The 72,089-nt window shown below is 43.3% G+C and overlaps 2 protein-coding genes across 2 annotated transcripts; one reads left to right on the top strand and one right to left on the bottom strand.

Annotated features, from left to right (window-relative positions):
* Positions 1-24,637: 24,637 nt before the first annotated feature.
* LOC140464563 (salivary gland specific protein SAGSIN1) lies at positions 24,638-39,019 on the bottom strand. The gene is made up of 2 exons (XM_072559795.1): positions 38,797-39,019; positions 24,638-35,355 (listed from the first exon to the last, which is right to left on the bottom strand). The coding sequence occupies exons 1-2, from the start codon at positions 38,977-38,979 to the stop codon at positions 35,335-35,337; spliced, it is 204 nt and encodes a 67-aa protein (XP_072415896.1). The 5' UTR covers positions 38,980-39,019; the 3' UTR covers positions 24,638-35,334.
* Positions 39,020-48,012: 8,993 nt separating this feature from the next.
* Positions 48,013-62,486, top strand: LOC140464562 (ras-related C3 botulinum toxin substrate 1). The gene is made up of 6 exons (XM_072559794.1): positions 48,013-48,150; positions 51,235-51,306; positions 51,669-51,786; positions 57,406-57,468; positions 58,935-59,094; positions 60,662-62,486. Exons 1-6 carry the CDS (start codon positions 48,116-48,118, stop codon positions 60,790-60,792), a joined length of 579 nt encoding a protein of 192 aa, XP_072415895.1. The 5' UTR covers positions 48,013-48,115; the 3' UTR covers positions 60,793-62,486.
* The last annotated feature ends 9,603 nt before the right edge of the window (positions 62,487-72,089 follow it).

Below are 72,089 nucleotides of genomic sequence, written 5' to 3'. Positions count from 1 at the left end.
GGACAGGCAGCAGAGAAAAGTGGCTAAGCAGAGGCTGATAGCTAAGTTCGGTACCCATAGGGAGGGCCTCAACCGGGACCTTGGGTTCATGTCACATTACAGGTGATCACCATTGCACTACACACACACACACACACTTTCTCACACTCACAACCCCAACCCCAGACAGACAGACATACACAGACAGATAAAGACCCACATGCACACATATATTTTGTGGGGTGAATTTGTACTTGCAGAGTTACATTGTACTTTGCTCAAAAACTGCATGCATTCATGTAGAACTCTGAGCTCAAAAACTGCATGAATTTATGTAAAACTCTGTTATCTCACTTTTTAGATTAGAATCAATCTAAACATCATGGCATAGACAGAGAACACAGGGGGCTAACACCTTCAACATATTGTCTAACTATCACCATTGTTAATAGCTAACCCGAGAATGCAAATTTAAAAAAAAGGTTTTGTGATTTACACATGAAAGAAGTGAAACTATCACTGTATTGTAACAGATGAAAGGCTTAACAGACAATCAATTTTTCAATGTATAATTTCAGTTACATCACACTGTAAATGTTTGCTATAAATTCTGTGTTACGATCGAGCCCTTCACTATCACCTGATGAAGGAGCGTTGCTCTGAAAGCAAGTGTGCTTCCAATTAAACCTGTTGGACTATAACCTGGTGTTGTGTGATTTTTAACTTTGTACACCCCAGTCCAACACCGGCATCTCCAAATCATCAATAATAACAGGATTATCCCAAACAAGAACTTGCTACTGAAGAGTGGAAGATTAAATGATTAAAAATCACACAACACCAAGTTATAATCCAACAGCTTTGTTTGTAAGCACTAGCTAGTGTTTCTAAATAAACCTCTTGGTCTATAACCTGGTATTGTGTGATTTTTGTTAACTTTGTACACCCCAGTCCAACACCGGCGTCTCCAAATCAAGAATAAATGGCACTTTGGAATGTTCAAGATTGAAAGGTGGCTTTTTTGAGGAATGGAATAATGATGATGGTTTCAAAGGAATGTGTATCAAAGGGAATCTGGCAATTGATTACCAAACACAAGTAAGGAATACCCCTGAAAAGGAGGGTACAGTAATGTTCAATGCAATAGTGGGAAGGAAATAAAAGGTGAAACGATATATATTTTTATACCGAGCTAACTCTCCAGTAATAATAACATGTAGATTAGTTAAATGAACCTAACCACCTTATCCCTTTGCCTCAAAAATGCAATCTGTTTTCAAAAATAATGTTTGTTTTCATTCTTTATCTCTTTTTAAAGGTTTCCGTTAAAATATATATTCTTCGGAGACTCAGCAAGATGGCAGTGATTCAGTAGAACTGCCATGGACCACTCTGCCTAACAGCCATGGCATATTGGTGGTTTTTTTTACCATCCCTGGCCAACTTATAAGGAGGAATTGTTAATTTAAAAACTTGAAGAACACATATTCGTTGACGACTTGGAGAGGGAAGGATGGCATAGGGAAAAGGAGCAAACAAACAGCAGCAAGGAGGACACTCCCCTGCAGCACTGGGTATGCCAGAGGCCGCAGCAACGGCCTCCCCCGAACCCCCCAGGGGGTCTGATGGACTCACAGGAATTGGAAATAGCAATGGCGAGACTTACCGCAAAGATTGAGGCTGTAATCGAGGAGATCTGTGCCCAGGTCCAACCCATCGCGTCCATTCTGCAGAAGCATGAATGGGAGCTCCAGGGCCTCGGGGAGCAGGTGGCGGATTGAACCACTGCCTCGGAATTGGCAATCAAGTCCTCATCCGGACAGATCCAGATACAGGAGCAGTAAGCGTGGGCCTGACGAGACCAAGTTGACAACCTCAAAAATCAAGGTTGGAGGACGAATCTTCGGATTGTTTGTCTCTTGGAAGGTGAAGAAGTGCGCAGCCAGTCAGCTTCTTTGAAAACTGGCTGCTGCAGTTGCTAGGCCTTCAATTTGAATCTGGATGGCTGCATATTGAAAGGGCCTATCGGATGGCGGTGCGCAGGACTGGGCCGGTACAGCGCCTCTACCCAGTCCTAGTGCACTTTCTCACGTACAGGAAGAAGCAAAATGTGACAGAAGCCTCCAGATCACTGCGGCAAGATCCACAGGCAGTGCTGCACAAGGGGTCAAAAATCATGTTTTTCCAGGATTTCTCGGCAGCTGTAATTCGAAAGAAGAAGTCCTTTGATGAAGTTAAAAAGAGGCTGAGGAACCTGGACATCCAGCACTCCATGGGGTACCCCGCAGCACTCTGTTTCAGCCACGAGGACTAGCTTATACATTTGACTTGGCAAATAAAACCGAGAACTTTGTAGACACTTTAAAATAGACCGATTGGTCTGAAGGATATGGTTAATGTTCGTCCTCTTTTCCTTCTTTCCCGTGTTTTCCCTTTTCCTTTATTTCCTCTTTCTCTAATAATTTTTAAAAAAGAATAAAAATCTTGGAATATGTTGTTCCTATTATATTTTTATAACTGGATTTTATTATAGGAAATTTTGTGGGTGCCCTTTGTTGTTTTTTCCTTTTTCCTGTTCTTTTACTCTTTTAGTCATAAGTAGGGGTGATATGGAGCTGGGAATTGGCAGAGTGCTTATCCTGACTTTGTGTTTATCTTAAGGATCATCTCCTTGTTTATTTACTTTTTTTGCCTAAGGCTAGGGCACAGTCTGTGCCTGAAGGAGCTGTGCAGGATGAGGTGGGTAGGGTGAGTACCCTCTATGGGCAGGGGGTGAAAGTCTCCCATTCAAGGTTTTATAGTTAGTTTTCTTCGTAGTAGTTTGGTAGCAATAGTTGTTTGTAATTACAATAGAGTAGTTTTTGCATACACAATTCTGCAACGCCATGAGTCTCCATTTACTTATGCTTGGCGCGCTGCAAGCAGGGTTCAACGGTCTCTGAATAGGGAAATGGCTAAGTGTCTTGTTAAATGGTGTACCTGGTACATCAAGGGAAGTCATTCTGCTGTTAAAAGGAAAAAGTGTTTTCTAGCCTTAAGAGGGAAAGGGTTGATATCGCCCTGTTGCAGGAAACCCGTGATATTAGGGACACCTGAAGTTACAACAGGGGAGTTATGATCGGGTATTCTTTTCATCCATTACTACTAAAAGTAGGGGAGTGGCTGTATTTATCCAGAAAAATCTTCCGTTCACATTATTAGAGGAGGTGAAAGATGAGCAAGGGCAGTTTGTGATACTTAAAGCCCTGATACATGGGAGGAATATGGTATTTTAAATGTCTACTATCCTCCGGCACATCCCCTCAAATTTTTGGCTAGTGCCTTTTCTAAGTTGAGTGCCTTTGGAACATGGCACATTATTATGGGGAGGATTGTAATTGCCTTTTGGATCTGACAGTGGACAGAATGCCCAGTGGCCTCCCAACTATTTCTTTGCAGGCCAAGCAGGTGGCTGACTTATGTGAGGGGTTGGGATTGGTGGACATTTGGAGATGTTTTCACCCTACCAGCAAGGATGTTTTCACCCTACCTTTTTTTCAAACCCACATAAATGTCACATGAGGATTGATCTTTTCCTGGCTCCCTCAACTCTTCTGGATTCGATAATGGGTTGTAAAATTGGGAACATAGCTATCTCTGATCATGCAGTGGTATATTTAGAGGTTAAGGCCAAGAGTAAGGGGCTAGATTTGTGGCTTCTGGATCCTTTTCTCCTTAAGGATTCCAAATTTGTGGAATACCTTTTGAGGGAGTTTCAGGAGTTCTTGACTATCAACTCAGGCACGGCTAATAGCCCATCTATGCTTTGGGAGACTGTGAAGGTCTTTGCTAGGGGATTAGTTATTTCCTATGCGGCTAGTTGGAAACGACGGAAGGGGGAACAGCAGCGCTTACTTGAAACGTGGTTGAAAGCTGATGAGGCAGCACATTTTGCGAGGCCTTCAGTGACTAAGCTCCAGTGAATCACGGCCCTTCGGGCTGCCTTAAATTCAATACTTACACAAACTGCAATGAAAGAACTTGTTATTGCTAGACAAAGGCTGTTTGAGTATGGGAATTGGCCAGGGAAGTATTTAGTGTATCTGACTAGGAAAAAGCATGCTCACGAATCCATTACTGCAGTTAGAGTCAGCACCGGCATCCTTACATACGATGCCGAAAGGATTAATGAAGCTTTTCGGAGTTTTTACTCTGAATTGTATCAGTCTGAAGGTTGTGAGGATAGGAGGGCCAAGATGGAGGCCTTTTTTAAGAGCCTGGACCTCCCAGGGTAACCCTGGAACAGGCCTGTCTCCTTCATGCCTCTTTTGTGGCTCAGGAAATACAAGAGGCAGCTAGGCAACTTCAGAGTGGGAAAGCGACTGGCCCTGATGGTCTCCCAGGTGAGTTTTACAGGGCGTTTATAGGGATTCTGTCAGGGCCGATGCTGTGAATGTACAATCCCTCCTATGTGCATGAATGCTTACCACCATCCTTGAGAGAGGCTAATATTTCCCTCATTCTTAAGAAGGGCAAGGTTCCTGAGGATTGTGCCTCATACGGGCCCACCTCTCTATTAAATCCAGATTTTAAGATTCTGTCTGAGATCTTGGCACTGAGATTGGAAAGGTGTTGTCCCATATTGTCAAAGAGGACCAGACAGGCTTTATAAGGGGTGTAGGTCTTCTAATAATATTAGAAGGTTGCTGAATATGATCCAAGTTTGTCAGCAATGATTGCTCCAGGGGTAGGTGATTTCCTTGGATGCAGAGAAAGCATTTGACCGAGTGGAATGGCTGTATCTCTTTTATGTCTTAGAGCAGTTTGGTTTGGGTGGGGTCTTTGCTAGGTGGGTGGAGGTTTTATATCGCCACCCTCTGGCCGCGGTCATCACCAATGGGATGAAGTCTGGGAACTTTCAGACTGGTATGGGTAGTCGTCAAGGCTGCCCCACTTTCACTGTTGTTGTTTACCAAAAGTTCACATAACCGCTTTGGAAATGGGATCGAGGTTACACAAGATTACACTGTATGCACATGACGTCCTTCTGTTTTTATCAGACCCGATGACCTCCGTACCACATCTGATTCAATATATTAATTCATTTAGGGTTATTGCAGGATATAAGATCAACTTTGCAAAGTTGGAGGCTATGCATTTGGTGAACCTCAAGGAAGTGCCAGAGGTTGAAGGTGGCCCTAGATTCCCCTTTAAGTGGTCACGGGCAGTTTCCAATACCTAGGTATCTTTATTACCTCCATGTTTGATCAGTTATTTCGGACTAATTTTGCTCACCTGCTCAACAATATTAGGTGGGATCTTCAGATTTGAGAGGCTGTTCCAATTTCATGGTTGGGCCGAATAGCCCTTTTTAAGATGAATGTTCTCCCTCGTTTGCTTTATCCCATGTGCATGCTCCGTATAATGTTTCCCAGGTCAACACTGCGGAAACTTATAGATTGGTTTATTTCCTTTGTCTGGCATTGTGGGCGGCCCCTCATCAAACTTACTAAATTGCAGTTGCCTCAAGGAGGGGGAGGAGTTGATTTCCTAGACATCAGGAGATAACAATTGCATTCCCTGCTGTCCTTTGTGTGCGATTGGTCAGGTAATGATCCGGGCTCAATATAGCTGGATATTGAGGCCTCCCAGGCAAACTGCTCTCTTATTAACCTGTTGTTCATGGATGAGGACAATTATGGACCACTGCCAGATCCCCATTGTTATTAGTATGGTCCAGGCACGGAGGGCGATGCATCAGAGTGAGGGTTGCTTATCCAAGATTTCATCACTTGCGCCTATAGTTGGTATGCTAGGATTTTGACCAGGGATGATGGACACAGGGTTCAAACTTTGAGCAGCAAGAGGAGTTTCCAGTCTGCGAGACTTGTTTGAGGGGAGGTTATGATGTGTTTCGAGCAACTGATCTGAAATACAGACTGCCCAGCAGAGACCTTTTCTGTTTTTTCAGGTTGGGAATTTCATCCAGAAGAAGACTACGCTTCTCACTAAGCCCTATAAGCCAGATACAGAGAGGTTGTTGCTACGTTCCACAAGCACCCTTTCGGTTAGTGCCCTCTATCGCCTGCTGGGTGGCAGGGCCTGGCAGGATATTAACTGGTTATGTGAGGTCTGGGAGCAAGAGCTAGGAGTGGAGATCTCTTCTGAAATGTGGGAGGACATATGGGAGAACATGCAAAAGATTAGATTAGATTAGATTAGATTACTTACAGTGTGGAAACAGGCCCTTCAGCCCAACAAGTCCACACCGCCCCGCCGAAGCGTAACCCACCCATACCCCAACATCTACATCTACCCCTTACCTAACACTACGGGCAATTTAGCATGGCCAATTCACCTGACCTGCACATCTTTTGGACTGTGGGAGGAAACCGGAGCACCCGGAGGAAACCCACGCAGACACGGGGAGAATGTGCAAACTCCACACAGTCAGTCGCCTGAGGCGGGAATTGAACCCGGGTCTCTGGCGCTGTGAGGCAGCAGTGCTAACCACTGTGCCACCGTGCCGCCCAAATCTTAATTTGTAATAGGACATGTGCTATGCAGTTAAAAGTTCTGCACAGGGTTCATTTGGCACTGAACCATTCGGCGAAGTTTAAAAAAGGTTCATCTCCAATGTGCTCCAAATGTAAAATGTGTAGGTACGCTCACCCATTGCTTCTAGACATGCCGCAGGCTCTGTGTTTATTGGAGCGCTGTGGCAGGAGGGATAGGGAGGGTATTGAGGACCAAAGTTAAAGGATACCTATCCTCATAGATCTACTAAATTTATCATCTTTAGACGGGCATGGGAAGAAACTATTTCATATCCTTACTTACTGTGCATGGAAGAATATTCTAATGAATTAGGTGTCTGAGAACCCACCAGGCTTGTAGGGATTGTGGAAATTAATTATGGAGCACATTCCCTTGGATTTTTTCACAAATATGTTGCACCACACACAGACCTTTTTTATGGGACATGGCAGCCCTTTTTGAGTTATTTGGACACAGATCTGTCTGCTCTCTTAACCAGGGCATTTGTTTAACCAGGATGGTTAGGTTTACTGAGCCCTGGGCCCTGGAGGGGGTGTCTCCTGAGTTAATACGGGTATACATACAACGCTCCTGTTTTTTTTGTTTGGGAGCTTTGTGCCAAGCATTGTTATTTTGTGTTCTTGTATGTTTTGTTTTATTAGTCACTTACTTATTTATTGGTGTTGTTTTGCACAGTGTTAGGTTTTGTTTTGTATTTTAGGGTAGGATAATAGTTAGTAGACAATAGTATTGTAATTTGCAATTTTTAAAATTATACTGGTATTTGTTACATTTTCATTAATGTCATAATTTTGTAAAGTCAAAAAACATTTTTTTGCTAATAAGTATATTTACAAAAAAATACATATTCTTCATTTTAAAAAAATACAACTCACGTCTCTTTCCTCCTCTCACCTCCTCTCTCTTTGTAAAGTTGCTTGAATGCCAGGGTCAGACAATATGTAAGACTGGGAAAGATTTCAGCTCCTGTAGACCCAGAGTGCTCTGGCATGATGTCCTGTCACAGTAAGTCTCCAGTCCGGCATCCCCTTCATTACATCCTTACGACACTCTCAGCTACAAATTCTTCATAAAACTCTCCCTCCCCAAACTCCCCACCTCTCTCCCCTCCTGTCATCCTTCCCACTAACAGAAACAATCTCAGAAATTATCTTTCTTTGACAAGGTTTCAGGAACCACATTTTCCTCCATGTCTGAGTGACTTTCTTTTGCCCTCCTCTGTGGATCATCTCTGGGACATTTCTCAACACTAAGGGTACTGTATAATTTTGTTTCTTTGGACTCTTTGACAGGATCCAGTTCAATTATCGCTAGTGGTTTTTAACTTTTCCAAATGGCCATTCTTCAGCCTCGCTTTCATGGGGTAGCACTTTCTTATTTCTGAGTAGGTTTGTAGGTTGTAGGTTCAAGCCCCATACATGAATCCAGGCTGACAATTCAGTCCAGTGGAGTGGGAGTGCTCATTGTCAAAGATGCATCATCAAATGAAAAAGTAAATATATACCCCCTCAAGTAGATCCCATAGCTCCTTTCAAAGATTGGGGGGAGGGGAGGATTTTTATCTTTCAAACCCCATCAATCAGATCTACTTAGAGTCATAAAGGTGTACAGCACAGAAACAGACCTTTCAGTCCAACTCGCCCATGCTGACCAGATATCCTAAATTAATCTAGTACCCTTTTCCCAGCACTCGGCCCATATCCCTCTAAACTCTTCCTATTCATATACCCATCCAGATGCCTTTTAAATGTTGTAATGGTACCAGCCTCCATCACTTCCTCTGGCAGCTCATTCCATTCATGCATCACCCACTGCATGAAAAGGTTGCTCTTTAGGTCTCTTTTAAATCTTTCCCCTCTCACCCTAAACCTACGCCCTCTCATTCTGGATTCCCCCACCCCAGGGAAAAGACCTTGTCTATTTGCCTTTTTGTGCCCCTCATGATTTTACAAATCTCTATACGGTTACCCTCAGCCTCCAATATTTGAGGGAAATTGTTTGTGGGACCTTACTGTGCACAAATCTTGGGTTTGCATTACAGAAGTGATTGCAGTCCAAACATACCAACTGATAATCCACGGATGTGAAAGGCGATAAAAACTCAGTGGTTGGAGATCTCAGGTGGCACTTATTATTCTGAACGTGCAGATATTCACTGTTGAATTTGCCGAACGCTTGCAGTACAAACAAATATTTGTACAAAAAGGAAACAAAATGGGGGTGAAGCAAACAAGTAGTTTATCACAAAACTCATTTTCATCTTGATCTTCAGCACAACAGTTAGAAAGAAAGAATGGAACGTGCATTTATGTAGTAAAGTCTTCATTATCCAGTACTCAAGAATCTGGAATTCGCATGCAACTGGCAATCAGAATGGTGCCTCCCTACTGCATGCTGTGGTTCTCCCAAAATACAATAATCTGAGAATCAAAAGGGAAAATCAGAATTGTAACCACCTGAACACCTTACCAGGGCAGAATGACTGATTTATCATGAGTGGAGTAGGTTTCTCTGCTCTGGGAACTGATTGGTCACCTCTCCCTCCCTCCTTTAGGTCAAAATCTCACTAACAGTATTTATGAGTGGTCCTTGGTGCTCATTTTAAAATGTGCATGCATCTTGTGGCAGCAATCAGATGAGTTCTCCCAGCTGCCACTGGTATTTCTCAAGCAATCGCCAGATTCATGAAACTGGCAACCCTATTCCCTGTATGAGCCAGATACTAGGGAGTTTACTGTACCTTTCACAACTATTGTAAAAGCCCTTTACATTCAATGAAGTGAAGTAACTGTATCTAACCCTGTAGTCAACTTGTGCACAGAAAGAGCCCATGGATAGCAAAGCAACCATGACCCGTTTATCCCAGTTTTCTGTCACATTGGTTGTATAGGGTATATATTGGCTAAGACACAAGGATAACTCCTGTACTCTTGAAAATACCACTGTGGGAAATTTATGTGCTAAAATACCTCTACTATTTAAAATTCATAACATTTTAGCCAGGATGTGTACATAAATTGTCCCAACTAGATAGATTTGATAATGGATCATTACTTGAAGTTGAAGTAATTTAACAAAGGCTCTTGACACCCATATTCTGAGCTTGGTTTTCCCTCTCACACTGGTATCTTTACATATTCTGTTCTGGTCTCTACTTCTGCCTGTCCAATTATTCTTTTAACTCCTTCAAGGAATGTGAATGCTGCTATCTGGGCCAACATTTATTGCCAATCCTTAGTTACCTTTGAGAAGGTGGTGGTAAGTCACACCAAAGACACCATAAGCTCCTGAAAACTATCCCTGTTCCCTCTGAATGACATTGAGATTCCTCTTGAATCCATTCCTCTTCAGATCATTTTTACTACACTTCTTGTTCTGGACTTGTGTCTTTGTTTTTAATGATCCCATTTCTGTTGTTTCTTCTCCTCATCTTGACAATTCAATTCATAGCCTGACCCTGCCTTCCTGCTGTTTTCCTCCGGAGATATTTTTAACCTACCACTGTCTGTCTGCAAGACTCACCCAGACTGCATCAGTATATAAATTCTCCCAGATGGCTACCGAACGGTTGCTTTATTTTTAACAATGGGGACAAGTGCATAGATCACAGAAGAGGTAAGAAACGGCAGCAGTATATAACCTTAGTACTACTGCATTAATGAGTGTTGAAGCATCACATCTTAAACCATTCATTAACAGTGGGACAAGATTTTCAAAAACCACCAACGCAGAGCCCAGCAGCATCCCACTAGCATTGAGCAGCAACAGATGTCAAAAGAACTCAGCAGTATTGTCACTGGCACCAGCCCAACATTCTCAAGGAATGTTGAAGGACAAAAGCCTTCATTTTACTCTGTTAAAGCAACATTTCCGAATGGCTTCATTTTAATAATTTTCCATGCTAGTGTGATGGAAAAAAATCATCCTTGGCTCGGTGTTTGTTTGCAACAATTCCTCGGTGATTTGTTATCCTGTTGAACTAAAACCCACTTCCCTTTCCACACTTCCCTTAATGAATGCTAAGGGAGGCCCATAACCCAGACCATATAACCAATGAGTGCTCAATACAAAAACCTGACTTAGATCACTCCTGGAGAACCTTCAGTTCTAGACATTACACCTTAAGAAGGATAGGAAGGGAGGTTTTCAAGATATGATGGAAAACAGATAAGGTGGACGGAAATAAGCTAATTCTATTTAAAGGAGAAGATAGACATTAACTACTTATAGTTGGGCAGTATAGGATTAGGTGATATAATCTAAATAAGAGAGAGATCCTTCAGGAATGAAGTTAGAACACACTTTTACATGAAAAAAGATAAGTGAAGAAGAAAACTCTCTTCTGCAAACAGAAACTAATTCTGAAATTATAAATTGTAACACATTTTGAATTGAGGTTGCTAGACTTTTGTTAACCACTGATGTTAAAAGTTATGAGGCAATGGCACGTAAATGTAGTTTGGACACTAATCAATCATGATTTCACTGAATTGTGAAACAGGTTAGACGAGCTGTTGTTTGATTAATCCACAAGAGGTAAATCTATTTATTGACCAAAATCGATTGTTCATCCCTAATTGCCCTTGAGAAAGTGGCAAGCTGCCTTTTCAAATACTACAACTGACTGATCTGTCAATCATTTTAGAGGGCAATTAAAAGCTTACCAGGAGCTTATGGGTCTGCTGACACATGCCGACCAGATCAGGTACGGATGTCAAATTTCCTTCCTTCAAGATCATTAATCAACAAATGGGTTTTTATTTACAGTCTGGTAGATTGTTACCGTTTCTGTTGCTAGATTTTGTTTTATTAAACTAGCTGAATTTAAATACCCTCAACTGCTGTGTTGGGACTTGAAGTTAGGTCTCTATACCATTAGCCCGCATTTTCGGTGTATTAGTCCAGTAATACAACCCACATGTAATACCACATTACTATAATTCCAGTTCTATGTGCTCTTCTCCTCACGCTTTCCTGATTGCCAGTAAAAACAAAAACACCTTATTCTTTCCTAGGTCAACCAAATAAGGAGCAAGGCACTGCAGTTTAAAGAATTGGCAAATGATGTTTGGTGACTTCTCGGAATCAGAGAAATCATTCGTGGAATTATTTGTGGATACTACCATCTGAAATTTAATAAAATGGACTAAGAATCCAGAGGTTAAGTGTTCAAGTCTCACCACAGCAAGTTGTGAAAATGAATCCAATAAATCATGGATGTGGTCCAGGAAAAATATGTAAGAAGAACTCAAGCAATAGCCTTCTGGGAAAGGAATCTGTCACTCCTACTCATTTTGGCTTACACATGATGCCAATCACACATTATAGCATCAAAAAAACTATAAACATTTCTGAAGGGATTTGGAGAAATACTTGAAGATGAAAAAAAATGCTGGAAAATGGGAAGAGAGTGGGAGTGGTAGAATTAAGAACTAGCTGGATTTCTTTTCAAATAAGCTGGCACTTATTTGATAGAAAGAATGCTCTTCTTCAGGACTGAATCATTTTTTAATACAACTCTATAAATGGTTGACTTTTTAATGTGAGCAGGGCAACTATGGATGGCATTGGCCATATCTCTTGGTGGGTCAGTGGTTAGCACTGCTGCCTCAGAGCACCAGGAACCACCTGGTTCGATTCCAACCTCGAACAACTGTGTGGAGTTTGCATATTCCCCTCGTGGCTGTGTGGGTTTACTCCAGGTGCTCCGGTTTACTCCCACAGTCCAAAAGATGTGCAGGTTAGGTGAATTGGCCATGCTAAACTGCCCATAGTATTCAGGGGCTTGTAGGTTAGGTTATTAGTCAGGGGTAAATATCAGATAATAGGGCAGAGGAATGGGTCTGGGTGGATTACTCTTTGGAGGGTCGGTGTGACTTATTGGGCTGAAGGGCCTGTTTCCACACTGTAGGGATTCTGTAACATATTATACAATAAAAGTAAATAAAATCACAAAAGCTGGGACCTCAGACAAGGCAGATGAAGGATAAGGATAGCCAGCAATGAATTCTGCAATGAGGCACCAACTTAGGCTGGTCCCATAATAAACAAGACTAAAACTTAAACTTACACCAACTAAGCTATATAGAATCACACAGAATATACAGCACAAAAAAAAGACCATTCGGCCCAATGGACCAAAGCCACTGTATATGCGCCAGGCGTATCCTGCAATCCTCTTTGTCTAACTTTATTATCAGAATCTTTAGTCCCTTTCTCCTTAATTGGTTGTATAGCTGCCTCTATATCTCACTCAAACATGGAATGTGACTCCTTCAACAATGGACTTAATTTCTTCCAGTAGACTTATCTAAAGTAAGTGTCAACACAGAGCCTATTCGAAACCATAGTACATCTCGGATCCTCAATCTAAGATTTTTTATTTCTGTAATAAAAGGCACTCTACTGGTAAGCATATGCCAAACATCTTTTTCTGAGTCTATTTGATGATAGTCCTTTAACCTCTCATAAAACTGATCCTAGTTGAGCATTAGCTGGCAATCAATGACAAATGGATGGAGGATGTGAAAGTGAGAAAACTATCACACTATTCCAATTAGGAAGGTCTTCAGAATTTGAACAAACCTCCAGTGTGGTTCTATAGCAGCCATGCTTAAATTGGTCATTTCTACATATTCCTATGTACATTTACTATAATAGATCTTTGAATAGCAATCAAATGTAAAACATCTGGACTTGGAGCAATTCAATCTTGGATATGAAGCAAAGCATGGTAGTGGATGAGCCAATATTATATACTATGTCCAAGTACCTTCAATCTAAAAGGGAATGGCCAGATCGTCTGTTTGTTTGATTGATTGATGAGTATTGGCCAGGACACCAGGAAGAGTACCCCTAGGAACAGTGGCTGTTCCTTTTTCTGCATCCAGCTGAAAGGGTGAGCAGGTCCTGGGCTGGGTTTTAAGAAAAAGACCAAAGCACTCCTCAGTACTGCACTGGGAGTGTCAGCTTAGATTATGTGCTTAGCTTTCTAAAGTAAAAGTTTTAGTGCCCTACTTATCTTTGGTTCTTTTTTCCCTAGCAATTTAACAAAGTTTTCCTTGTCTTTCGTACTGCCAGCTATGCACAATTGAATTCAACGCAAAGTTGGATTAGTTTAATTCTTTAGATGTGCGATTCTAAAATAAGAAACTTAGGAGCATTTCAAATAAATCAGATCTGTTTAAGAATTAATCTCACAAATGAACTATTGTGATGAAACAAGAAATTAAAATCAGCATTATTGTCACGGAGAGGATCAGAATGTCTGGACAATATTTTACAATTTATTTAAGTTGTTTTAATCCTTTAAGGCAAGAAATATATGACACTTTGTTAATTGGGCAAACAATATTTTTTCTCAATTGAAGATTTAACTGATCACTTAACATTTTTTCTAGGGAATTGCTAAGTGTACAAAACATGAATGCCCTAAGTTCTATCCAAAAGTTCAACTACTCAACTGAGTAATTTTTTTTAGCAGAAATCATAATATTGTATGCTTCAGCATCACAGTATTCAGTTCTTTATAAAGCAGATTCACAATCCTGATTGTGATCTATGTTGCCATAACTGGTGTCTATTATGAGATCAGTCCATGATCAGCCTCAGATATGATGCCTCTAGAGCCTAAGAAGGTGGATATGGTGTTGGCAGGGGATTAAGTTTAAGAGTTGCAAGATTATGCTGCAGCTCTATAGAATCCTGGTTAGACCACACTTGAAATATTATGTTCAGTTCTGGTTGCCTCAATATAGGAAAGATGTAGAAGCTTTAGAAAGGGTGCAGAGATTTACCAGGATGCTGCCTTGACTGGAGGGCATGTCTTATGAAGAAAGATTGCAGGAGCTAGGGCTTTTTTCATTGGAGTGAAGAAGGATGAGAGGTGACTTGATAGACATGTACAAGATGTTGGGAGGCATAGATAGAGAAATAGAGGCATAGAGCAAATGTTGTTCCCTTGTTTAAATAGGGAAGTTGGGACAACTATGGTGTTATAGGCCAGTAAGCCTTACTTCGGTTGTGGGTAAGATGTTGGAAAAGGTTATAAGAGATAGGATTTATAATCATCTAGAAAGGAATAATTTGATTAGGGATAGTCAACACAGTTTTGTGAAGGGTAGGCCATGCCTCATAGAACTTATTGAGTTCTTCGAGAAGGTGACAAAACAGGTGAATGAAGGTAAAATGGTTGATGTGGTGTATATGGACTTCAGTAAGACGTTTCATAAGGTTCCATACAGTAGGCTATTGCACAAAATAAGGAGTTTCGGGATTGAAGGCGAGTTAGCAGTTTGATGCAGAAATTGGCTAGCTGAAAGAAGACAGAGGGTGGTGGTTGATGGGAAATGTTCATCCTGGACCAGTGGTGTGCTGCAAGGATGCATTTTGGGGCCACTGCTGTTTGTCATTTTTATAAATGACCTAGAGGTGTGCATAGAAGGATGGGTTAGTAAATTTGCAGATGACACTAAGGTAGGCAGAGTTGTGGATAGAGCCGAAAGATGTTGTGGGTTACAGAGGGACTACATAAGATGCAGAGCAGGGCTGAGAAGTGGTAAATGGAGTTTAATGCAGAAAAGTGTAAAGTAGTTCACTTCGGAAGAAGTAACAGGAATGCAAAGTAGTGGGCTAATGGCAAAATTCTTGGCAGTGTAGATGAACAGAGATTTTGATGTCCAGGTGCATAAATCCCTGAAAGTTGCCACCCAAGTTGATAGGGTTGTTAAGAAGGCATATGGTGAGTTTCAGAGCCACGAGGTCATGCTTCAGCTCTACAAGACACTGGTAAGGCCGCACCTAGAGTATTGCGTGCAGTTCTGGTCACCGCATTATAGGAAGGATGTGGAAGCTTTGGAAAGAGTTCAGAGGAAATTTACTAGGATATTGCCTGGTATGGAAGGAAGGTCTAACTAGGAAAGGCTGAGGGAACTGAGGCTGTTTTCATTGGAGAGAAGAAGGTTGAGAGGTGACTTAATCAAGACGTATAAGATAATCAGAGGGCGGACAGTGAGAGCCTTTTTCCTCGGATGGTGAAGGCTAACACAAGGGGACATAGCTTTAAATTGAGGGGTGATAGATTTAGGACAGATATCAGGGGTAGTTTCTTTCTACCAGGGAGTAGTAGGGGCATGGAACAGCTTGCCTACAGCACTGGTAGACTCACCGACGTTAAGGGCATTGAAATGGGCATTGGACATACATGTGGATAATAATGGAATGGTGTAGGTTAGATGGGCATCAGATTAATTTCACAGGTCGGCTGAAGGGCCTGTACTGCGTTGTAACATTCTATGTTCTATAGTATGGAAAGCCAGAGACATTTTCCCATGGTGGAAATGTCTACCACAAGGGGGTAAAATTTTAAGGTAATTGGAGGAAGGGAGATGTCAGAGGCAGGTTCTTTACATAGAGAATGGTGGGTGTGTGGAATGCACTGCCGGCAGTGGTGGTACAGTCAGATACATTAGGGACATTTAAGCAACTCTTGGATAGGCACATGGAAGATAGTACAATGAAGGGTACGTAGTTTAGTCTTACCTTAGAGTAGAATAAAAGGCCAGCACAACATTGACAGCCGAAGGGCCTGTACTATGCTGTACTGTTCTATGTTCTAATCATTGAACGGCTGTTAGCCATTTACGATTAAACAGTAACACTGCTGTGGGCTCTGAAGAGTTGGAAGAGGGAAGAAAATAATTGATGAATTGGAGAAAAACACTTAAGAAAATGTAATCATCATAGTGAGAATCTTATAGTTGAAAATACAATGAAAGACAGCAAGACACAAGATGTAATATAAAATATCAATCACCTAAATGCTTTAAATATTGTAGTAGTTGGATACCTGGGAAACACATTCTAACAACATGGATTTAAATAGCACCTCTAATCACTAGTCACTGCACAGGAACATAATCAAACCAAAATTTGACACTGAGCCAGTAAAGGAAATCTTAGGATAGTAACCAAGAGCTTGATCAAAGAGCATGGGTTTAAAGAACATTTCAAAACAGGAGACAGAGGTAAAGCAACCCAAGGTTTATGAGGGAATTCCAGAGCTTAATGGTCATGAAATCTGAAAGCACAGCCATGCAAAGTGTAGTGACAGAAATCAAGAATTTGAAATTGGCCGGAATTAGGGAAGTGCAAAGATCATAACTAAAACAATAATGCTTAACTAGTTCTAACCATCATTTCAGCCTAAATCAGATTACAGCAATGAACCTGCTGCTTGCTGTGCAACATTGCCAGTGCATATGGTTTCAGTTTACTTTTTTTGGGTCAGTTTTGCTGCATTTTGTTTTCTGATATCCATTTCTTTCCTCCTACATTTCAAAGTATTCTATTTATAGGGAATGTTATTTTCCCTGCTAGAAAAGCAATGAGAAAGCAGAAGGGATTTCAAGACACAGCAGGTCACATATGGAGAGCACAAAGGAAAACAAGATATCAGCAGGTATGATCATGTAGCTTGGTATTCAACTGGCAATTGAACATAGCTGAATAAAACTAGTGGCAGTTGGAGAAGAGTAATTAATATTTGAAGTATTGGAGACACATTATTCATCAGTCCAATATGTATCCCTTTAGAGAGAGAAAGACACAAGCAGGGAGTGGCAGGGTTGACTTTATTTATGCAGTTACAAAGAATTTATGCACAGAAACAGGCCATTGACCCCAACTGGCTTGTATGCTGGTATTTATGCTCTACTCAAGTTCCTCCCACTCCTCTTCATCTCATACTAACTGTGTTTCAACAGTATTTTTAACTGCATGGATTTTTCCAGTACACTTCCAACAAACACAAGAAAGTAGTTATTTAAATGCAACAACAGCTACTTAAATTTATATAGAATATCTTGAACAGACATATAATTACATCACAATTGGCAGTTCACAGGTACATACTAGAGACACTTCAAAGCCATGCTTTGAGTAGGAAACATCTAAAAAGAAAGCTGCAAGTGAAGCACAAGGGGCTGCCCTTCCAGTAGTATTTCAGAGAAATGATCATTTGAAAGTAACATTGTTCAAGAGACCAAATTCCTTATTTCTGTTTTAAAGGACATTGGATTCCTTGGACTATTCAGCCTGAGCAATGGTACTGATCCACATAGATGGGAAAGGTTGTGTTTGTTCTCAAGTTATATTTATGTTCAGTAGGGGTAAGAAAAGGCATGTCAATGTAAATAGGGGAAGAGCTTGCATTTATATGGCGCTTTTCAATGGAGAGTGATTATCCCTTAATCAACATCATTAAAAGAGAATATCTGATCATTTATCTCATTGTTATTTGTGAGACTCTGCTGTGATCAAATTGGCTGCTGTATTTATCTATATTGCAATAGTGGCTACACTTCAAAAAGGATCGTATTGGCTGCAAATCAATTTGGGACAACCTGCAGTTGTCAACAGCACTATAGAAATGCAAGTCTTTTTCCCCTCCTCTTAAGTCTGTCCTGTAAGCCCAATATGGTGTGATACTTACAAACTACTGGTAGATCTACAAGATCAGCATTTGACATCAGTTCACATGAAGATGTTTGGAATAGGAGGCAGCTACGAGGGCTGTGAGCCTCATAGGTTTGTTCTACTATTCAATTTGACCATTGCTGATCTGAATCTTAATTTTACCTACCCACTTTCATTTCACAACCCTTCTAATATAAATTGATTGACCACCATTTTGAAATTTTTGTTGATTCTCCAGCACGATCTGCATTTTTGGAAGGACAAATTCCAGAACCTGTTGCGTGAGAGGTGCTTCTTGTATCATCGTCGAACAAATAAAAGCAAAATATTGTGGATGATGGATGATGAAAATCTGGACCAAAAACAGAAAATGCTGGAGCAATGAAATGGCTATTACATTAAACCTGGCTGGAAAGTGACCAGGACTAGGAACTAGATATTCAAACATATTCATCATTTGGGAAAGACAGATTAGAAGGAAAAGGCAGACTACTGCGACCACTAGGACTCATAACAGCACACAAACCAACAGCCACTCTCAGACAACAACTCACCAGAACGAAGGACCCGATACCCAGCATGAGCAAAACCAATGTAGTGTACAAAATCCCATGCAAGGACTGCACAAAACACTACATAGGACAAACAGGAAGACAGCTAACGATCCGCATTCATGAACACCAACTAGTCACGAAACGACACCACCAGCTATCCTTAGTAGCCACACATGCAGGTGACAAGCAACATGAATTCCACTGGGACAACACTACTATTATAGGGCAAGCCAAACAGAGAACAGCCAGGGAATTCCTAGAGGCATGGCACTCATACACAGATTCTATCAACAAACACATTGATCTGGACCCAATATACCGGCCACTGCAGCGGACAGCTGGCACTGACAACCGGAAGCGGCAGGGACAGGCCACTATAAATGCCGGAGGAAACATCACAGAAGCGCTTCACAGGAGGCTCCCAAGCACTGAGGATGTCACCTAGACAGGGGACGAAACGTTTGCAACACAAATTCCCAGCTCGGCGAACAGAACCACAACAACGAGCACACAAGCGACAAATCTTCTCCCAAACTTTGAAGGAAAAGGCAGAGTTACACTGATATTAATATGCAATTGCATATTAATAAGTGAAGAGCTCAGATTAGAAGAACAATACATAGATTCCATTTAAGAGACAGAGAGTGGTAGAAGATGTTAGTTGGAATTATTTATAGGTCACCAAATAGTGTGGAGCATGCTATAAATCAGAAGATGAGAGAAGCTTGTAGCATGGCAACACAATAATCATGGCTAATTTCAATCTGCATACAGTCTGGATAAACCAACTGAGCTGTGGAAGGTGAGTTTCTGGAGTATATTAGGGCTGTTTTCGAGACCAGCATATTGAAGAGCCATTTGAGGATAAGCTTTTTTCGATCTAGCATGGTGTAATGAAAAAGGGACATTTAATAAAAGAACTTTTAGAGATGAGTGACCATAATATGATAAAATGTTACGTTACATTTGAAAATGGGGGAGTTCAATCTGAAGCAAGAGTGTTAAATTTTAATAAGGGATATTATGAAACCATGGCAATGTAAAGCCTTTAATAAACTTTTGCGAGGATTACAATAACTATGCATTCTTTCAAGGTGCAAAAGCTCAAAAAGGCCAGTCAATCCATGTGTCTGCGTGGGTTTCCTCCGGGTGCTCCAGTTTCCTCCCACAGTCCAAAGATGAAGGTGAATTGGCCACGCTAAATTGCCCATTTGGTTAAGTGCATTAGTCAGAGGGAAATGGATCTGGGTGGGTTACTCTTCAGAGGGTTGGTGTGGACTTGTTGGGCTGAAGGGCCTGTTTCCACACTGTAGGGAATCTAATCTAATCTAATCCAAACTGTGGCTGACAAAGGAAATTAAGAACCATATAAGATTAATAAAAGTTTATAAAGTAGGCAAAAATAGTAATAAATCTGAGGATTGGGATGTTTTTGGAATACTGCAATGGAGAACCAAGAAACTAATAAGGAACACAAGAATTGAATACAAATACAATCTAGTAAACAATATAAAAGTGTATTGTATAAGCTTCTGCAGCTATGTGAAAAAGGAAAAGTTTGACTAAGATGAATGTTGGTCCATTAAAAGTAGAATCAAAAACAGAAATTACTGAAAATTCTCAGGTCTGGCAACATCTGTGGAACTGGACTTGAAACATTTACTCTGATTTCTCTGCCCAAATGCTGCCAGATGTATTTAGCTTTTCCAGCAATTTCTGTTCATCTCAGATTTCCAGCATCTGCAGTTCTTTTGGTTTTTTGTCCTGTAAAAACAAAGTTAGGAGAATTTATAATGGGAAGGTGGTTCCATAAATATCTGCATTCTCAATAATGGAAAAGTCCAACACATCAGTGCAAAAGATAAGGCTAAAGTATTCGAAGCAATCCTCAGCTGGAAATACCAAGCAGATGATCCATTGTAGCCTCCTCCATTGGTGCCCAGCATCATAGATAGTCAGCTTCAGCCAGTTTGATTTCAAAGGCTATGGACCCTGCAACATTCCAACAATAAAAGGAAAGACTTGTGCTCCAGAATTTGCTGTTTCCCTAGCCAAGCTGTTCCAGTACAGCCACAACATTGGTATGTACCCAACAATGTGGAAAATTGCCCAGCTATGCCCTGGACACAAAAAGCAGAACAAATCCAACCCTGCCAATCATTATTGTCCCAGTCTACTCTTGATCATCAGTAATGTAATGAAAGGTGTCATCAACATCAAGCAGCAACTGTTCATCAATAACGATCAGTGACAGCAAGTTTGGGTTCTGCCAGGGCCACTCAGCTCCTGACCTCATTACAGCCTGGATTCAAACCTAGACAAGAGCTGAATTCAGAAGTGAGGCAAGAGTGACATAATGACATCTAGGCTGCATTCAACAGAGTAGGGCATCTTGGAGCCCAAGCAAAACTGGAATCAAAAGGAATCGGGCCAAACTGTCCATTGATTGGAGTCATGTCTAGCACCTTTGAAGATGGTTGTGACTGTTGGAGATAGTCATTTCAGCTCTAGTACATCACTGCATGAGTTCCTCAGTATAGTGTCCTACAACTGCTTTATTGATGACCTTCTCTCAATGAGCACAATGTCAAGCACCATCCATGACTCCTCAGATGCTGAAAGCATTTAATGTTTAAATACAAGACCTGGACAATATCCAGGAGAAAGTAAGGACTGCAGATGCTGGAGATCAGAGCTGAAAAATGTGTTGCTGGAAAAGCGTAGCAGGTCAGGCAGCATCCAAGGAGCAGGAGAATCGACGTTTCGGGCATAAGCCCTTCTTCAGGAATGAGGAAGGTGTGCCAAGCAGGAGGGTTCCTAGGCAGAAGATGAGACTCTCTTCCTCCCTGCCTAGGAACCCTCCAACCACAAGGGATGAATGCAGATTTCTCCAGCTTCCTCATTTCCCCTCCCCCCACCTTATCTCAGTCCCAACCCTCGGACTCAGCACCGCCTTCTTGACCTGCAATCTTCTTCCCGACCTCTCCGCCCCCACCCCCTGTCCGGCCTGTCACCCTCACCTTAACCTCCTTCCACCTATCGCATTCCCAACGCCCCTCCCCCAAGTCCCTCCTCCCTACCTTTTATTTTAGCCTGCTTGGCACACCTTCCTCATTCCTGAAGAAGGGCTTATGCCCGAAACATCGATTCTCCTGCTCCTTGGATGCTGCCAGACCTGCTGTGCTTTTCCAGCAACACATTTTTTAGCTCTGGACAATATCCAGAATCAGGCTGACAAGTGGCAAGTAACATTTACACCACACTAATGCCAGACAATCACCAGCTCTAAAAAGAAACAATCTAACCCCCATCTCTTGACATTCAATGGTGTTAACATTACTGAATGCCCTACTATCAACATAAAGCCATACAGTCATGGTTACCGTTGACCAGAAACTCAACTGGACTTGCCACATAAAAGCAATGGCTATAACAGCAGGTCAGCATCCAAGAATACTGCAGCAAGTAACTCACCTCCTGATTCCCCAACCAAACACAAGGCACAAGGAGTAATCCTCACCTGCCTGGTGGCTAATACCATTCAACCCACAGCCTGGGGCTGTTTTCCCTGGAGCGTCGGAGGCTGAGGGGTGACCTTATAGAGGTTTACAAAATTATGAGGGGCATGGATAGGATAAATAGGAAAAGTCTTTTCCCTGGGGTTGGGGAGTCCAGAACTAGAGGGCATAGGTTTAGGGTGAGAGGGGAAAGATATAAAAGAGACGAAGGGGGAACATTTTCATGCAGAGGGTGGTACATGTATGGAATGAGCTGCTAGAGGATGTGGTGGAGGCTGGTACAATTGCAACATTTAAAGGTCATCTGGATGGGTGTATAAATAGGAAGGGTTTGGAGGGATATGGGCCGGGTGCTGGCAGGTGAGACTACATTGGATTGGGATATCTGGTCGGCATGGACGGGTTGGACCGAAGGGTCTGTTTCCATGCTGTACATCTCTATGACTCTATGACTGGCACCAAATCCACAAGGTTTCACGTTAGAATTTCAAAGAATAACACGTGATCTCATTGAAACTTACAAAATACTTAAGGAATGGACAGAATACATGCAGCTAAGATGTTTCGCCTGGTTGGGAACTCTAAAAGCAGGGGCTGTAATTCAAAAATAAGGGGGATACTATGTTGATTGAGATAGAAAGAAATGTTTTTTACTCAGGGGTGATGAATATTTGGAATTCTGCATGCCAGTGTTTTATGGAACATCAGATTTTGCATATATTTAAAGTAGAAATTGATAAATGCTTGATTATCAATAGTGTAGGGTGGCATGGTGCCTCAGTGGTTAGTACTGCTGCCTCACAGCACAGGGGAACCCAGGTGGCTGTCTGTGTAGAGTTTGCTCATTGTCCCAGTCTCTGTGTGGGTTTCTTCCAAGTGGTCCAGTTTCCTTTCATGGTCTAAAGGCATGTTGATTAGGTGGATTGGCTATGCTAAATCCAGGTATGTGCAGGCTAGGTGGATTAGGCATAGGATATGCAGGGTTACAGGAATAGGTGGGGGTCAGTGTGAACTCATTGGGCTGAATGGCATGCTTCCACACTGTCAGAAGAGTTATGAGGATGGTATGAGTAAAATCATTGAATTGTTCGATCAACTGTGATTGTATTAAAGGGACTGATTGGTCAACCCGGTTAGTAAGATCGAGGTGCTGGAATTCTTTTTGCATGATCACAGTGCAATATTATATCCTTATTCACTGACAAAAGAAATATGCCTGGTACTCTTGAAGGTTTCAACTAGAATTCAGAAGATGATGAAAGACAATGCATCAAATTGGAAGAGTTGATGCATATTGCTGAGATCTAGGGCTGAAGAGTCTCACAAATTCTGCAGATGGAAAATAGGCATTAGGCTAGCACAGGAAGAGCAGAGGATATCAGCCATGCCTCAATTGGTAGTGCTATCCAGCAATTTCAGCATAAATTCAAAGTCTAACATTTCCAGTATCATATTAAGACAGCACCACGCTGTTGCAAGTGCTGTCTTTTAAAAGATGTTAAACAGAAAACTCTGCTTCGTGCCCAGGACAGAAGCCTGCTACAAAGTTCCAACTCATTTTTTTCCTTCCTTTAAATACATTTGAGGGTGATGCAAAAATAATGTGCGTGAGACCCGGTAAGGATTCAATAATCAGGGTGAGTACTTGAGTCAGGATGTACTGCTGAAGTCACAAAATCATAAATAAAGGATTTAAGATAACATTTTAGAGTTGGCTAAATAACTCTATATTAGTTCTAAAGGTCCATTCATGACTCAATCCTCACTGGCAAGATCATCTGTCAAGTAAACGACACCTTGAATCACAATAAACCACAATGATAATCAGACTGCATTGTGAAAGAGTTTACTCACAACAATGTTGACTATTTAAGTGTAGTGTAATTAGCTGTGGTAATCACGAGGAGAGTTAAGCAGGCTACAGGTTTCATTACAAACCCTTTCAAGCAAGTTTGAAGTTAATGCAAGAAAGAGTTGAAATTGGAAACCTTTAAAAGAAAGTATGCATTGGATTAACAACACTGCACAGAGAGAACTTCTGTTCACAAAAGAAAAATTGGCTAGAGTTAGGGTGAAGGGAACAAAAAACCAACAAATCAACATCAAAACTGGATTATCACACTATGTGTGAGATTTGTAAGGAAACGTCGAGAGCCGTGTCATTACAGACAGTATATTTATCATAAGAGAACAGAGTCCAAAAAAGCAACATCAGCAAATGATCTTGGATGAAGGGATCTCAATGTATAAGAAATAGACTGGTTGTTCTGTTTTGTAATATTTTTTTAAAAATAGACCACCATTTCTTGAGATATTCAAATTTTACTGGAGAAGAACTGGTGACAATTGAGCAAAACTTGTGTTTCCTTTTTTGGACGATTAACCAGATTGTGCAGATGTGAAATATGTTAAGAAATTGAATCAACAAAAAGTAACTAGCTCCTGACCTTTTGAGAAGACAGTAAATTGACTGTAAACAAACTTGCTTTGGACCAGAAGAAAATAACACAGAACTTATCAAAAGAAAATAAAGTCAAACCTACAGGGAATTCACAGAAGAAAGTTATCACACACACAGTTTATTGAGACAGAAAACTGAAGTTAAAATTACAGAGATAACCGGAGGTCTGATTAAGTTCCCCTTACAGGCCTCTCAAACAAAATCAGTTACATTTAGAGAAAGTACAGAAACAATGTTATTCAGTGAGAATAAGGTTTAAAGTTTTTTAAACTTAAAAGATTTTGCTCATGATAAAAGTAGCAGTTCAAATGCACATCCAAGAATATCAGGAGCAGTTTAATATCTTGCTTCAGTAACCAAATGTTTCCAGCGACATAGTGGGATTGTCAGATAAGTATATAAGGGAGAAAGGAACAAAATGTTATTTGGATTGCGTGAAGTGAATTAGGATCAGAAGGAAGCTCACACGCAGCACAAACAATGTGGATGATATAAGCCAAATGGGCTTTTTCCTCTGCTTTAAAACTCGAGCGATTTATTTTTCAGAGAAATAGTTTGGTTGCCAATCTTGTACGGGTTCTTCCAACCAACTAATCAGTAGTTTTGAAATTATAGTCAAAAGCAGCTTGGCGTGTTTTTCCTGAAAAACACCTTCCCAAGTTGGATGAAATAATAAACAATTATAGGCTTCACAGAGAAGCAAAAATGAATTGGAGAACAGGCATACCTACTCAATTGTGATTGCATGCTTTAAATTCCAGAAAATGAATCACAGCAAAATGCCAACTCACAAACTTGTGAAATGCAATTATGGACATTATTGTTCAATGACAGCATCTGTTCACTTCACTAAAGGAAGTGAAGGTAATCTATAGCATGTATTACTCATTTAAAATTGCCTCTGAGAAGGTAGTGGTGAGTGTCTTCTTTTTGGCCATTGCAATTTGTGTGGTAAAAGTACTCTCACACACTTCCCGGCTTTTATTCTATGAAGAAATAATGACATACATCCAAGTCAGGATAGTGTGCGTTTGGAGATGGTGCTATCCTGGTGTATCTTCTAGGTTGTTCCAGATGGTAGAGATCATAGGTTTGGAAAATCATATGACTTTGGACAAAGGCTACCTGTGTAACAGTTCAGCAGAAGTACTAATATTTATTACAAATTTCTTACCCAAACTTGAGTTGTTAGTGCTGCAAAAGCTAGCACTGACAGTGAAGATAATTGAACATTTAGGCTGACTCCAAATGGAGGTGAATATACTAAAGCATGCAACTGCCAAACATCTGATAATCACATGTAGCCTTCTGGTTACTCTAGGTTGTAGGTTTACTGGTGAGACGCATTTGATCTTGCAGACTGGAGCTTACCACACTTCTATGTGGCTTTGACCTATGAAACCTGTACTGTAAGCATGCATTGCACAGTACCTTCACTGACATTTATCTTGGAAAAACTATGCTTGCAGAGTAACATGATAAAATTAAGTGGGTGTTCTTTCCTATTACATCCTTTGACTCTCAGCATTCCGCATACCGACCCATCCTAGAGACAAGGCAGCTGCCAGCACTGTAGGAACATATATTTTTCCTATGAATTTATAGCTTTTCAATTTGTCATCACCACGCAGAACCCACCTTGTCATTTCACGTCCATTTTCCACATATTTCTCTTCCCACCACATCATCATTTCCCCCTTTCCAGCGCTCCTTGTCCTTTCCTCCCAAGACCCTCCACCCTCCCCTTTTGAAGATGACAACTCACAGATGCCTCAACAGCCTTGATTTAGGACAACAGGTACATTTTATTACATACATTTTTAAATAGAGGGAAAATTCATCCTAACAGTCAGTTATTCTAAAATTAATTATGTACATATTATGAATCAAATTATACATAAATCAGATTGCCAAACAAATCCTTAAATTTGTCACTTAAATCACAATGGATGATAATAAAGTATACAATATTTGGCAAATCTAAAACATATGAACAAAATATTTGACAAAGAACTATACCTGCACCCAGAGCAATTCAAAGCCTGACTGAGGATCAGCGTTCATTCAATCCATGGTGTTAGTGGATCTCAACTAAAGTGGGGGTTATCTTCAGCATTCTGGACTTCAGCTGAAAGTGGACAGGATGGGGGAGGGGCACCTGCTATTCATTCAAATTCCTGCCCTATTGAGCTTTGCAGCATAGTATGTTTGTGAACACTTAATCATGACAAGATTGGGATTTAAAATTGATGTTCAGTTTAGTTACTGCGCCTCACTTTGAGCTCACACATTAAAGCTTGGGTCTTCAGCACTTCTAGTATCCTAGGTACATACCCCCAACAATGAAAATGAGAGAATAAATAATCAAAATAAAATCTTGTTGAATTATCTATATTATTATGTTAAATTTTACAATTGCATCTATTTCCCATTAACTTTTTGATTTAAATTCCTATGGCCACAATTAATGTGAACTGTGTCATTCCAACTATGCCTTCCCATCAGTTCCGGCCCATGAGCATCACTGGAAGAAGGGTTTATACTTGTGGGACACATTTATATCCACAATTTTATCATAAATACAAACAAATTTATGGCTTCACAATTCACAGAATTACAATGGCACATCCTCCTCTGATTATCTCCTGGCTTCTGCCAATTCACTTGAACCTTAATTTTTTTTCTGTTTGAAAATTATTTCACTGTTTTGCCTAACCTTTCAATGTTCGTAAATATTTGTCAACAAAACGTGTGCTTGGTTTACTCAAAGAAAGCTGAAAAGATGTTAAGAATAAATTAATAGCATTGAAAAGAGATGAAGCAGTTGGACTGGATGTCATTCTTCCTCTATAATTAAAGGTTTAATTTCCAAGGAGGAAAGATTTTAAAAAGCTTTTATTTCATAATTAGTTTCCATAGAAACACCAATACTTTTTGAAACTTACATGTCAATTTGCATCATAGGCATGTACCGCAGAACTGGGATTAAAAGGAGAGTCAGTTGTAAAATTGGCATCAATGTCAATCAATATTGACAAGAATACCTGCACTGATTCAGTATGTTAAAAAAGGAACATAGGAGTCAGAGCAGGCCATCTGGCCTGTTTAGTCTATTCCACAATTCAATAAGATCTTGGCTGATTTGGTTGCAGTCTCAGTTTCACTTTGTCTGTCCTCCGATGCCCTCAGGTTCTTTATCCATCCAAAGTCTAACAACCTTGAATAAATTTAAAGGCCCAGCGTCGGCCATCTCCTGACAAAAGAAAAATCCACAGAAAACCCTCAGAGAAAAGGTTCTCAACTCTAGCTTGTTCTTAACCAAACCCTTTAGTCTTACTCTCCCCCCACAAGAAGAAAGACCCAATGTGTATCCACCCTATCCAGTACCCTCAAGACCTTATGCATATCTGTAAGAGCACCGCTCATTCGTCTAAAGTCCAACAATCTAATCTATTCAGCCACAAGTCATTCATCCCAGGAACTAATCAAGTCAAGACGCAGAAAAGCATTCCCTCTGCATGTCAATTCGCTACCCATTGACCCAAATCAAAGTGAGAACAGCTAAGAATATTATTCTAGGGCTTTGGTGGGACTATACTTCAAGTCTACAACTTGTTTCCTTACAAAAAGATACTTGCCTCACAAGTGGTGTAGTGATGAGTCATCAGACTGATTCTTGGAATGAGTAAGCTGTCCCAAAGAGAGTTAGGATAGAAGAAGCATATACACTCATTGATTGAGGAGGATATGGGGTGATCTAAATGAAGTTAAAATTCTGAGGGTTTGATAAAGCAAAAGCTGTTTTTCATGGCTGCAAAAGTCTAGAACTAGAGTATCATCTCAGGATGAGAAAAATTGGCAATTTACAGCAGGAAGAGGTGGAATTTCTTCTCTCGAAGGGTGTGATTGCTTTTGTAAATTTTCATCCAAAAGTGTCATGGATGTTCAGTCATTGAGTATACTTTATAATGAGACATTATTTGGCCAATAAATAAGGAAAAGGAGTAGGGTTATGAAGGGGAAATGTAGCCAAGGCAAAAGCCTGTCAGCGTGGGTTCAAGGGACATGCTATTGTCCTGTTCATATTTCCTATGTTCATACAATCAGATTTCATGGTCTAATGGGCTATACAATCTCCAATGAAAATAGCACCCTGGTCAGGATTTCCTGCAGCTGTGGAACTGTCTACCCTTATACAGGAAGTGATGTAAATGAAGGAACAACAAACAAAAACTAATGCTTGTTCATACATAAAAATAAACACTAACAAATACTTTACTGAAAACAAAAGTTGTCGGTAGCTAGTTCTCTAAATGAATTACCGTAAAGTGGGAAGAAGTGTATCTTTAAGATGGTGAAATACCAAGTGAAAGCATCAGCCTGCCAGGAGGACAAGATTTTGTCTACCAGGACAATTTATTAAAATTAAAATTGCCTGTATAAGAGGCCCAATGGAAGTAGAAATCTTGAACCTCTCAAGCTGCTCAGACCCCTGAACCTGAAGTCTCTTACTACAAGCAGCAGGCAAACAGAAGGGATGACTGCGGAGACAAAAAGCACCCTCTGATTCTGCACAAATATTCCCTGCCCCAATCCTTTGTAGCCAGCAACTCAAATCAGAATTGGAGTAAGTAGATAGAACTATAATAGCAGCCTTCGAACAAGTAAGTGTGAGAGTGGCAGAGAGTGCAAGATGCTGTGTTAGGCCGGGGCAGGTAAACAGAGAAGCTGCAAAGAGAAACGTTCACTACTATTTCAACAAATTTCAACCGTAATCTGCTTTCCTTGTTGTCAATTAGCCTTTTTTACAAGTTGGTTTCTATTTCACACTTCTTGTATTTGGCATTTTTATTTTTACCCTCTATGTATCAGGTTTAAAACAAGAGGCACAAGCAGCTTCATACTGAGCCCTTAAAATACCATTAGTGTTATGTGTTGTGTTAACCGCACAACGTATTTGTGCAACAAGTTAAATACACGCTGTTAGTGTGGTTTCATAATGTCTTCAGTAAATAAAACTTAATTGCCTGCAAAGGAACGAAAATTGATAAATAACTTAAATTGCAAATGCAATAACAGAATGCAGAAATGTGTTAATTTATCCAAAACTTGTGAATAAGGTGCTACTGCAGTATTAGGGAACAGGAAATGATTCTTTATTTCAGTGCTGTCATCAGGGCTGAGGCAATGAAGCATGTGCACAGCTGCTTCCATTGACATGATTTTTGTAAAACTGTTGTAAGCAATCATGATTGTAAACTGCCCATGCAGTTCCCACAAAACCCAAAGGGGCCTGGAATTTTACAATGAGTGGGAAAGTGATAGCATTTGTTGCTGACCTTGAAGGAAGCTGCACTATCTAGCAAGCCCCATGTCAGGGATTTCCTTTCGCCCAAACTGATTTTGAATCTGACACTATGTCAAAGGGGAGCTCGAGGGAACAAATAACTTAGTAAGCTGGGTTGGCAGCCATATTAGAAAAAAAGCCATTCAGTAAACCACAAGTTAAAAGCATTGATTATACTTTACACTTGCATATAATTCTTAAAACCAAAAAACAGAGTAGAATAAAGACTGGGATCAACACATAGAATGAGAAGATAGAAGCTGAAAGCGCTTCAAAAATAAAAATGCAAAAAACTTGGAACGTTTCTTTTTTAAGATTCAATATAGGGATATTGGACATTTCACAATAAAACATTAGTTTTTCAGGGCCAAAGTGGCTGTTTGACATTATGAACGGAGAACATTAAACACTCAACACAATGAAGCTTTTCTTTAATGCAAGATTACTCACTTTGAGGGGAAAGTTTCATCAGTTCAGTGATTTCTAATGATCACTCCTGGAAGTTACAACAGTGTATCGAATAGAAAAGCTAGAATCATTGACAGCAACCTTTCCACAATGAACCATGCGTCTTCACACTCCAAAAATTACTGCCAGGTTCAGAGGAGTAATCTGACAGTGTCATTGCCATTATCACTGTAAAATCCAGGCCAGGCTTAATGTTGCAGGTGAATGACCTACTATCAGAAGTACTCTGATGAAAACCAAAGTGAAACCTTAACGTGATGCGTCTTGACAAGTGCCAATTTCTCCCCCAGACTTTTGTGGCTTTATTTCAGATTTCCAGCAGCTACAGTATCTTGCACAGTTGCAAGTTAATCAAATTCATAGAGCCATAGAAATGTACAGCACGGAAACAGACTCTTCGGTCCAACTCGCCCATGCCGACCAAATATCCCAACCCAATCTAGTTCCACCTGCCAGCACCCAGCCCATATCCCTTCAAACCCTTCCAATTCATATATCCATCTAGATGCCTCTTAAATGTTGCAATTGTACTAACCTCCATCACTTCCTCTGGCAGCTCATTCCATACATATACCACCCTCTAGTTCTGGTCTCCCCTACCCCAGGGAAAAGACTTTGTCTATTTATCCTATCCATGCCCCTCATGCTTTTATAAAACCTCTAAAGGTCACCCCTCAACTTCCGACATTCCAAGCCCTAGCCTATTCAACCTCTCCCTATAGCTCAAATCCTCCAACCCTGGCAACAGCCTTGTAAATCTTTTCTGAACCCTTTCAAGTTTCACAACACCTTTCCGATAGAGACCAGAATTGCTCGCAATATTCCAGCAGTTGCCTAACCAATGTCCTGTACAGCCGCAACACGACTTCCCAATTCCTGTACTCAATACCCTGACCAATAAAGGAAAGCATACCAAACGCCTTCTTCACTCAAGGAAGTATGAACCTGCACTCCAAGGTCTCTTTGTTCAGCAACATTCCCTTGGACCTTACCATTAAGTGTATAAGTCCTGCTAAGATTTGCTTTCCCAAAATGCAGCACCTCGCATTTATTTAAAGTAAACTCCGTCTGCCACTTCTCAGCCCATTGACCCATTGATCAAGATACCGATGTAATCTGAGGCAACCTTCTTCACTGTTCACTACACCTTCAATTTTAGTGTCATCTGCAAACTTACTAACTATACCTCTTAAGCTCACATCCAAATCATTTATGTAAATGATGAAAAGTAGTGGACCCAGCACCGATCCTTATGGCACTCCACTGGTCACAGGCCTCCAGTCTGAAAAACAGCTTTGCCCCACCATCCTCTGTCTTCTACCTTTGAGTCAGTTCTGTATCCAAATGGCTAGTTCTCCCTGTATTCTGACAGATCTAACTTTGCTCACCAGTCTCCCATGGGAACCCTATCGAACGCCTTACTGAAATCCATATAGATCACATCTACCACTCAGTCCTCATCAATCCTCTATGTTACTTCTTCAAAAAAACTCAATCAAGTTTGAGAGACAAGATTTCCCACGCATAAAGTCATGGTGACTATCCCTAATCAGTCCCTGACTTTCCAAATACATGTTACATCCTGTCCCTCAGGATTCCCTCCAACACTGACTTCAGGCTCACCGGTCTATAGTTCCCTGGCTTGTCCTTACCATCTTTCTTAAACAATGGCATCACATTAGCTAACCTCCAGTCTTCCGGCACCTCACCTGTGACTATCAATGATACAAATATGTTAGTAAGAGGCCCAGCAATCACTTCCCTAGCTTCCCACAGAGTTCTAGGGTAACCTGATCAGATCCTGAGGATTTATCCACTTATGTGTTTCAAGACATCCAGCATTTCCTCCTCTGTAATATGGATATTTTTCAAGATGTCACCATCTATTTCCCTACATTCTATACCTTCAATGTCCTTTTCCACAGTAAGCACTGATGCAAAATACTCATGTAGTATTTGCCCCATCTCCTGCGGCTCCACAAAGGCTGCCTTGCTGATCTTTGAGGGGCCCTATTCTCTCCCTAGTTACTCTTTTGTCTTTATTATATTTGTAAAAGCCCTTTGGATTCTCCTTAACCCTATTTGCCAAAGCTAGCTCACGTCCCCTTTTTGCCCTCCCGATTTCCCTCTTAAGTATACTCCTACTTTCTTTATACTCTAAGGATTCACTCGATCTATCTTGTCTATACCAGACATATCCTTCCTTCCTTTTCTTAACCAAACCCTCAATTTCTTTAGTCATCTAGTATTCCCTATAGCTACCAGCCTTCCCTTTCACCCTAACAGGAATATACTTTCTCTGGACTCTCGTTATCTCATTTCTGAAGGCTTCCTATTTTCAAGCCATCCCTTTACCTGCGAACATCTGCCCACAATCAGCTTTTGAAAGTTCTTGCCTAAGACCATCAAAATTGACTTTCCTCCAACTTAGAACTTCAACTTTTAGATCTGGTCTATCCTTTTCCATCACCATTTTAAAACTAATAGAATTATGATCGCTGGCCCCAAAGTGCTCCCTCACTGACACCTTACTCACCTGCCCAGCCTTATTTCCCAACAGTAGGTCAGGTTTTGCATCTTCTCTAGTAGGTACATCCACATACTGAATCAGAAAATTACCTTATACACACTTAAATTCATCTCCATCCAAACCCTTAACCCAATTTTATGCTTGGAAAATTAAAATCCCCTGCCATAACCACCCTAATATTCTTACTGATAACTGAGACCTCCTTACAAGTTTGTTTCTCAATTTCCCTCTGACTATTAGGGGTTCTATTATACAATCCCAATAAGGTGATCATCCCTTTCTTATTTCTCAGTTCCACCCAAACAACTTCCCTGGATGTATTTCTGGGAATATCCTTCCTGAGTACAGCTATAATGCTATCCCTTATCAAAAACACCACTCCCCCTCCTCTCTTGCCTCCCTTTCTGTCCTTCCTGTAGCATTTGTATCCTGGAACATTAAGCTGCCAGTCCTGTCCAACCCGGAGCTAAGATTCTATAATTGCTATGATATCCCAGTCCCAAGTTCCTAACAATGCCCCGAGTTCATCTGCCTTCCCTGTTAGGCCTCTTGCATTGAAATAAATGCAGTTTAATTTATCAGTCCTACCTTGTTCTCTGCTTTGACACTGCCTGCCCTGACCGTTTGACTCGCCTTTGTTCTCAACTGCACCAAAGTGATTATATTTTAATTCAACACTTGGCCCAGTTTGTTCCTCAGCGTACATAAACAATAAAAATAGGAGCATTCAGGTCAGCGAGAAGGATAATTAAAATGTTGCCCAGTGTTCAACACTTGAACAGTACCAACCTCAGATCCTTCACCCTGGTGCTGCGGTTATCCCTGTGCAAGCTTGACTCCCATAACAAAAATCAATAAACCTGCAACGAATTCCAGAAAATTATTTGTGGACTGCTACACTGCAAAGGTAGAACTGAAGCAAACCTTAAAATCAATTAATTGTCATTTGCTCAGAGTAGCAAAAGGAATTGGTTTTCATATCTTCATGTTCTCACCTTGGTGAAGTAGCAGGAAAAACTGGTAGGTTGATCATCAGCATAATGGATTGCTCTTCCATGACATTAACAGGTGAGAGTACTGTCAGTCTTCAATAGTAGTAAGGAAGGTTTATGGGCGGTCTCGATGGACACAATTGGAAATGTGTTTTGCCAAAAATTATGAGGAAGAGGCCCCAAATCCACTGAGTTCACAAGTTCTCTACTACCTTGGAATTTCCATTGCTCAGGAACCTGACACCAAGGTACAGATTTGATACTGACTCCAAGATGTGGAGAATAGGTCAGAGATTACCCTTCAGCAATGGACAATACAGTCATGGAAGGACTGCCTGTCAGATAGTCCTGCCAGAATATTCTTCACCTTTCTTTCTTTTTGCAGGGATAAATATAAAAATCTAAAAAAACACCCATCACAATGCCACATTTCAGATGCCAAACTTGAAAAAATGGCCACTTAAATCATTTTTACACCAAAGTTATTAGATAAAGACTGCACACACAAACTGAAATGTACTTGGAAAGCTCTTATAATTGCAGTATTTTTACTGGATAACTTTAATTTACCTTTAAGCACAAGCATGCCACACAACAGCAAGACCAAGAGCCCTTATTACGAATGTCCACTGCATTGCAAGGTGAACATTTCAAATCAGGCGACAGTTTTTCTTATTCAAGAATGCACTCCAAAGTCAGCAGCTTGAGAAACATAAAAGGGTCAGCTAGTTTGCACAAGATGCATTGGATATTTGCAAAACATAGAAAAGATGCCAGTCAGATCCCAAGGCCACTTCTTCCTTACATCGAATCCACATACAAGTGAAAAACTTAATTTGTCTTTCAGATTCTTGAATTGTAGCCAATTTGCTTTGCAGTCAGATGGCCTCTCAAACAACCAGAAATGTGTAAAGTGCACAAACACTTCCTCTACATAAACCCACATTCCAAACATCTTTAAAGACCGAATGGCTCTTTGCAGACAGTCAGTTATCAGGGCATTTTGAGTAAACATTGCATCTGGATTTCTCTTTCCCCTCTCCAAATCTAGAGAGTAATGGACTGTCTGAAAAACTGATTCAAAACAATGATGGAAAATGTGCCACCTTCTGAAAAGAGTAGGCTCATTCCTGACAACTTGGAGTAACAGAACATGCTTCAGCATAACATCAGGCCAGACTCTTTTCAGGAAGGTTGCTCCAAAGAGAGTGTTAAAATCCTGTGGCTGTTTGCAAAATATGTGACCATCATTAGTTGTATCATGATCGTAAGCATCATTCCCAAATCTTCTTTCATTGGAAGAAGAGCCTTCACCGCCATCTTTAATTCCAAGATGGGAAGCACAGCCAATATTCTCCAGTTCTTCCACACTCCACATATTCTGAAGTGCTGGCATTAGCTGGCAGTGTGCACTGATTAAGCATTAAATTTGTAGTTCCAGTATTAGATCACCTCTAACAAAACACCTCAGAACTAGTGAATCTCAATATGGACCTGCAAAAGAAAGTCATATGTTGAAATTATTTCAGCTATCATCGCTCTCACACCAGCAGGCACACAATTGCACCAATTGTAGGTCCTGCCCAATGCAACCATCCTGGACTCTCAGTATCCCCCAGTCTCAAAGCCAACCATGAGCAAGCCCTCACCCAGCCAACCCAAACACCCGATCTGCTCCTCTCCCCACCCACACAATCCAACCACCTCAACCTCTCAACAACCCTCCAAATCCAACCATCACAGCTGCTTGGCCTTCCCAATAGCCAACCCAGTTTCTCATCAGACCCACCCTCGCCATTATTACCCTGGCCGTCCAGTAATCACAATCAACCTCACACATCTCCAGTTCTTACCCCACCCTGGTCTCCCCCCTCTCCCCCCACCCCCCCAATATTCCAGCTCGGGACGCCCCCCTCTCTCCCCGCCCCCACCCCTCCAATATTCCAGCTCGGGTCTCCCCCTTCTCCCCCCGCCCCCACCCCTCCAATATTCCACCTCAGTCTCCCCTCTCTTCTTTCTCCCCCCCCCACCATATTCCACCTCAGTCTCCCTTCTCTTCTTTCTCCCACCCCCCCCCACCATATTCCACCTCAGTCTCCCCTCTCTTCTTTCTCCCACCCCTCCCCCATATTCCACCTCAGTCTCCCCTCTCTTCTTTCTCCCACCCCCCCCCCATATTCAACCTCAGTCTCCCCTCTCTTCTTCCCCCCCCCCCATATTCAACCTCAGTCTCCCCTCTCTTCTTCCCCCCCCCCCCATATTCCAACTCAATCTTCCCTCTCTTCTTTCTCCCCCCCCCCATATTCCACCTCAATCTTCCCTCTCTTCTTTCTCCCCCCCCCATATTCCACCTCAATCTGCCCTCTCTTCTTTCTCCCCCCCCCCATATTCCACCTCAATCTGCCCTCTCTTTCCCCCCCCATATTCCACCTCAATCTTCCCTCTTTCCCCCCCCCATATTCCACCTCAATCTTCCCTCTTTCCCCCCCCCATATTCCACCTCAATCTTCCCTCTTTCCCCCCCCCATATTCCACCTCAATCTTCCCTCTCTTTCCCCCCCCCCATATTCCACCTCAATCTTCCCTCTTTCCCCCCCCCCATATTCCACCTCAATCTTCCCTCTCTTTCCCCCGCCCCATATTCCACCGCAATCTGCCCTCTTTCCCCCCCCCATATTCCACCTCAATCTGCCCTCTCTTTTCCCCCCCCCCATATTCCACCTCAATCTGCCCTCTCTTTCCCCCCCCCCATATTCCACCTCAATCTGCCCTCTCTTTCCCCCCCCATATTCCACCTCAATCTTCCCTCTCTTCCCCCCCCCCATATTCCACCTCAGTCTCCCCTCTCTTCCCCCCCCCCCCCATATTCCACCTCAATCTTCCCTCTCTTTCCCCCGCCCCATATTCCACCGCAATCTGCCCTCTCTTTCCCCCCCCCATATTCCACCTCAATCTGCCCTCTCTTTTCCCCCCCCCCATATTCCACCTCAATCTGCCCTCTCTTTCCCCCCCCCCATATTCCACCTCAATCTGCCCTCTCTTTCCCCCCCCATATTCCACCTCAATCTTCCCTCTCTTCCCCCCCCCCCCATATTCCACCTCAGTCTCCCCTCTCTTCCCCCCCCCCCCATATTCCACCTCAGTCTCCCCTCTCTTCTTTCTCCCCCCCCATATTCCACCTCAGTCTCCCCTCTCTTCTTTCTCCCCCCCCATATTCCACCTCAGTCTCCCCTCTCTTCTTTCTCCCCCCCCCATATTCCACCTCAATCTGCCCTCTCTTCTTTCTCCCCCCCCCATATTCCACCTCAATCTGCCCTCTCTTTCCCCCCCCATATTCCACCTCAATCTGCCCTCTCTTTCCCCCCCCATATTCCACCTCAATCTGCCCTCTCTTTCCCCCCCCATATTCCACCTCAATCTGCCCTCTCTTTCCCCCCCCATATTCCACCTCAATCTGCCCTCTCTTTCCCCCCCCATATTCCACCTCAATCTGCCCTCTCTTTCCCCCCCCATATTCCACCTCAATCTGCCCTCTCTTTCCCCCCCCATATTCCACCTCAATCTGCCCTCTCTTTCCCCCCCCATATTCCACCTCAATCTGCCCTCTCTTTCCCCCCCCATATTCCACCTCAGTCTCCCCTCTCTTCTTTCTCCCCCCCCCATATTCCACCTCAGTCTCCCCTCTCTTCTTTCTCCCCCCCCCATATTCCACCTCAGTCTCCCCTCTCTTCTTTCTCCCCCCCCCATATTCCACCTCAATCTGCCCTCTCTTCCCCCCCCCATATTCCACCTCAATCTGCCCTCTCTTCCCCCCCCCATATTCCACCTCAATCTGCCCTCTCTTCCCCCCCCCATATTCCACCTCAATCTGCCCTCTCTTCCCCCCCCCATATTCCACCTCAATCTGCCCTCTCTTCCCCCCCCCCATATTCCACCTCAATCTGCCCTCTCTTTTCCCCCCCCCATATTCCACCTCAATCTGCCCTCTCTTTCCCCCCCCCCATATTCCACCTCAGTCTCCCCTCTCTTCTTTCTCCCCCCCCCATATTCCACCTCAGTCTCCCCTCTCTTCTTTCTCCCCCCCCCATATTCCACCTCAGTCTCCCCTCTCTTCTTTCTCCCCCCCCCATATTCCACCTCAATCTGCCCTCTCTTCCCCCCCCCATATTCCACCTCAATCTGCCCTCTCTTCCCCCCCCCATATTCCACCTCAATCTGCCCTCTCTTCCCCCCCCCATATTCCACCTCAATCTGCCCTCTCTTCCCCCCCCCATATTCCACCTCAATCTGCCCTCTCTTCCCCCCCCCCATATTCCACCTCAATCTGCCCTCTCTTTTCCCCCCCCCATATTCCACCTCAATCTGCCCTCTCTTTCCCCCCCCCCATATTCCACCTCAGTCTCCCCTCTCTTCTTTCTCCCCCCCCCCCCATATTCCACCTCAGTCTCCCCTCTCTTCTTTCTCCCCCCCCCCATATTCCACCTCAGTCTCCCCTCTCTTCTTTCTCCCCCCCCCCATATTCCACCTCAGTCTCCCCTCTCTTCTTTCTCCCCCCCCCATATTCCACCTCAATCTGCCCTCTCTTCCCCCCCCCATATTCCACCTCAATCTGCCCTCTCTTCCCCCCTCCCATATTCCACCTCAATCTGCCCTCTCTTCTTTCTCCCCCCCCCATATTCCACCTCAGTCTCCCCTCTCTTTCCCCCCCCCCATATTCCACCTCAGTCTCCCCTCTCTTCTTTCTCCCCCCCCCCATATTCCACCTCAGTCTCCCCTCTCTTCTTTCTCCCCCCCCCCATATTCCACCTCAATCTTCCCTCTCTTCTTTCTCCCCCCCCCCATATTCCACCTCAATCTTCCCTCTCTTTCCCCCCCCCCCCCCCCATTCCAGCTCACTCTCCCCCCCCCCGCCCCGCCTCCTGTCCGGTTACCCACCTGTAGGCGGACGTTCAGCATCAGGGAGGCGATCAGGTAGAGGTAGGGGAACCTGAGGCGGAGCCTCCAGGCCAGGTCGAAGAAGGTGAGGAGAGTCCGGCTCAGACCTTTCGAGAAGACGCCGTAGGAGCGGACGACCGGCCCGATTACAGTGAGCGGCAGCAGGTGCAGCAATCCCGCCATATACCCCCGGGGCGGTTGGCATCAATGGCCGGAAACCGGAATCGCGTCATTCACCCCGCCTTCCTTTCCGGCCACACCCCTTCCGGCCCAAAGTCCCACTCAAAGTTGGTCAGCTTCAATCAAACTTTCCCATGACAACGTGTCAGGCCTGTGCTTGAGCCCCAGCACCAGCCAAGATATAAATCAGTGGCAAATCAAAGCCCTATGCGTGTGACATCGTCATAATCCCATAAAGAAATAAAATTTCAACTGAAATAACATTTTTTTGCTATCTCAATAGTCCCAGAGCAAACGCTTCCCTTAAAAAAGATAAACCCCTGATGTGATTTATTTCTCTATTCTATAGTTGTCTGTTACTTCAACAAATTAAATGGGGTCACCAATTTCCTGAAAGATTTGACTTAAGACAGCATTTTGCTCCGGGACACCCGCACCAATCATCCCCACCACCCCGTGGCCCAACATTTCAACTCCCCCTCCCACTCTGCCAAGGACATGTAGGTCCTGGACCTCCTCCACTGCCATGCCACTCCCTCACCACCTGACACCTGGAGGAAGAATGCCCTATTTTCCATTTTGCAACACTTCAACCCCAGGGCATCAATGTGGACTTCACCAGTTTCCTAATTTCCCCTCCCCAACTTACCCCAGTTCCAAACTTCCAGCTCAGCATCATCCTCATGACCTGTCCAACCTGCCAATCTTCCTTGCCAGCTATCCACTCCACCCTCCTCTCTGACCTATCACCATACCCACCCACCTATTGTACTCTTTGCTACCTTCTCCCCCCCCCCCCCAGCCCCACACCCCTCCCATTTATCTCTCCACCTGGAGGCTCCCTGCCTTCGTTCCTAATGAAGGGCTCTTGCCAGAAACGTCGATTTTCCTGCTCCTTGGATGCTGCCTGTGTGCTTTTCCAGCACCACTCTAATCTAGACTCTGACTCCCAGCATCTGCAGTCCTCACCTTTGCCATTTAGCTGATATAGACAAACTTTCTTGCAGATAAACTCTTTCCCATTTCTTTAAAAACTAAAATATCAACCTTTCATTCTTCGATAATCATTCACCTCACCCAACTTGCTTCCTATACTTTCCCAGATTTGCAGACGTACATTAACCATGGGTGACTTTAATTTAATATAGATTGGGAAAATCAAATTGGCAGAGGTAACCACAAGAAAACCATAGCGTATTTGCAACAGTTTGCTCAAACAATATATTGGAGTCCAAGGTAGACAAGCAGAAAGATGGAAGAACAAAGCAAGCCAGGCAGAGGTTTCGCCTTCTTAACTGCCAACTGAACCTACGCATTAACCTTAACAGAATCCTGAACTAGGTCTTCCAAGTTCATTTTTGCTTCGGATCTCTGAGCCTTTCCCCTTTTAGAAAATATTCTATGCCTCTATTCTTCCTACCAAAGTGCATAACTGCGCACTTTCCCACATTGTATTCCACCTGCTGCTTTGTCCACTCTCCTGGCCTGTTCAAGTACTTCAGCAGCCTTTCTGCTTCCTCAACACTATCTGTCCCCCCTCCTATTTTTGTGTCATCTGCAAACTTAGCCAAAATACCCTCAATTCAATCATCTATTTCTTCAATATATATCATAAATAGTTGTGGTGCCAACTATGCTGCACTGATCCCTGTAGAAACTCACTAGTCACAGACTGGCATCTTAAAAAAAAATCTTCTTTATTCCCATTCTTTGCCTTCTGTCAGTCAACCAATCCTCTATCCAGGCCAGTACCTTGCCCCTAATACTGCAATACATTGTCAAAGGCCTTCTAGAAATCCAAATAGATCATATCCACTGGCTTTAGAACATAGAACATAGAAAAATACAGCGCAGTACAGGCCCTTCGGCGTTGCGCCGACCGAAGCCTACCTAACCTACACTAGCCCAATAACCTCCATATGCTTATCCAATGCCCGCTTGAATGGCCATAAAGAGGGAGAGTCCACCGCTGATACTGGCAGGGCATTCCATGAACTCACAACCTGCTGAGTAAAGAATCTACCCCTAACATCTGTCCTATACCAACCTCCCCTTAATTTAAAGCTGTGTCCCCTAGTAACAGCTGACTCCATACGCGGAAAAAGGTTCTCACTGTCAACCTTATCTAAACCCCTAATCATCTTGTACACCACTATCAAATGTCCCCTAAACCTTCTTTTCTCCAATGAGAACAGCCCCAAGTGCCTCAGCCTTTCCTCATACGATCTTCCTACCATGCCAGGCAACATCCTGGTAAACCTCCTCTGCACCCGTTCCAGTGCCTCCACATCCTTCCTATAGTATGGCGACCAAAACTGTACACAATACTCCAGATAAGGCCGCACCAGAGTCTTATACAACTGCAACATGACCTCAGGACTCCGGAACTCAATTCCTCTACCAATAAAGCCCAGTACGCCATATGCCTTCTTCACAGCACTATTTACCCGGGTGGCAACTTTCAGAGATCTGTGTACATGGACACCAAGATCACTCTGCTCATCCACACTACCAAGTAGCCTACCATTAGCCCAGTAATCCATCTTCTTGTTACTCCTACCAAAGTGAATGACTTCACACTTAGCTACATTGAACTCCATTTGCCACCTTTCTGCCCAGCTCTGCAACTTATCTATATCCGGCTGTAACCTGCCACATCCTTCTTCGCTGTCCACCACTCCACCGACTTTCGTATCATCCGCAAACTTGCTCACCCAGCCTTGAAGCCCCTCCTCCAGGTCATTTATAAAAATGACAAACAGCAATGGTCCCAAAACAGATCTTTGTGGAACACCGCTAGTAACTGCACTCCAAGATGAACCTATACCATCAACTACTACCCTCTGTCTCCTTCCAGCCAGCCAATTCCTAATCCAAACCTCTAATGCACCCTCAATGCCTTTCTTTTGTCTAATTTGATCATTACTTCCTCAAAGAATTCTAATAAATTTCTCAGGCATGACCTCTTCTTGAGAAACCTTAACTGACTCTGCCCTATGTTACAATGCACCTCCGAGTACGCTGAGATCTTATCCTTATTAATGGACTCTAAATTCTTATCAGTGCCCGAGGTTATGCCCATAACTTCCTGTCTTCTGCCGCTCTCCCTTCTTAAACAGGGGCATATTAGCCATTTTCCAGTCCTTTGGATTCATCCCTTATTCTAGTTATCACCATCAATGCCATCTCAATCACTCAGCTAACCCTTTCAGAACTCTGGGGTGTAGTCCATCTGGTCCGAGTGACTTAACCACCTTCAAACCTTTCAGGTTCCTCAGCACCTTCTCCTTTGTGCAGGCCACTACACTCACATCTGGACCCTGAATCCTTTGGATGCTTTTTGATGCACCATGTTAAGCTGCTCAGTTCCAGCTGCAGCAGCTAAGGCAGTATGGTCTGTTCCTCGTGGCCATTGAGGCCACATCCTGGTGACCCTGTGGTGTGGTAGTCTGTTCCAGTGGCTTCAGCACCTTTGGTGGCATGGTGGGTCCAGCTCAGGATTCCAATAGCCTGGTATGGTGGTCTACTTCAGCAGCCATGAGGTGGGTCGTTGAAGCAGCTTCTGCGCTGTCTTCAGTGGCATGCTGGTCTGGCCCAGGATTCGGGGGCTTTGATGTTGGCTTTCTGCGCGGTGGAGAATGTGATTTTCCAACCAGATACCTTAAATTGATCTAGTCCTACTTGAAACCCTTCCTATTCATGTACCCATTCAGATGCCTTTTAAATATTGCAATTGTACTAGCCTCCATAATTTCCCCTCGCAGCTCATTCCATACATGTATCACACTCTGTGTGAAAAGGTTGCCCCTCTCACCTCAAACTTATGCCTTCTAGTTCTGGATTCCCCAACCCTGGGAAAAACAACTTGTCTATTTCCCATATTCATTCCTCTCATGACTTTATAAACTTCTAAGGTCATCCCACAGCCTCTGATGCTTCAGGGAAAATAATCCCAGCCTATTCAGCCTCTCCCTATAGTTCAAACCCTCCAATCCTGGCAACATTCTTGTAAGTCTTTTCTGAACTCTTTTCAAATTTCATAATATTATTCCTTTTGCAGGGAGACCAGAATTGAACACAGTATTCCAAAAGTAGTGTAATCAATGTCCTGTCCAGCCACAACATAACATCACAACTCCTGTACAACGTACTGACCAATAAAGGCAAGCATACCAAACACCCTTTTCACTACCCTTGTTTACGTGCAACTTTACTTTCAAGGAACAATGAACTTGCACCCCAAAGTCTCTTTGTTCAACAACACTCCTCAGGATCCTACTGTTAAGTGTATAAGGTCTGCCCTGATTTACCCTACCAAATTCAGCACTTCACACTTTCTTAAATTAAACTCCATCTGCCACTCCTCATCCCATCAGTCCAACTGATCAAGGTCCCATTGTACTCTGAGATAACCTTCTTCACTGTGCACAAAACACCAATTTTGGTGTCACCTGCAAACTCAGTAACCATATCTCCTATATTAACATTCAAATCATTTATTTAAGTGTCAAAAAACAGTGGACCCAGCACTGATCCTTGAAGCACACTGCTGGCCACTGGCCTCTAGTCCAAAAAGCAAATCTTCACCACCTCCCTCTGTCTCCTAGCTTCAAGCCAATTTTGTATCCATATGGCTGGCTCTCCCTAGATTCCACATGATCTAACCTTGCTAACCAATCTACCATGCGAAACCTTGTCAAACATCTTACTGAAGTACATATTGATAACATCCATCACTTTGCCTTCATCAATCTTGTCACTTCTTCAAAAAAACTCAATCAAGTTAGTGAGACATGATTTTCCACACAAAAAGCCATGTTGATTATCTCTAATCAATCCTTGCTTTTCCTAATCCCTGTCCCTCAGAATCTCCTTCAACAACGTATCCACTACTGATATCAGACTCACAGTTCTTTACTTCCCTGGCTTTTCCTTACTACCCTTATTAAATAATGGCACCACATTAGCCACCACTTCCAGTACTTCACTTGCAGCTATCAATGACACAAATGTCTCAACAAGGGGTCCAGCAATCATTTTCTGAGCTTCCCACAAATCTTTGGGATACACCTGATCAGGTCCTGGGGATATATTCACCTTTATGCATTTTAAGATGTCTAGCACCTCCTCCTCTGCAATATGTAGACTTTTTAAGATATCACCATTTAGTTGATCCAATGATAGTGAAGGAACAACAATATATTTTCAAACCAGGATGGTAGGTGGCTTGGAGGTGAACTTGCAGATGGTGGTATTTCCATACATCTGTTGTCTTTGTCCTTTTTAGATGGTAGATTTCAGTGGTTTAAAAGATGCTGTCTAAGGAGCCTTGGTGAATTCCTCTTGTGATAGAGTCTAGGACCAGAGGGCATAATCTCAGAGTGATGGGCACCTTGTTTGGATAAAGATGAGGAGAAATTTCTTCTCTCAGGCGATAGTGAGCCTGTGGAATTCTTTACAGCAGATGACTGTTAAGGCTACCTCATTAAGAATGTACAAGGTTGAGATAGACAGATTTTTTTTAATCAATAAGGAATTCAAGGATTATGGGGAAAAGGCAGTTCAGTAGAATTGAGGGCTAGATGATCGGATGGTCATGATATCATTGACCGGCAAAGCAGACTCAGACTCACCATTTTCTGAACAGCAACTAGGGATGGGCAATAAATGCTGACTTAACCAGTGACACCAAATCCTGAGAGTGAATTTTTAAAATGGGCTGAATGACTGCCTTCTGTTGCCACTTCTTATGGGCTGTAGCCATTTCAAGAAGGCTGCTCATCACCATCTTCTCAAGGATGATAAATGTTGGCCAAGCCAGCGATGTCCACCTCTTGAATTAATAAAGAAAATGGGAAGTGGGTGGGAAAATGAATTTGAGGCCCAGGATCAGCCATGATGGTTGGTTTTGGTTGTCTTCACATAGTCCTACCAGACCATCAGGGCTGCTCTCTTATTAGAGAGAAGCAACCGGTGGTGATTTAACCCGAGGGCCACCAGATATCAGGTGAGGGAAGAGATTGAGAAGGAAAGTCCTTCATGGTAGCCTCAAACCGGTGATCACACTGTTCTACAAATCAACAATCCAGACAACTTAGCTAAACCAATTCCCACCATGATAGTATTGATTTGCAGAGCAGGACAATCAGGCCACATAGCCTCCTGTTGCTAATCTTTGTGTTCTCTTCAGGTTTTTTACAAACCCTGTTGAAACTCATGGTTGAACTCCATCAAGTAATACAATCCGGATCTTTACACTCACTGCATAAACATATTTTATTCCTCATGTTGCCTCAGATTGATTTGCCAATCACATTAAATTGTTTCTTAGATTCTCAGTCGATTTCTTTCTCCTGATCTATTGTCCAGACCTCTCACGATTTTGAAATTGTCAGTCAAATCTTGTCTATCTTCTCTCATCTAAGGAGAACAGTCCAGCTGTCCCACTCTGTGACTTTTGCTGCTACTAAAGGGATTATGTACTGATGTATATCGTAGTAATGTTCCTGTCGTTATGGATGTCATTGAGTCCAGTTGAGGGTCAGCAAATTGTCTGTTGCAGTAATTCATGACGCCATCGGGTGGTGCTGTTTTGATTCTGAGCGAATGTTTTGTGTGTCGTTGAGCCTGAAATCCACAGGATGGCGCTGCGATTGAGTCAGAGAAGGGAAGGGAGCTTTGGGGGTCATGGGGGGAAAGAGTCTTGGGGAGGAGGTACCAGGAGGGCAGTGACTAGGTGTGGATGGAATGGGGGGTGGTGACTGAGTGAGGATGTGGGGGGGAGGTGACTGAGTGTGGATGGGGCCGGGGGGGAGGTGACTGAGTGTGGATGGGGGCGGGGGGGGGGAGGTGACTGAGTCTGGATGGGGGGGGGGAGGTGACTGAGTGTGGATGGGGGGGGAGGTGACTGGGTGTGGATGGAGTGGATAGCACAGTAACTGGGGGGGGCACAGTGACTGGGGGGTGGCAGTGACTGGGTGTGGATGGAGTGGGGGGGCGGTGACTGGGGAGAGGGCAATAGTGACTGGGAGGGAGGATCAGTGAATGGGAGAAGGGCAGGGATTGGCTGATGAAGTGGGGGATAAGGGGGTATGGGACGGGGGCAGTGGGGGGGTATGGGACGGGGGCAGTGGGGGGGTATGGGACGGGGGCAGTGGGGGGGTATGGGACGGGGGCAGTGGGGGGGTATGGGACGGGGCAGTGGGGGGGTATGGGACGGGGGCATGGGGAGGTATGGAGCAGGGGCAGTGGGGGGTATGGGGCGGGAGCAGTGGGGGGGTATGGGGCGGGAGCAGTGGGGGGGTATGGGGTGGGAGCAGTGGGGGGGTATGGGGTGGGAGCAGTGGGGGGGGTATGGGGCGGGAGCAGTGGGGGGGGTATGGGGCGGGAGCAGTGGGGGGGTATGGGGCGGGAGCAGTGGGGGGGGTATGGGGCGGGAGCAGTGGGGGTATGGGGCGGGAGCAGTGGGGGTATGGGGCGGGGGCAGTGGAGGGGTGTGGGGCGGGGGCAGTGGAGGGGTGTGGGGCGGGGGCAGTGGAGGGGTGTGGGGCGGGGGCAGTGGAGGGGTGTGGGGCGGGGGCAGTGGAGGGGTGTGGGGCGGGGGCAGTGGGGGGGTATGGGGCGGGGGCAGTGGGGGGGTATGGGGCGGGGCAGTGGGGGGGTATGGGGCGGGGCAGTGGGGGGGTATGGGGCGGGGGCAGTGGGGGTATGGGGCGGGGCAGTGGGGGGTATGGGGCGGGGCAGTGGGGGGGTATGGGGCGGGGGCAGTGGGGGGGTATGGGGCGGGGGCAGTGGGGGGGTATGGGGCGGGGGCAGTGGGGGGGTATGGGGCGGGGGCAGTGGGGGGGTATGGGGCGGGGGCAGTGGGGGGGTATGGGGCGGGGGCAGTGGGGGGGTATGGGGCGGGGGCAGTGGGGGGGGGTATGGGGTGGGGGCAGTGGGGGGGTATGGGGCGGGGGCAGTGGGGGGTAAGGGGGAATGGGACAGGGGCAGTGCGGGGTATGGGAAAGGGGCAGTGGGGGGAAAGGGGATATGGGGCAGGGGTAGTGTGGAGGTAAGGGGATATGGGGCAGGGGTAGTGTGGAGGTAAGGGGATATGGGGCAGGGGTGGTGTGGGGGTAAGGGGGTATGGGGCAGGGGTGGTGTGGGGGTAAGGGGGTATGGGGCAGGAGTGGTGTGGGGGTAAGGGGGAATGGGACAGGGGCAATGGGGGGTAAGGGGGAATGGGACAGGGGCAGTGGGGGTAAGGGTGTATGGGTCAGGGGCAGTGGGGGCTGAGGGGATATGGGACGGGGCAGTGGGGGGTAAGGGGGTATGAGACGGGGTAAGGGGGGGTATGGGACAGGGACGGTGGGGGGGTAAGGGGGTATGGGACAAGGTCAGTGGGGGTAGGGGGTATGGGACAGGGTCAGTGGGGGTTGGGGAGTATGGGACGGTGGCAGTGGGGGTTGGGGGGCATGGGATGGGGGCAATGGGGATATGGGACGGGGGCAGTTGGGGATGGGGGTATGGGATGGGGGCAGTGGGGATATAGGATGGGGCAGTTGGGGGGGGTGGGGGTATGGGACGGGGCAGTTGGGGGGGTGGGGGTATGGGACGGGGCAGTTGGGAGGGTGGGGGTATGGGACGGGGCAGTGGGGTGGTGGGGGTATGGGACAGGGTCAGTGGGGGTCGGGGGTATGGGACAGGGGCAGTGGGGGGTATGGGACGGGGCAGTGAGGGGTGAGGGGTTATGGACGGGGGCAGTGGAGGATTGAGGAGTATAGGACGGGGCAGTGGGGAGGGACAAGGGGATATGGGACGGGTAGTGGGGGGGTGGGAGGTATGGGACAGGGGCAGTGGGGAGTGAGGGGTATGGGGCAGGGGAGAGGTGGGGGGTATGTGACAGGGGCAGGGAGTATGGGACAGGGCAGTGAGGGAGCATTGGAGAGGGGCAGTGCGGGGGTGGGGGGGTTAATGGGTGGGGCAGTGGGCGGGGTGTGGGGGTGGGGGGGAGTTGCGGTGGGGGAGGGGCAGTGGAATCCCGGGATCTCACTTCCGGCGGTGGCCGCGGCCGGAACCGGAAGTGGGGTAGGTCTGGGCGGTTTCCGGTCAGTCTGCTTCGCGAGGCCGAAGCTGCTGGAGACGGAGCGCGAGCCCGATGCAGGCGATAAAGTGTGTGGTGGTCGGCGATGGGTGAGTGCTTCCCCGGGGCCTGGGCCTGCCCCCCCACCGCCCCGGCTCCCTCCTCCGCCCCGCCCCGGACCGCGGCCTCTCGCCGGCTGCTGCTGCCCTGTTCCTCCGCCCCGGGACAGAGACGCCGCGGATCTTCACAGGAGCCGCCCTGGCTGGCGCTGATAAATCTGGGGGAGAAAGCGGCAGCTGGGTTTAAGGTTCACTTCTTCAGTTCAGTAAGAAAAGCAGTCCCGGGGTGAGGGGGTTCGACCTGTGGGGAATATCCCCCCCTCCTCCCCTCTCCCTGGAGTCCCGGGCTTGGGGATGCAGCCACTCATTCAGAGTTTAATACCATTCATGGCTGGGATCAGCAAAATGGGGGATCACCGTCTCAGGATCCAGAGAGATTTGGGTATTTTTCAATTTAGTTTTTTTTCACTTGGAGGGTGTGAATCTTTTGGAATTGTCTAACCCAGTGAGGTCTAGATGCTGAGTACATTGAAGGTACTTAGGTGTAAGTGAATCAAGGGATATACGGATAAGTAAAATTTGAGAATCTTGTTGTTTGTTGAAACTGTGTCGAAGTGTCTTGCGACTTAATCTTTACTGCATTCCTCATTGCTGCTTCCCTCCTGCATTACCTGATCAGTTCACTCCTTAATGGTGTGTGAATTAGTGTTAATTTTGTTCTTGTCTCCCCATGGTTGTTTTTTTGTTATTTTGTATTCACTGCTTTCTCTGGGAAATTCAGTTTTCAGTAACTACATTCCTTCTGTCCTGCGCTGTCACCTCTTGAATTTTGTTTTTGTAATTTGGTGCTGGGATCAAATCAAAACTAATGCAGACAGATCATGATTAGTTGCTTCAAATTATTTGGTTTCTCTTTGATTTGAAAACAAACACCATCAATGTTTGCTGAGCACTAATCTTGCTGTTGGCTTCTGAGAATTCAACTGGTTCAATAATTTCCCAAAATAAATCTACAGGATCTTTTTCTGACTGATTCTGTGCGTTCTTTTTCTGGTGCAGTGAGCGCAATTGTCATTTGATTAAAGTTTTTGAACTAAGTGCCTTTAGGGTTTGGTCAGATTATGTAAATAACTTAATTGCCATTTGTTTTAACTGCTCTTCCTGGTAGATAATTGTGTGTCTGGTATTTAGTTGAGAAAAATCCATTAAATCGTGATTTTTATGTACTTACAATACATTAAGTGAGAATTGTGTTATGGGAGACTGGTTCACAAGGTTAGATCTCATGGAATACAGGGAGAACTAGCCATTTGGATACAGAACTGGCTCAAAGGTAGTGGTGGAGGGTTGTTTTTCAGACTGGAGGCCTGTGACCAGTGAAGTGCCACAAGGATCAGTGCTGGGTCCATGACTTTTAATCATTTATATAAATGATTTTGATGTGAGCATGAGAGTTGTAGTTAGTAAGTTTGCTGATGACACTATAATTGGAGGTGTAGTGGACAGTGAAGAAAGTTACCTTAGATTATAACGGGATCTTGATCAGATGGGGCAATGGGCTGAGAAGTGGCAGATGGAGTTTAATTTTAGATAAATACAAAGTGCTGCATTTTGGGAAAGCAAATCTGAGCAGGGCATATACACTTAATGGTGAGGTCCTAGGGAGTGTTGCTGAACAAAGGGACCTTGGAGTGCAAGTTCATAGCTCCTTGAAAGTAGAGTTGCAGGTAGATAAGGTAGTGAAGGCAGCATTTGGCATGCTTTCCTTTATTGGTCAGAGTATTGAGTACAAGAGTTGAGAGGTCATGTTGTGGCTGTACAGGACATTGGTTAGGCCACTGTTGAAATATTGCATGCAGTTCTGGTCTCCTTCCTATCTGAAGGATGTTGTGAAACTTGAAAGGATTACAAGGATGTTGCCAGGGTTGGAGCATTTGAGCTATAGGGAGCGTTTGAATAGGCTGGGGGTGTTTTCCCTGGAGCACTGGAGGCTGAGGGGGACCATATAGAGGTCATGGGGGGACATGGATAGCATAAAAAGACAAAGTCTTTTCCCGGGGGTGGGTGAGTCCAGAATTAGAGGGCATCGGTTTAGGGTGAGAGGGGAAATTTATAAAAGAGACCTAAGAGCAACTTTTTCACGCAGAGGGTGTTGCGTGTGTGGAGTGGGCTGCCAGAGCAAGTGGTGGAGACTAGTACAATTGCAACATTTAAAAGGCATCTGGATGGGTATATGAATAGGAAGGGTTTGGAGGGATATGGGCCGGATGCTGGCAGGTGGGTCTAGACTGGTTTGGGATATTTGGTCAGCATGGACGGGTTGGACCAAAGGGCCTATTTCCATGCTGTACATCTCTATGACTGTATCTCAAAACTGGCTGAGGGTACCATGAAGGACCCTCGTTCTCAACCTTTTCCACCACCTGAGGTGTGGTAGCCCTCAGGTAAAGGCCTACCACTCATATCTCTGTAGTGTGTGTGTAGCCCTATGGTGTGGTAGGGCTATGATGACTTCATCTTGGCAAACCATTACTATCCAAAAAGAGGTAAAAGATCAAGTATTGCGTGGCTGCTCCAGGTTTTGCTGCTGTTACTATATTATCACTACGTATAGCCAGCTTCTTCCAGCCTGAAAGGGTGACAAGAATTCCCATGTGCTTTACTTCACCACAGGCAACTGTGCCTTCTGCCGCTTTGGTCTAAGCTCTGGAGCTCCCCCACTAAAACCCTTTAATATCTGAGCTTTAAAAGATAAAAGACTTATCACTTGCTCCCAACTCCCGTGTCTTATCAATTGCTGTTACTGGATCATTTCAGTTCTTAAAATGTTTTTTTAAATGACTCTGCTAGGGCTCTGGTACTTGTGGTTTGCGTGGAGTGAAATTGACTGTCCTTAGGTTTTGTCACGTTGCAACATCAACCACCTTTTTTAATGTCTATTTTAAAGTCACATAGACTAATGGTCTTGAAAATGTACAATCTCCACTGTTAAATTGAGTACTGTATGGTTTGCGGTTAAAGTCTTGAGAAGATGTCTCTATTTAAACAAATACTATCTGTGTAGAGAATTCCATTCTCTGGATATTGAGAATGTGGACCAGTGTTATCTAATGCAAGTTTTCTCTTCCCTTACAGCGCAGTGGGTAAGACCTGCTTGCTCATCAGTTACACGACCAATGCCTTCCCAGGCGAATACATCCCCACTGTGTGAGTCATTGGACATTTTATTCACCAGGGTCTAGGCACAGCAGCGGGTTTTGTGTAGCAACGTGAATCCTTCCCATTACAGCTGAATATTCCTTCATTCCAGTTGGAGGGAAGAGGACATTTGATGTGAGAAGTATACATGTAGCAATGTAGAGCACTCTCATTGAGGGGAAGATGTAATGGGGAAAGTGGAGGTGGTGTGTTTGGGTATTGTGGTAAAATTGCAGAGAAGGGAGTCAGGGAAACAGGTGTTGTGCAGGAGGGTGGGGTCCTAAGTGATAATGGATTTATGAACGTGGTCACTTGATAAAGATACTCCTTTAGGTGTTTTTGTTTCAGTTTAAAATCTGTTTGTTCTGCAGTTTTGACAACTATTCTGCCAACGTGATGGTTGATGGGAAACCTGTGAATCTGGGGCTTTGGGACACAGCTGGTCAAGAAGATTATGATCGTCTGCGTCCACTTTCTTATCCTCAGACAGTGAGTACTATGTAACCATAACTGAACATTGCCTTAAGAGTTAAGGAAATTATTGGGGATGGCAGGGGTAAAGTTAGAGCAATGAGAGGCAGTGATGATAGATTGGAGTGGCCGTGTGTCAAGATTTGAGGTGTGCTGTGGCACAACAGAGTAGGTGGCAGGTTAATACTGAGGTGGATCAGAGAACAAATGTTGTTTTATTATCTGTTATAATTTATGTTCTGCAGTTGTTAATGATGAACAATGTAGCTACAAGGAAGTGTAAACCTGATCCTTGAAGACTGGCAATAAACATGTTCAATAATGTGGAATTTCCCCTGTGAACTTTGTTTCCTCCTTGTTGTGTAGTGATCTAAATCTGTGAGCGCTGTTTATTTTTGCACTGACTGTTGTGGCCCTGAAACTCTGCTGTCTGCCTCTAAACTGTCACCATGTCCCATTTACCCATCTGGGCTCGCTGACCTGCACTGAATTCCAGTCCAACAGCAGTCTGTTTTAAAATTCTCATTCGTTTTTGGTTCCCTATATGACCTTGTATTTTTCCACAAGTCTAGCCTCCTTTAGCCCTGAACCCTTATGATACCTTTGGTTCTGCCCTCTGCATATCCCAATTTTAATTGCGCCATTTGCAGTTGTGCCTTTATCTGCCTGGTCTGTTTGGAATTCACCCATCCCATGATTCTGCTTCTCTATTGCCTTAACATTTTCTTTAAGGCCTACCACTTTGACCAAGTGTTTCATCATCAGTCCTAATATTCCCCTATATATCTTAGTACTTGGTGTTGTTTAATAATGTTGCTATGGTGTGCCCTTATGTTGAAGGCGAGAGGTGAATACTTACAGCATAGGTTGAGGACTGGTTTACTATGAATATGGGTTAGGTTTTCCTTCAGAACTGTGGTTGGCACACTGCCTTAGGGGTTTTTCTTTTGTTGGGCAGGTCAAAAGATAGAGTTCTGTTGTAACTTGTACTTCCTGCATCAGCCCTTTGTGAGGAGACCTAATTGTAGTGAATGGCTGCTTTGTTTGTTTTTAAGGCAGGTACAGTCTTGCTCAGTACTTGTACTTTTCATTAGATCTGGCAGCATTTTGAAGAACAACATCAGTTCCTTCACATTTTCTGAAGTATAAAATGACTTAGTAAGCAACTTGCCAGAAAGTTTTCCCTGGTCTTTGGTAAGTGAGTTGATCTTGGATATTGTGGTGGCAGCTCTCCAAATGAACAGAGTATCCTCAGGCAAGACTGGGCATTCAGAAACAACAGCTATTTAAAAGGCATCTGGATGAATAGGAAACATTTGTTTATGATTAGATTAGATTAGATTCCCTACAGTGTGGAAACAGGCCCTTCGGCCCAACAAGTCCATACTGACCCTCCGAAGAACAACCCACCCAGACCTATTTACCCCTGCACCTAACACTACGGGCAATTTAGGATGGCCAGTTCACCTAACCTGTACATCTTTAGACTGTGGGAGGAAACCCATGCAGATATGGGGAGAATGTACAAACTCCACACAGACAGTTGCCTGAGGCTGGAATTGAACCCGAGTCCCCGGAGCTAACCACTGTGCCACCGTGCCGCCCTGCTTTTTATATTTGATATTCTGTCCTCTCTTACCCTAGCTCCTCTGAAAAACTTTGTGAGCCTGCCTGGAAGACTCCACAATGTGTATTACTTATGTATCCTTCACTATGATAAGGGAGAGAATGACAAGTACTGGGTCTGTTATTGGTATCCCACTGTTTCCAACAGTGGTTTTGGAATTTACATTAAGTAAACAGAATTTAGTGCAAATCTTCAAACAGTTCTAGTTCTTGCAACACCAGATGGAGCACTAATCAAGGATCACTAAAAATATTTGGTTAATCTGTTTGCTATACTGTTTTTGTATCGCTAATACCAGAAATAAGGACTCCAAAGAGTAATTTTGTTTGATTTAACCATAGGCTTAGTGAGGTGATTGGCATTCTCTCACTTCTCTGGTTTCCTTCAGGCCTCCCTCAGTGTTCTCCATCCACCTGATTTTTCTCCTGTCTTCTGTTTCTATACTTGGCATCTTCTTCAATCTTGGAGAAAGTGAGAACTGCAGATGCTGGAGATCAGGGCGGTTGCGTTGGTTGGTGCAGGTGTTCTCTGAAACGTTACGCGAGGAGGCCACATTGGGTGCAGCGGATGCAAAACCTGCGCCCACACTGCCCCCCTCACTTCCCTCAAGGCCCCTTCCATATCCGTCACAAATTCACCTGCACCTCCACACTCATCATTTACTGCATCCGTTGCACCCGATGTGGCCTCCTCTACGTGGGGAGTCAGGCCGCCTACTTGCGGAACGTTTCAGAGAACATCTCTGGGACACCCGGACCAACCAACCCAATCGCCCTGTGGCTGAGCACTTTAACATCCCTCCCACTCCACCAAGGACATGCAGGTCCTTGGCCTCCTCCATCGTCAGACCATGGCAACACGATGCCTGGAGGAAGAGCACCTCATCTTCCGCCTAGGAACCCTCCAACCACAAGGGATGGACTCAGATTTCTCCAGTTTCCTCATTTCCCCTCCCCGCACCTTATCTCAGTCCCAACCCTTGAACTCAGCACCGCCTTCTTGACCTGCAATATTCTTCCTGACCTCTCCGTCCCCACCCCCACTCCGGCCTATCACCCTCACCTTAACCTCCTTCCACCTATCGCATTCCCAACGCCCCTCCCCCATGTCCCTCCTCCCTATCTTTTATCTTAGACTGCTTGGCACACCCTCCTCATTCCTGAAGAAGGGCTTTTGCTCGAAACGTCGATTCTCCTGCTCCTTGGATGCTGCCTGACCTGCTGCGCTTTTCCAGCAACACATTTTTCAGCTGCTTCTTCAATCTTTTTGCTGGTATAAGGTTGTAGTGTCTGTACTTCACAACCTTTCTCTAACAGCACTTACCACCTCTTAATTATTGAGCTTCTACATTTGATCTAACCCATTTATTTGCGTCTTTGTCCATCCAGTTAATTCTGAGCATCCTTTGTCTCTCTCATTTCAAAAGCTAATAATGTTCTCTCATCCACTTTCTTCAGAGTCTAACTCTTGGAATTATGTAATGCAACACTCCATAGTGGTCAGCTGACTAGATGTTTCTTCAGTGTCATGCTTATGAACTTCCAGACTCTACTAAAGTCACTGGTTATGCTTATTGTCCTAACTAATCAACCAGAATTTAATTCTTAACCAAATTTGTTGTTCATTATCAATCACTTGAGGTGCTGGCCTAGTGGTCATATCACTGGACTGTTAATCCAGAGACCGAGGTAATACTCTGGGGACCTGGGTTCGAATCCTGCCATGGCAGATGGTGGAATTTGAATTCAAAAATCTGGAATGAAGCATCTAACGATGACCATGAATCCCGTTGTCGATTGTTGGAAACACCCATCTTATTCACTAATGTCCTTTGGGGAAGGAAACTGCCATCCTTACTTGTGACTCCAGATTCACAGCAATGTGATGGACTCTTAACTGCCCTCTGGACAATTAGGGATGGGCAATAAATGTTGGCCTAGCCAGTGACTTCCTCATCTAATGAATAAATAAACAAACAAATAATTTGCTACTTGTCTGTCAACGCTTCTAATCTTGACTTTTCCATTGCCATCTAGAAGCATAATACTGGTCGTTTACCTCATTTACCTTCATTCAAAAGACTCACTGTGTCTTTTGACTATGCTTGTCATAGTTCCGAGCGCTCTCTTTATTCTGTTGGTGTATTATCAACTACATACCTGAGATTTCACATCCTAAAACCTCTTATGAGACTGACGCATCTCTATGGTAAGTCTTCTTGCACCATTGTCTTTACCTTCTCTCCCATACTAAACAGCATGGGTGATGGCAGAAACTCCTATATGAATCCCTTCTCAAACTGGAATTGGTTTGTATGCCTATCACTAACTCATCACAGCCATTTCTGTATAGCTCTCTTATTAGTAACATAAGTTTGGATGTAAAGTGTGCAAGTGGCTTCCATAGAGCAATATGCTGGACAGTGTCAAGAGCTTTGGCACAATTTGTGAACATAAGACAAAGTTGTGCTTCCTGCTTATTTTCACATTACTTCATGAGGTTTATAAACAAATGCATCCAACGAGTGTATTATTTTCAGGCATGAAGCCAAATGGCCTCTCTGCCACAGGGGTACATCAATGATGACAAGTCGTTCTTTAGATGCATAACTAAGTAGATGTACTCTGAAGAAATGCAGATTAGCTGCAAATATTAAGATTAGCCTTGTGCGACAATATTAAGACGTTTAAATTATGACTAGAAGTACGATAGTTATATTTAAAATGAAATCAAATATATTAACTGAAGTTTTATCCATTGAGAGAGCTTTAGTGTTAATGAAATGTCCAATATTGAGATAATACAAAATCAAACTAGCATGAACTCTATTTTCAGAATTAAGACCAATGCCACATTTTACCAAAACTGATCATAACTCTTCACTGCATCCTACCTTTGCTGTGGAAATGGGAGCCATTTAGCTTTGTGTCCAAATGTGGCAATTTTTCTTTCTGTGGCATTTGATCGTCACCTGTTTGTTTATATCTATGCGTCATCTTATCTTCAGATTAGGTACCTCGAGTTGACTCACAGAACCTTCCCCATTTGTTACTGGCATGAGGTGATTTCATGCTAAGATGTTTCCTGGAATGATGATTCTCTTTCTGGTAATGGCTGTCTTTGTCACTGTGATGAAGATTCTTTTTTTCTTCTTCTTTTTTCCTGTGCTTTCTTACAATGTCACAGCTTGCCTCAGATGCACCAAAAGGTTGTTGCCTGTGGAGGGGTATTGGCCAAATGGGACAAGATCAGTTTAGAATATCTGGTCAGTGCTGACAATTTATACTGAAGAGTATGTTTCTGTGCTCAGCAACAAACATTGCCTCTGAATCGAAAAGTTATGAGTTCATGTTATCCTCCAGAGACTTGTGGCTTATATTGTGCAGTACTGAGGGAATGTTACATTGTCAGAAGTGCTGCATTATGGGAAGGACAGTACTGGAGGACTATCACGTTGTCACAGATGCAGTACTAATGCAGCACCATTTGAGGGACCGTACTGAAGGAACATTGCATTCTTGGGCATAGTATTGAAGTAGTGCCACACTGGTTGGCACTGTACTGCAGGGGATGCTCATTGTCAGAAGTGCAGTACTGAGGGGACACCAAACCTGGGGAGAGAGATTACACAGGGAGTAGCTCTCTGTGAGAACGGCGACAGAAGTAGGTAGAAGGTCCAAGAAATCTCAACCTATAAATCATTCTTCAACCTACTCAGACCAAGTAGTTAATCTTCCATTTTTTTTGATAAGTATCTGACTTGAATTTATTGGGGGTGCAAATCTAATGGGTTTAGAAGGAAAAGTGTTCATTGTCCTCTTGATTCTAATATAACTGACTTTATAAAATTGACTGCATTTATCCATATTCATGATCTTTAATTTTGTAGTAAGATTATTTACATTAACCTTGCAACATTCTAAGTATCCTCAATTTTCAGTTTCTAAAAACAAATAATAGTACTATTGTTCTGTACCAGCTGTTAATATTTGTTTCTTGTTTCTTTGCAGGATGTGTTCCTAATCTGCTTCTCACTGGTGAGCCCAGCATCCTTTGAAAATGTTCGAGCCAAGGTAAGCTCAGTTTAAGGTAGAATAAAATTGGCTTTGTCGCAATCTTGGCACAGTTTCCATGATGCTGTTCAATTGATGCCACTACTGTTAACATGGGGCTTGTACTGGAGTTTGGAAGGGGCAAACTTAAAACATAATTACTCTGATTTGTCCATGGTGGTTTTGAAGTTTTGAGCCATTCTGACTTTATGACTATCCATCAGTATGTGACTTCATGTCCTGCACTGGTCATAGTTGAGAAAGCTGTCCATTGAAAGAGTGCAAATAGTGCATATGACAGCACATTGGAAATGCTTGGGGTTGGTGATCTGGATCCTGCCACTGGTTAGAGTAGACCCTTGAATTCTTGAGATCTAAATTCGATTCTGGCCCTGACTGGGTGAAAGTTTCTCTTTTAAGCAAAACAGATCTAAGTGAGTTTGCAGTGAAATTCCTGATGAGGGGCTTATGCCGAAATATTGACTCTCCTGCTTCTCAGATGCTGCCTGACCTGCACTTTTCCAGCGCCACCCTTTTTGACTCTAAATGGGTTTGGTCCGCTTCAAAGTAGTTAACATCGTGTCAGGTGCTTCACTCTTTAATAATATCTTTGTATCTTGTTGGGGCCTGAGGGTGTAGGACTATTGAAACTTAATTTTAAAAGGGCAGTGATAATGTCAAATTGTACTTCAAGTGTTAGAATGGATTTACGAAAGGGAAATCATACTTGATAAATCTGGTGATTTTCAAGGCTGTAACTAAGAGTTGATGAGGCTTACTTGGACTTTAGGAATGCTTTCAATTGAAATAAGGAGTAAATGTGTCATCCTGCCAGTTGTAGCTAGTGACTAATGGGGTACATTGGGGATCCTTGCTTGGACCCCAGCAATTCTCAATAAGTATAAATGATTTAGATGAAGGAAGTAAATGTAATATCTTTCAGGTTTGCTGGTCACACATTTAGGTGGGAGTGTAAACTTTGAGGAGCTTGCTGAGATGCATTAGTGTGATTTAGAAAAGTTGAGTGAAAGGGCAAATTAAGCATAATGAGTATAAATGTGACGTTATCACTTCAGTAGCAAAACCAAGAAAGCAGGTTATTATCTGAATGACAGTAGATTAGGAAAGAGGAAAGTATGACAAGACCTGGGTGTATATTTTTGTTTCAACATTTATTTTCTGTACTGAGTTGGATGATTCACCATGATCATGTTGAATGGTTGAGCAGGCTTGAAAGACTGAATGACCTACTCCTCCCATGTTCTATGCTTCTAAAGAGGTAACACTCAATGAGTATTTAGATTTCTGTACCTCAGGGTATTGGGTACTCAGCCCTTGAGCATGTTCAAGGGATATAGGAATAGGATGGAAATGCTGAGTTGAGGTAAAAGGTTAGCTATGATCTCACTGAATGGCAGAGGAGTCTCAAGGGCTGAGAGGTTTAGTCCTGCTCCTTTCTTTTACAAAGAGTCTGTTTATCTTCCTAGTGGTATCCGGAAGTAAGGCATCATTGTCCGAATACTCCCATCATTCTGGTGGGCACCAAACTTGATCTGCGGGATGACAAGGACACGATTGAAAAGCTGAGGGAAAAGAAACTGACTCCTATCACGTACCCACAGGGCCTTGCCATGGCGAAAGAAATTGGTATGAATTTCCTTCCTGGTCCCTGTTAACATTAACTGCATCTGTGTGTTAATCTGGGTTCTACCTGCTTCTGAAAATGTGACTGATTCACCAATGTGGGTTTTATAATCAGCATGGCTGGGACTTTTTTCTATGGAGTATTGGAGCTGAGAGGTGACCTTATCCAAGACCGTTATGGTTTTTTAAACATTATAAGGTGAATAGCCAAGGTATTTTCCCCAGTCGAGAGCACAGGTTTAAGATGAGGGGAGAAGATTTATGGGAAAGGTTTAGAGGTATATGGGCCAAATGCAGGACAGTGGGGCTAGTTTTCTTTAGGAAAATTGGTTGGCATAGATGAGGTGGGCCAAGGGCCTGTTTCCGTGCTGTATGAATCTGCCTGCCCCTGGCTTTTTAAAAAAAATCATTGGCTTGAGCTCACTTCACCCCACTTTCAGTGAAATTTAATCTCGCTAATTTTTGATTTTAAGCCAGCATCAATGTCTGTACTTCTTAAAACCTATTTTCCAATCACCCTGTTCAGAGGTGTTATTACACACCTGTGAAACTGAGACTTGAACATGGGCCTCCTGGCTTAAAGGTGGGGATATTACTGCACCATAAGAGCCCAAAGTAAACACAGCAAATCTCAAGCTGCCCCAACTTGGAGACATCCACCTGGGGTACAGCTCCTGTGACTTTGGGTAGTGGTGGGAATCAAACCCATAACTTGGTAGAGACAGAAGCTTAAATCCAATTCCTCCGTGCTCGACCGCGCTACCATAGAATTTCTGTAATCACTCAAATGCTAGATGTTAATCAGCTGTGATTAATCAGTAGTGTGTGCATGTGTCTCTCTCCTTGGAACAGAATGATTGTTCTAATGGCAAGAAGCTGTGTAGGTTACCTGTGGCACACTAACTACTACAGCATTCTGGTTGCCCAGGAAACACTCCTGCTCTTGCTGCCTGCAACTGGAACATCAGAAGAATTTAAAGATTGAGAATCTGTTTGGCCACTTTATGCCAAGCCTTCTGTGGCTTTCAGGTCTTGAGTTGTGACTTAAATCCAGATCTGCTGGCCCAGATGTAGGCGACTAATACTGCACCACAATTTTTCCTACATAAGCTGTCTATTGTGAAGATATTGCAGTCCGTTTGCACGTACAGCACTGTTGTAAAGGGCTTTGGTGGTCTTAACTGAAATCGGCACACTGAATAGTGAATACAAATGCACGTACACGTAGAATCACAGCAGAAGTAATTTAGCCCTTGGTGTCCAAGTCAGCTGTCCAATTAGCTCTCACCACTTTTTTTTTCCCCAAAGAATTTATGCTTTTCAAATAGTCTATCTAATTCTGTTTTGAAAGCTGCTGTTGAATCTTTTGGGTCTTTCCTAATTAGTTGTGGAAGGCGAAAGATTGAGCCATGGTTCAAGATCACCACTCAGTGTGGGGGTCTGTTTTGATTTTTCAAAAAGCGGTATATGAGATTTATACAGACATAAGCACCACTGGCTTACTTGAAGACCAGCTTTTCATTTTAATGCTGTAGTCTCACTAATAGTTGTTCCACCACTTGCTCCACAGGCTCAGTGAAGTATTTGGAATGTTCAGCACTAACTCAGCGAGGTCTTAAGACCGTGTTCGATGAAGCAATCAGAGCGGTTCTCTGTCCTATCCCTGTAAAGAAGAAGAAGAGAAGATGTTTCCTTTTTTAAATCAATTGTTTCCACCAGTTTACCAGGTCCACAGAGCATCGATTCAAATATGCCAATATTTTTTCCCTGTTGTGATTACTTTCCTCTTTCCTTAGAATCCCTCTGTGCAGTGCTATTGGAACGCATCTACTGTTTAATTTTTTTAGATATTTAATGTAACAGAAGAGTATCAGTTATAGGTTCTATTGGTTTTCTGTCCCCTATCTACATTCCCAGCCTACTGCCTGTTTACACTCCTCAATTGTATTTAAGTTGCCAAATTATCCAATGTAACTAAAGATATCTGTTGCACTACAAACACTAAATGCATAGAAGGAACTGCCTGTTTCTATCTGGTACTGTTTACACCTTTCCAGAACTCTTAACCAAGCAATTAATGCTGACCTACTCCTAGCTGTCCCAGAGCAGCTATAACTAATCTGTCAATAGTTTAAACTGCAGGGGGTGAGCTGGGTTTAACATGTGGTATTGGAATGGTTACAGACATATGATTGTCGCATCTCTGAAGATATCACAGAATTTGTACAGTTCAAATGCTAAAAGTGCTTTAGTTGGCCGTGTTTATTAATTATATTACTGTTTATCACATTACCTTGCTAGTTCAAAGATGACACAGATGCTTTATTGATGCAAACGGTAATTACAGTGAGTTAATGTCTGCTGCTACATATTTAAACTTAAAAACAAAAGTCTAAGAAAATTGGTAGTAAAATCAGGATGTGCTTCCATTTGAGAGCGCTGCGGTTAACAATTGGCATTGAATTGGGAGTTTCAGTATTCTCTGGTATAGATTAAATGAGTGGGGGGGAACACTATCTTTGAAGAACCTTTTGTGCTGGTTTTCCTGAAACGTTGCATGTTTTTAAAATATGGATGCAACAACAGATGGAATTGAATGTTGTTGTGGTGAGAGTAAATATACAAGCTTTGGGTAAAGAGGAGCTGGCCTTATCGAAGGCATTAACTGAGGCCTAACAAACATTACTGATTTATATCTTAATGGGATTCATATGACAACATGCATTTTGTATGTTTCTGAAATGGTTATACACAACTGTGACTAGAAAGGTTTTTGTTTAAGTCACAAAATTTAAGTCATTTAATGGTCACGTGGAAGTACCAATGCCTCAGATTTGAATGCAACAAGTGTTATTTCATAATCTGGAACATAATAAGGTTGATATTGCTAACTTTAGTTATAAAACTTGATTATGTAGAAAATGCTTAATGTCAGTAAAAAAGCAATTTTATTGCCTCTTTTTATCCCTCCATGTTTTAATCAGCATGACTACAGATCACATAACTCCTTTCTCACGTGTGGTTAATTTCAATTTTGGGAAGCCTTAAAACCAAATAGACCAAGTCTTGCACGGAGCCATTAACCCCTCACCTATCCTAGTGCTCTGTTTAATTCTACCATAGACGCCTTATCTAAAATGTACATAATCCCAATGTATTTTCTACTTAATTTTTCTAATGGTTATGTTCTATGCATGTTGCTCATCTATTTGGGAACAGTGAAATCCAACAGGGAAGGACTGTTAACAGAAACAGATGAATCTGCTTTTTTTAAAAAGAAAAAGAACAAGTGTTAAAATGTTGGAGAAAGAGGAACTGCTTGCTTGCATTCATAATTATTCTATATGTTTACTGTGTGATTTGAATAAACAGTGAATACTCTGTTTAGAGATCTACATCTGACTGCACAATCGGTCAGTGCCTCTGTTTAATGATCCAGCATGCAATGGTTTAACACTGTGGGTTGAGTGTTTCTTTCCCTCCTCACCTGATTTTACACTAGGGTTTATTTAAGGGTATACATTGGGTATTAGTGGGACAATGCACTTAGAACTGGGCTGTGTTTTTTTAATCTCTTGTTGAATCAAATGAGCAAATGAAGGGGAAGACAAATGGCCTATGTGTCATACAAGCCAGCATATTTTGTTAAAGGTGAATATTGCTCCTATTCCAGAACTTTAATTGAAGATTAGTGTGAACTCAACTAATCTGCAATTGAGGAAAACGCTATTGGATAAACTCAGAAGATCTGGCAGCATCTCTGGAGAGAGAGAAAGAGTTCATGTTTCAGGCCCTGGTATGACTTCATCAGAAAAAGACTCTGATATGATGACTTCAGAACTGCTGAATTTCCCCAACATTCCTGTTTCAGATTAGATTAGATTACTTACAGTGTGGAAACAGGCCCTTCGGCCCAACAAGTCCAAACCGCCCCGCCGAAGCGCAACCCACCCATACCCCTACATCTACCCCTTACCTAACACTACGGGCAATTTAACATGGCCAATTCACCTGACCTGCACATCTTTGGACTGTGGGAGGAAACCGGAGCACCCGGAGGAAACCCACGCAGACACTGGGAGAACGTGTAACCTCACACAGTCAGTCGCCTGAGGCGGGAATTGAACCCGGGTCTCTGGCGCTGTGAGGCAGCAGTGCTAACCGCTGTGCCACCGTGCCGCCCATATCTCCAGCATCTGCAGTTTTTTTGTCTATATTACAGTTTAGGCAGCAGTCAGACTGGTGTAAACTAGGTGACTCATTCCTTAATTTTGAAGAGCTAGTTAATAGGTTAAATAGACAAACCTGTTTCTCTCCAAAGCAATACTATCACACCCTCTAAAACTTGTCTCAGTAGTTAGTGGTTACATTTTGTGGATGGGCCATCCAAGCAGTGCATCGCTTTTGTTAGTACTGGTCTTTAAATTCTCAAACCATCACAATTCAAACTTTGGTTTGGAAGAGTTTTTAAAAAAAAAAACTGATCAGCTGCCCTGGATTGAATGCTCTGACTAACCAATTACCTTAATACTTTGCAATCCGTCTAGGTAACACTGTACAATTTCAAAAAATGCTGGAGAAACTGAACTGGTCTGCCAGCATCTGTGGAGAGAAAGAATTGACATTGAGTCCAGTATGACTGGAAGGGGGTGAGGAATTTTTTTAACATTAGACAGGTGGTGGAGGAGGGATGAAGGGAACAGTATGTGCACACTGCAAAATGGTGGTGAAACAAAGAATGTACGATAATTGATCACTGTCTTTCTAATGCTTTGACTAACGCAGAGTAAAAGGAAACATTTATTTAGTGCCTCATTAAAACATCTGCAAGCTCTGGCAATACTTTAGTCCACTGTCTGAGAGAGGTAAAGGGTTGTTTATTACATTTATTTTCAGATTTGAGGAACTTTTCATTGCTGTGTTGTGATTTTCCACGGCATCTGATTGCACTGTACCCTTTCTACCCCTTTACAAACATCAGGGAAAGCTGAATAGGGCTATGATGATTGCTGTTATGGCTATGCATACATTTTAAGTGAAGAATCAGTTTAGCTAACATTATCCTTAAAGTCAATACTTGTGGGAAAGGGACAAATCCATCAAACATTTTTGAAACTAGTGGATTGTGTGATGTACATTGTTACATTAGCTGGTGTAGAAGCAAAGCTTTTTTGTATGTGCTAGAATGTTTGGAACAGACCTTAAGATACATTTTAAATATTTAAAGAAATTGCTATTGCTAAGTAACAATTTGTTAAATGTGTCTCATCCTGAGGGTAATTACTTAGATTTATTATAACGTTGCATGGCTTTTCTTTTGCTTCCTCTAAGACTATAATTCTTAAATAATATTACTCTTAAATGTTAAATATTTCAAACATGCCAATAGTAGAGAATACAGTATTGAGTGTTATCTGGAATATGTTCCATGGTGGAAGCTGATTTCACTGTTTTAAAAGTGACTTGGTCAGGTACTTGCTAAGGAACTTTTGCAGTTAGGGACAAAAGCAGTAGAGGAATATACATATTCTTTCAAGGAATCAGCGCAAACTTGACTGGCTGCCTTGTGTGCAGTAAATGTTTGATATGCAACACATTGTTTCAATGAACTGATACAGGCACAGGAAAGAGTAGCGTTTATGCTCATGAAACCTCTTAGCTGTAAGTGGTAAGATCTCTTATTGGTAGGATGAGAAAGTTGAAATGCAAAAAAAGTATGTTGAAGCAGAAGCACTGACCACCAATCTGCTGAGGCGTATCCCCTTAGTAAACATTAGCCAAATCAGTGACGGAACAATATGCAATACAGTTTGCCTGTCTTATAGAATCTTCACCTTTCAAATGTGTGTTATCTACTGTGTGCCAGAGGAGCCTTTTGTAATGATCACATCTGCTGTTATACTTATTTCATATGACAGTGTTTAATTATCTTGTGCTTAAAAACCCACAATATGCATCATGCATTCACATTGGAATCATTGGACACTCAGATTTCTGTGGATTGGTGCAAATGGCATAATGAAAAGAAGCAATCAAGTTCTTCCTCATAGTACCTCATTGGCCTTGCAAACCAAGACTTTTAGATATCTTAGCTACAGCAACCCATAACTTGACAGGCCACAGAGATTTCCACAGTAAGGTGGAATAAACATTTGTGGATGTCTGTAAAGTTTTCACAATTAAGACATATATTGCTAAAGGTTGTACAGTGTATTTTAAATTGTCAAGATTTTCTTATTCAACAATACTTATTTAGTAAACAGGTGGAGGGTATATTAGGGGAAAGATGGTTGTGAAGCTCTACTCAAAAGTTGTTTACCAATGTTGTTTCTAACCTTGCATAAATATACAAATTAGGAGGCCCCTTGAAACTAATCTCCCATTCAATAAGATCATAACTGATCTGACGATTCCACATCCCTACCTACAGCCCTTTATTAGCAGGAATCTATCTACCGTAAAGCATTCAAAGACTGCTTCCACCATCTTTTGATAAAGAGAATTCCAAAAACTTTCCAGCTCCTGTGAGAAGGAAAAAAGTTGTATTTTTTAAATTTAGGTATTTTTATTGAAAAATAAATTTTTTAAACCTTTTTTACAAAATTACAATGTAATACAAACAAGTATAAATACTAATATACAATTAAATATATATTTTTTTTAAATTTAAAAAGGAAGAAAAAAAATCTAACTACTAATCTATCCTACAAACAGCCAAAACATAAAATAGGATATCATACGTTACTAGTGAAAAATAACAATAAAACATTTTGTGTTTTAAGCTACCTGTGTTTTTGTACGCTCATAATTGCCCCATATTTTGAAGTATTAGTTTCAGACCTACTGTTTTCTGTCCATCAAGCAATGCAAAATTTAAAAAAACATTAAGATTGCTGCTACTTAGGGTCACCCTCACTGAGGGTAATTATTGAATCCTATGTTATTGCACCATGTCAGCTGTAGTATAGCTGACATGCTATATTGCTCTCTGGTTGATCCCAGAATATACTGTTTGGAGAAACTAGCCTTAAAACATTCTATTATAGTCCTCATCTAATCTATCTTTTGCCCATCTGACTTTTTCAGTCTTTATAAAGATTAAAATCACTGTTTCTGATAAGTCTCAATGCTTCTTCCTTTAACACACACCAGAGTATAAAGGGATTGCGCCCAAGGGATGCCATTCCCACAAGTGATTTCTACCCTTCTATATCCTGATTTCCTGAACTTAGTGGGGCAGTAACACTTGTGTTAATATTATAATTAATTGAGAATTCTTCCTCTCTGTCCTTCCTAAATGTCAAGTACACTTCAACATTCAGGTCTCAACCCATGTCATCTTGTAGCCATATCTCTATAATGTCTACCTGATCATAGTGAAAATAGTAATTTATTTCTATCAATTCATTATTATCTATGTCCTTTAGATGCAGATCTTTTAGCTTTGTCCTTTTATTCTAGCCTTCTCTGTTCATTTAGTCGTACTACCTATTCCTTCCTGTCACAGTATATTTATCATTTCCCATATTAATTTTTCTCTTGCATTGTCTCAATTCTGATGCACCACTTGGCCCCAAATTTGACCCATTTCCTAAGTTTACTACTAGTTTAAAATGGTGTATTAGTTTAATGTGTTTATTTCTAAGAAATTACATTACCCCATCAACCATCTTCCAGAATCTATGGAAAATTTTTATTCCCTTTGGGTTAAAGGCCCAAGTCAAGCAAGTGTTGTAGAGGTGTACAGCACAGAAACAGACCCTTCAGTCCAACCTGTCTATGCTGACCAGATATCCTAAATTTAGTGCCATTTGCCAGCGTTTTCACCCATATCCCTCTAAACCCTTCCTTTACATCTAACCATCCAGATGCTTTAGAAATGTTGTAATTGTACCAGCCTCCACCACTTCCTCGCAGCTCATTTTGTACACACACCATCCTCTCCCTGAAAAAGTTGCCCCTTAGATCCCCTTTAAATCCTTCCCCACTCACCTTATATCTATGCCTTCCACGTAACAAGCCGCTATGTTAACGGTAAAATGCAGTTTACTATACAATCCCTTCGAGAAGAAACTCAGGAATCACGTGAAGAAACATCCATTTAATCTATGGCAAGTTTTGTTAATTAGGTTGGAAATAACAGCATTTGACAACTAGTTTTATGTTTTATGATCTCTAAAATTTAGGAAGCAGACAGATGAGAAGCTGGAATCAGAACCCACCAAGAAATAGCTATTTCGGATTCACTGCGGTGGCCACACTGGTACGTGTGGCCACTTTGTATATCGAATATTATGAAACTCCATAACTTGTACCCTGAGGCATTAGCAGTTTTTTTTAAAAACGTTAGTCAGGTTTCAACACAAACAACAATTACTGCTGTGGTAGCCATGGGAGTGAGATTAGTCACAGCAACACTAGTTAACAAAACAAAATGCTGAAGGCTTTCAACCTGAACTTGGGGCCTCAAAAATATTGCAATGCTATGCAATTCTCATTAATAAAGTAATGTAATCTACTACTGCCACCTGTGCAAGGTTAGGTAGGCATCCTATTGACAAAAACTGTCCAATATAGGCTAGATCCCTGCAAGTACACACATCAAGTCAGTGTGGCCTTCACTATTCCATGTATAGTAATGGAATTTTAAGTCTGAAAAGTACTTGTTGGTTGGGGGAGGGGGGGGCGGATCTCTCTCAAGTTGGTGCATCAATTTTACACAAAATAATACCAATTAGATTCACAGATGTATAGCAAACAGACTCTTCGGTCCAAATCGTCTATGTCAACCAGATATCCTAACCTAATCTAGTTCCATTTGCCAGCACTTGGCCCATATCCCTCCAAACCCTGCCTAATCATATATCCATCCAGATGTCTTTTAAAAGCTGTAATTGTCTCAGCCTCCACCACTTCCTCTGACAGCTCATTCCATACACGCACCACTCTACGTGAAAAAGTTGCTCATTAGGTCTCTTTTATATCTTTCCCCTCTCACCCTAAACCTATGCCCTCTAGTTCTGGACTCCCCCACCACAGGGAAAAGACCTTGTCTATTTATCCTCTCCACGATTTCATAAACCTCTGAAGCCTCATGAGCCTCTGACGCTCCAGGGAAAACAGCCCCAGCCTATTCATCCTCTCCTTGTAGCTCAAATCCTCCAAATCTGGCAACATCCTTGTAAGTCTTTTCTGAACCCTTTCAAGTTTCACAACATCCTTCCAATAGGAAGGAGACCAGAATTGCATGCAATATTCCAAACATGGCCTGACCTATGTCCTGTACAGCAGCAACACAACTTCCAAACTCCTATACACAATACTCTGACCAACAAAGGAAAGCATACCAAAAGCTTTCTTCACTATTCTTTCTATCTGCAACTCTACTTTCAAGGATCTATGAACTTGCACGCCAAAGTCTCTTTGTTCAGCAACACTCCCCACAACCTTACCATTAAGTGTATAAGTCCTGCTAAGATTTGCTTTCCCAAAATGCAGCACCTCACATTTATCTAAATTAAATTCCATCTGCCACTCTTCAGCCCATTGGCCCATCTGGTCAAGATCCCGTTGTACTCTGAGGTAACCTTCACTGTCCACTACATCCCCAATTTTGGTGTCATCTGCAAACTTACTAACTATACTTCCTACGTTCACATCCAAACCATTAGTTTAAATGACAAAAGTAGTGGACCCAGCACCAATCCTTGTGGCACACACTAGTCACAGGGCTCCAGTCCGAAAAGCAACCCTCCACCACTACCCTCTGTCTTCTACGCTTCGAGCCAGTTGTGAGCAAATGGCTAGCTCTCCCTGTATTCCATGAGATCTAACCTTGCTAACCAGTCCGCCATGAGGAACCTTGTCGAACACCTTACTGAAGTCCATTTAGATCACGTCCACTGCTCTGCCCTCGTCAATCCTCTTTGTTACTTCTTCAAAAAACTCAATTAAGTTTGTGAGACATGATTTCCTACACACAAAACCATGGTGACTATCCCTAAATCAGTCCTTGCCTTTCCAAATACATGTAAATCCTGTCCCTCAGGATTCCCTCCAAACATTTGCCCACCACTGATATCAGGCTCACCGGTCTATAGTTCTCTGACTTTTCCTTACCACCTATAGAGTCATAAGAGTTGTACAGCATGGAAACAGACCCTTCTGTCCATGCCGACCAGATATCCCAACCCAATCTAGTCCCACCTGCCAGCACCCGGCCCATATCCCTCCAAACCCTTCCTATTCATATACCCATCCAAATGCCTCTTAAATGTTACAATTGTACCAGCCTCCTCCACATCCTCTGGCAGCTCATTCCATACCCATACCACCCTCTGCGTGAAAACGTTGCCCCTTAGGTCTCTTTTATATCTTTCCCCTCTCACCCTAAACCTATGCCCTCTAGTTCTGGACTCCCCGATCCCAGGGAAAAGACTTTGTCTTTTATCCTATCCATGCCCCTCATAATTTTGTAAACCTCTATAAGGTCACCCCTCAGCCTCCGACGCTCCAGGGAAAACAGCCCCAGCCTGTTCACCCTTTCCCTGTAGCTCAAATCCTCCAACCCTGGCAACATCCTTGTAAATCTTTTCTGAACCCTTTCAAGTTTCACAACATCTTTCCAATAGGAAGGAGACCAGAATTACATGCAATATTCCAACAGTGGCCTAACCAATGTCCTGTACAGCCGCAACATGACCTCCCAATCCCTGTACTCAATACTCTGACCAATAAAGGAAAGCATACCAAACGCCACCTTCACTATCCTATCCTTTCTTAAATAGTGGCAACATATTAGTTAACCTCCAGTCTTCCCGCACCTCACCTGTGCCTAGCGATAATACAAATATCTTAGCAAAAGGCCCAGCAATCACTTCCATCCCCCATCACGAAGGCCTCCAAGCCCTCCGCTTCTTCCTTTCCCGCCGACCCAACCAGTACCCTTCCACTGACACCCTCCTTTAACTGACTGAACTGGTCCTCACTCTGAACAACTCTTTCCAATCCTCCCACTTCCTCCAAACCAAAAGAGTAGCCATGGGCCCCAGCTATGCCTGCCTCCTTGTCGGATATGTGGAACAGTCCATCTTCCGCAGCTACACTGGTACCACCCCCCCACCTATTCCTCTGCTACATCCATGATTGTATTGGCGCTACCTCGTGCTCCCACAAGGAGGTTGAACAGTTCATCCACTTTACTAACAACTTCCACCCCGACCTCAAATTTACCTGGACCGTCTCAGACTCCTCCCTCCCCTTCCTAGACCTCTCCATTTCTATCTCAGGCGACCGAATCAACACTGGCATTTACTACAAACCGACCGACTCCCACAGCTACCTAGATTACACCTCCTCCCACCCTGCCCCCTGTAAAAACGCCATCCCATATTCCCAATTCCTTCGCCTCCACCGCATCTGCTCCCAGGAGGACCAATTCCAATACTGAACAGCCCAAATAGCCTCCTTCTTCAAAGACCACAATTTCCCCTCCAATGTGGTCAACGATGCTCTCCACTGCATCTCCTTCACTGCCCGCACCTCTGCCCTTGAATCCCGCCCCTCCAATTGCCACCAGGACAGAACCCCACTGGTCCTCACCTTCCACCTCACCAACCTCCGGATACATCGTATCATCCTCCGTCATTTCCATCACTTCCAAACAGACCCCACCACCAGGGATATATTTCCCTCCCCACCCCTATCAGCGTTCCGGAGAGAACACTCCCTCTGCAACTCCCTCGTCAGGTCCACACTCCCTACCAACCCAAACCCCACTCCCAGCACCTCCCCCTGCAACCGCAAGAAGTGCAAACTCGCATCCACACCTCCCCCCTCACCTCCCTCCAAGGCCCCAATGGCTCCTTCCATATCCGTTGCAAAATGGGTTGATGTGGCCTCCTCTATATTGGGGAGACAGGCCACCTACTTGCAGAACATTTTAGGGAACACCTCTGGGACACCCGCACCAACCAACCCAACCGCCCCGTGGCTGAACACTTTAACTTCCCCTCCCACTCCACCAAGGACATGCAGGTCCTTGGCCTCCTCCATCGCCAGACCCTGACCACACGATGCCTGGAGGAAGAGCGCCTCATCTTCCGCCTAGGAACCCTCCAACCACACAGGATGAATGTAGATTTCTCCAGCTTCCTCATTTACCCTCCCCCCACCTTATCTCAGTCCCAACTCTAGGATTCAGCACCGCCCTCTTGACCTGCAATCTTCTTCCTGACCTCTCCGTGCCCCACCCCCCTCTCCGGCCTATTACCCACACCTCCTTCCACCTATCGTATTCCCAGTGCCCCTCCCCCAAATTTCCTCCCCTCCCTACCCTTTATCTCAGCCCGCTTGACACACCAGCCTCATTCCTGAAGAATGGCTTATGCCTGAAACATCAATTCTCCTGCTCGAATCGACCGGTGTTTTTCCAGCACCACATTTTTCAACTCTGGTCTCCAGCATCTGCAGTCCTCACTTTCTCCCAGCAATCGCTTCCCACAAAGTTCTAGGGTACACCCAATCAGGTCCTGGGGATTTATCCACTTTTGTGTGTTTCAAAACATCCAGCACTTCCTCCTCTGAAATATTGACATTTTTCAAGCTATCACCATCTATTTCCCTACATTCTATATCTTCAATGTCCTTCTCCACAGTAAACACATGCAAAATACTTCTCCTGCAGCTCCACACATTGGGTGCCTTGCTGATCTTTGAGGGGCCCTATTCTCTCCCTAGTTACCCTTTTGTCCTTAATGTATTTATAAAAACCCTTTGGATTCTCCTTTACCCTATCTACCAAAGCTATCTCATGTCCCCTTTTTGCCCTCCTGATTTACCTCTTAAGTATACTCCTACTGTTTTTATAATCTAAAGATTCACTTGATACCTCCTCTCTATACCTGACATATGCTTCCTTCCTTTTGTAATCAAAACCTCAATTTCTCTCGTCATCCAGCAATCCCTACACTTACCAGCCTTTCCTTTCACCATAACAG

The sequence above is a fragment of the Chiloscyllium punctatum genome, chromosome 40 (assembly GCF_047496795.1).
Source record: "Chiloscyllium punctatum isolate Juve2018m chromosome 40, sChiPun1.3, whole genome shotgun sequence".
NCBI lineage: Eukaryota > Metazoa > Chordata > Chondrichthyes > Orectolobiformes > Hemiscylliidae > Chiloscyllium > Chiloscyllium punctatum.
The sequence above is the reverse complement of the archived record's forward strand: the minus strand, read 5'-3'. Positions and strand labels throughout refer to the sequence as shown.

What these genes read in the sequence shown, in the direction of transcription:
- LOC140464563 (XM_072559795.1), bottom strand. Translation starts at nt 38,979, where the DNA reads ATGGCGGGATTGCTGCACCTGCTGCCGCTCACTGTAATCGGGCCGGTC. An exon ending in TGCTGAACGTCCGCCTACAG is followed by an intron (nt 35,356 to 38,796) that starts GTGGGTAACCGG and finishes TTTCTTTTGCAG; the next exon opens with GTCCATATTGAGATTCACTA.
- LOC140464562 (XM_072559794.1), top strand. Translation starts at nt 48,116, where the DNA reads ATGCAGGCGATAAAGTGTGTGGTGGTCGGCGATGG. An exon ending in TGTGTGGTGGTCGGCGATGG is followed by an intron (nt 48,151 to 51,234) that starts GTGAGTGCTTCC and finishes CTTCCCTTACAG; the next exon opens with CGCAGTGGGTAAGACCTGCT. An exon ending in GGCGAATACATCCCCACTGT is followed by an intron (nt 51,307 to 51,668) that starts GTGAGTCATTGG and finishes TTTGTTCTGCAG; the next exon opens with TTTTGACAACTATTCTGCCA.